Raw genomic sequence first — 71,743 nt, 5'->3', positions numbered from 1 at the left:
TCACAACCCTAAACTCAAGCAAATTGTGTGATGGTACCTTGTCACTGGTGTTAGGCCTAAATAAAATGTAACCCAAAGCCAGTTGTGTCAACCTGAACAAAGTCAGGCTAACACCCTAACAGAGGTTTATGGGTAATTCATAAGTGGAAAGTCCCAGGGAGTTACAGGTCTGTCTCTCACAAAGTTAAGCAACCATGAGATAAGAAAGGGACTGTATTCCTAGCATGGTACCAAACGTACTGAGGTAGAAACAATTCGTTTAAAGAGCTCATAAGAAGCCAAGTTTCCAAACTCCCTGTGCAGTACTCCCTGTTTCTGTTCTATGTCTATTCCTAACAATTACATTTTAGATTGATTAGTGATTGTTAAAGTATCATAAATCATGTAAAACATTTAATCTTGTAGAACATAAAAATGAATGTATGGTAACAGTTTCTAGTTTCAAAAGAAGGGGAGTGACTACTTAACTAGGTAATTGCAATTATGATGATGCGACGGAACTGTCTATATAAACCTAGGTTATTCTGTAAAGAGGTTAGCTGGTTCTCTTTGGAGATGAGCTCGCTCTCTATTGTCGTGTGCACTCTTCAATAAAGAGCATTATATTTGAACTTTGCTGGTGTTGCCTGTCTCTCGCGGTCAGACAACGAACTTTGCCGTTTGGGGTACCAGAGTCCCCAACACTGGTAAGCATTTCCAACTCTGAGCACTTACTACTAAATCCCTCAAGCCCCTGATTCACCAGCCGGCAAAACTGAATTTCAATTATTTTGAATGAAAATTTTACCTGAATATTTTGTTATAGAACATAATTAGTTAGGATGTACGTGTGTTCATGGGCGCCAACTTATATGGACTCTTGGAGCTAAAGCCCCAGGAATATTCATAATCAGGGGCTCTGCTCCACCAATATTTGGAGCTAGATTTTTCCCCCTCCCCGGAGCTTCCCTGAATGTAAAGAGAGCGCACAGCGCGTCTCTCTCTCCTTTGCTGCTGCTGCCGTAGCCTAAGGGCTGCAGCATTAGCATAAGAGGAATGCTAACTGCTGCTGAAGCACTCAGGAGGGGGAGGGGAGTGGAGGGGAGTGGAGGGGGCCTCCCCTCCCCTCCCCTCTCCTCTCCTCTCCTGCCCCTACCTGGAGGAGACACAAACGGGCCAGGAGACAGACATCACTCACCTTAGCAGCTGTTGGGGCTTCCGTGAGTGTTTGACCCTATGATTTTTTATTATGTTTGAGAGTTTGACCCTATGATTCCCCCCCTGCCCCAGCCCCAGTCCCAGCCCCTACTCCTACCCCCAGTGAGGTGCAGCAGGCTGCACAGGGGAGGCAGGAAGCCACATGTGAAGGCAATGCCCCCTCCCCCAGCACCCACCAACCCACCCGCCACAGGAGGGATGGGAGAGGGAGGCTTCCTAGACCTGAGCAGCTGGGGCTTGGGTGAATTTTATGACACCCTGCTCCCCCGTCCCATAGCCAGCCACCACCCTGCCTACCCCACTTCTGCCCCATGCTGGGCAAGGGGCAGCCCCATCCACAGTGAAGTTATGGTGAGGGGCAGCAACATGGAAGGCCACCTATGCCCCCCCCCCAGTACCCATCATAGGGGAGGGGAGTGAGCTTTCTGGACCTGAGAGGGGCCCTAGGAGCATGTGCAGAGTGTGTGTGCCGTGGGGGGCAGGAGGGGTCCCTCCCCTGGAGCTTGCTGCTGCCAGTGGTGGTGATGGGGAGTCCTCTCTGGCCCTAGCCCTGGGGCAGCCTGTCTGCACCCCAAGTTCCTCATCCTCAGCCCTGCCTCACCCCAAAGCCTGCACCCCCAGCACTGAGCACGCTCCTGCACTGTGAACCCCTCATCCCCAGCCCCACCCCAGAACCCTCACCTGAGGGGAAAAACATGCAACTTAAGTTTGGTGGTCAGTTTGGAGTATCATTGTATTTAGCACAATATTTGATTATTTTACACCCTTCAAAGTATGTAACTGGTCGTATACAGGTGTTTTCTCTGAATACTGTCTGTGTGCCTCAGTTTCCCCAATGCATTTCTTAAGGCTCTAGATGGTGGGATAAGGGGGTGTGATTGTTGTAAAGCCCTAGAGGGCCAGTGTGATGCCGTCTGCACAGAGAATGGCCGACACCCTGTCTCCAGGCAACTGATGGCCTGGGCCACTCTCCTGCAAGGTGCCAACTGAAGGTGTTGGAGAACAAAGAGATCAGGTGGCCTCCTAATGCCTGGAAAAGAGACAAAGGCCAGAGGAGGGAGTGTCAGTGCCTGTGCAGACTTCCGGGAAGCGCATGGTGTGGAAGGGGATGCTGGGATGCTTTGGAACAACTCCATACAAAGCCAGTCAGGACTCTGGGGGAGCCTCCTCTCTTAGCATACTGTCTCCAGGGCAAGAAGCTTACACCTTCCTGGGTCTGACCTCAGAGCATTCAGCATGCCCTTCCACACCATACACTTTCCGCAGCGAGTCTGCCCAGGCAGGTCCTGGGGCAACCAGAGGTCCCTGCACCCCAACTCCGCAGTCAGATGTGACTCTCAGCCAGACAGTAAAACAGAAGGTTTATTAGATGACAGGGATACAGTCTAAAACAGAGCTTGTAGGTACAGAAAACAGAACCCCTCAGTCAGGTCCATCTTGGGGGGTGGGGAGCCCAGACCCAAGTTCTGGGCCCCTTCCGATTTCCCCAGCCAGCTCCAAACTGACACTCCCTCATCTGGCCTTTGTGTCTCTTCCGGACAAGGAGGCCACCTGATCTCTTTGTCCCCAACACCGTCAGTTGGCACTTTGCAGGGGAAACTGAGGCACCCACACAGTATTCAGAGAAAACATTAAGAACATTCCCACTTTGTCACAACAGGTGCAACAAAATATAATACCGTATATTGAAGCAGGCAAGTGCTGCTTCTGACTTTCCACTTTTAATTGACCCTTGTAATCTTGTGGTGCTGACGCATTGTAGCTTCATTTTATATCAGCTTACAGGGTGGGGGGGGGGGACCACCATTTTGGGCCCCACCAAAAATTATACGAACCTGCCGCCTATGCGTGTGTTACGTCCATATTAGTATCTGCATTTGTACCTCCCCTGAATCAAGACAAAGCATAGTCTTGGACTCACAAAGTATGCTCACTTCAATTCCTACATAGTCACTCATGGGAATTAATTTTCAAATACTGGAAAATTATAGACATTAACAGATTATAAGCCAAACACATGGTCAGCTGTTTTCTTCATTCACCTTTTGTTTTCTTTTATGCTTTCAGGAATGACCTGTACTTTCACAAGAATTTACATTTTATTCAATTGCATACTAGGGGGGAGGGGGAGTGATCATTGTGATTTTGATTTGGTGTTAAAAGAGCAGAAAAATTCTTCTGTGGGGTCCTCCTGAGTGATAAGTCTCCTGTAATCAATGTTTGCTGACTTCTCTCAAGTTCAGATTTGTTCCTGCTTAAAAGAGAATTAGAAGTACAAGGAATTAATTACAGAAACAAATAGGGCCCAATCCGACATTTTTAAGAGCCCCCAGTGCACATCGAATGGCAATTTTGGTTGCTCAAGGAATATAAAATTAGGCATAATAAAGATATATCACTAAAAATGTGATTCTAGATGACAATACCACACCTTCAAATAAATATTGGAATCTGTACTTTCACTTCTAGTGATATTGGGTTGTTGTTTAAATTCTTTCTTCTATCAAAGAGACAATTAGCTTATATTTTATATATACACTCAAGGTTTAATATTTCAGAAAACTCATAACTTAAAGAATTATACACAAAGGACACAGAGATGAAGAGCAATTACAACCATTATCCCCTCTTAAAATCAGTCACAGCTCTGATAAGGCTCCCTCTGCTGGACATTCACAAGACTGCTGCCTTTGGGTCCCAATATGCTTGATTTGTGCTCTTAAGCTTCCCTTGGCCTGAATAGGCTGCAGCAACTGCCTTTTCCCTTGGATTTGCTGGTACACTTCCAGGGCCCAGGCTCCTAGTTCCACTTCCCAGTTACAGGACCACACAACCTAATTGTCTTAAGCCCCCAGGCCAGCACTGACCCTGCAGACTTAAACACACCCTTTTCCCAGAGCTTCTACATTGTGGGCACTCCAGGTACACAGTTCACCTCTTCAGTGATAGGTAGTAGTTGAACACAGACACACAGACTTTACAAGGGTTCCCAAAAAACACTCTGTTAGCAAGCACAAGAAGTATACAGATCTGAACAAAAAAATAATAAAACCCTCTACACAATTCCCTGCCTCAATTTCGTCACCACTCTTAGAGCATTCTTTGGTCTTAGGTCAGAGTCCTCTAGTTCAGGATTGTTCCTCTCTCTGCCCTCATGCACATGGTTTCTCCCCTGAATCATGGAATATCTGCAGTCTTTTCTCTCCTTGCCTCCCTCCCCAGGATTCGTCAGAAACCCTCTTTTCTTATCTCCCCCTTCTTTGTCAGGTGACTCCCAATCAGCCTCATCAGCTAATGAAAGTACCTGACCACAGATTCTGTTGCTTAGTTACCATCACTCCTAGAATTTAAGTATCAGAGGGGTAGCCATGTTATCTGGATCTATAAAAGCAGCAAAGAGTCTTGTGGCACCTTATAGACCTACAGACGTTTTGGAGCATGAGCTTTCGTGGGGGCATCCGACGAAGTGGATATTCACCCAGGAAAGCTCATGCTCCAAAACGTCTGTTAGTCTATAAGGTGCCACAAGACTCTTTGCTGCTTTTCCTAGAATTTAGATGGTGAAAAGCTAGTTTAGCCTGGATAGTAGCCCTTGCTTTGTCCCAGGGTGCTCCATTTAAATGATCATCAAAGTTTCACAGCCTATCATTGATAGCCCCAGGCCCTCACCACTTGGAATTTTAGTCCAAGATGGAGGTAAAAAAACAGAAGCTAAAAGACCCACATTCAAAATAGAGTTTGCAATCTGACACAGGGTCCCCGATATCAAACCATTTGTAAACTGTACATAGACAGATTCTCCAAATGTTCATAATTAAATTGTTTGATTAAGATTCCATTTTATGAAGCTACTGCTATATGTACAACAATCCCCCAAAGAGTCATATAACCTCCAAACTCTTTCACTTTATCACGCTCATTAATATAATATAGAGTGTTAGGGGAAGAATTTCAAGCCTGTCTCTCTAAAAAGTTGCACGAGAAAGTGGCAGTGGTAAAAATTCTGTTGTCATGGTGACACTGCCAAAACTATTTTGGTCAAGTGCATTTTACACTCTGCCACTTTTGCTGGCATGTCGTCTGCATAGCGTTGAGTTGTATTGGCAAAAATGTGCTGCACTCTGGCAAGGCATTCTAGTGCTATATTCCCAAAGACTCAGCATTCAAAGAGTCAACTGAGGATAACTGGAAAATAAATGCAGAGGCTATTCATGGAACAACCACATTTGGTGGAGTGGCAGTTTTGAGCCTGTCTAGTGGGTGGTGGGACAATCAGTGGTTCTAGAACTTTTTAGATGCAGAAGTTCATTCCTAGAGTTGCATGGTCAGCTCAGCCCGCTCCCCCAGCACAGGAACAGCAAGGTGAGAGCTGCCCTTACAGTGGAAAAACAAGTGGTGATTGCCCTATGGAATCTTACACCACCAGTTTGCTACCAATTAGTGGGGTAATCAATTTGGTGTTACAAAAAAAATCAATGGTAAGGACAGTTATCACTGAGGTATGCAAGACAATAAAGCACACCCTGCTGTACGGGGTAGTTAGGCTAGATCGTTGTGCAAAAAAAAAAAAAGTGGATTCAATAAGCTGGGTTTCTCTAAATGTGCTGGGGTAATAGGTGGGGAATATCCCCATTCTGTGCCCACCCTTCCCAGGTTCTGAGCATATTAAAAAAAGGTACCTTCAAAATGTATGCAGGCCTTGGTAGATCATAAGGGACACGCTACTGACAAACACTGGCTGGTTCAGAGAAATTCAGGACAACCACGGCTTTAGAAACACGCTGCTTTTTGACATATTGAAAGCAGACACCCCACTCCATCCAACTGGAATTAATGACATTTCTGTGCCAATCATAATTTATGGAAACTGCCCACCCTTAATTCTCTGGCTTAAGAAACCACATACTATCAAGCTAGACAGAAACAAGGAAAGATCTGACTCTTATCTGTGCAGCTGAAGAAGGAATGTGAAGTGGGCAGAGGTGGAAGACGACAGGATAGGTGGAGGGGTCTCATGCCAAAGCTCTATATCAACAAGTAAAACATTCTCAGTTCTTATGCACTGCACAGCATGCAGCACTCTCTGAGAGACCCTCTTGCCAGGGTGGATGAGTGAGGTGGACGGGCTGGATCTAAAATAGGCTAGCTAACAGTTGCATTGCTAACGCGGTTCAGGTAAAGGAAGTTTTAAAAGCTTACTTCAACAGTAGGTAATAGCCTAACCCTGTTTCTATGAAGCTATTAATAGAACAGGTGTAGAATTTGTGACATTCATGACTTTTCAGGCATTTGTTGTTGAAGTGTGGAAGATAACTGATGGTCATAGAAACGCTGTCACAGTACAGGTGGTGTATTTCTAGACTCAATAAAGGCTAGCACTTCTGTAATATACATGCATTGACTTTGTTTAGAGGTATAGATGCCTTTCTGGTTATATTACTTTCTAGCACTGCAATACCAAAAAGTCACAATAAAGTTGCACCAACTTTCAAGTATGTACTTTATTACCACCACGGCATGCTAGACATACCAAAAAAAAAAAAGATAACTGATAATTGACTTTACTAGCTATATAACTTGACTAGGTACAAGTACAACATGCAGACTGGATGTCAGCGCATCACAGATGACTGTACATGTAATCAAAGTTCTTCGTTCCCTGACATGTTGTCCATGAGAGTAGAGTACAGCGGGAACTGGCACAAGGGGATGAGGTGTCTATGATCCCTGCCAACACCCCATATTTATCCATGCTTTGGAGTGGGTGAACTAATGCAGTGAGATTCTTAATCAATAATTGATCAACAATTCATTTGAGCAGCTGGATCAGCAGCAGCAGCAGCATTTCTTTTTGCATCTTTGTCCTCCCTCTACTCCTTCAGCAGCTGTTTACACCGCTGCCTTATTGCCCTTGCATTTCACTTTTAGACCTGCAGAATCTCACAGAGCATGTCCTTCTCTGTGTGCGTCCTCTTGGCTCTGACAGTGACTAGACAGTTGTGCAGGTGTTAGGGAGAATCTTGAGGAGAGCCCCACTCTCAAGGTTAGTGATAAACACAGAACTGTTAGGTGGAGAGGAAGGGAGGCAGCCTTCCCTGACATAACTGTTGCAGCTACTCGGATTTTCCCACCCTGTACAGCATAACTATGTGGATTGCCTCCAAATTACTAAACCATAATGAGTGCTAGACCTTACATGGAGAGTAGATCAGGGTTTCTTAACCCAATGCCTTGGGGAGGAGGTGGGCTTCTTTCTGATATAGAAAAAGGATAGTATTTCATAAAGACAACTGCACTTGTTTCAGGAAGTCATACTCCTTGATGATCCCAAAGTGGCAAAGAAAGAGCTGTTTAAGAGGCCTTAGTCTGCCCATTGCAGTATGCAGCCATGCTGCTTTCTGCAAGAATCCCCCTCAGAGGTCCTGGCAAAGGGGCATGGGGATGTGCCATATCACACTGGGCTGGGCAAAGCGTATCTTCAACATAATGTTTGGGCAAGTCTTACATACTACTCACTGAAAATAAGTTCTGTGAAATTGTGCCCACAAACCAGAAAGCTTTGTGTGTAAAAATTAACAGGCTGCTCTGTCTGTACCTCAAAATACTGCAAGATACTAACGGATGGAGCACCAACTGACGTGTGTTTACTTGTTTCTGTTCTCAGCCTCTGCTATTGATGCAGTAAAATCATGTTTTCAAGAGAAGTTTTTAGTACGCTGATTATAATGTGGGCACTAGATCTGGATTTGGGTCCAGCGCCTGATAGAAACTAGCTGAGGGGCAGATCAATTTGGGAGGGTTGAGAATGTAAGAACCCAAACCAGAGTGTCTTTTACGGACGACTGACAAGGTGGGGAATGTGGAGTAATGGCTGACTGTTTGCAGCCATAGTCGGAGGATATGTGGTGGATATATGGGAAACACCACCTCACTGTCTGGCAAGAACTGACAACGTAAGCACACACATATGCATTTGCCAAAAGTTAGGGCCTATCAGCAGACAATAGTTTATTTAAAGGGATATAAATCACTTTCGCCTACCATAATCTCCCGTTACCCAAGGAGGAAACATATTGGTGCATGTCACGGGTAGGTATGAAACAGCTCCTGGCTGGCACCTGCCTTGCTGTATCCCTCCTTATTGTCTCCTTCCTGGTCAGGGCCAGATACCTCTTGCTCATCCATTGCTCCAGGGAGGGATTTCTTTCTCCTCACCAGGACACGCAGAGTATCCACAGAGTTAAAGGGAGGAGGTAAGATCCAGAATATAGCACCCAGCTCACTGTGAGAGAGGTCATGCAGGTGGCTCCAAACTTTCTCTTTTCTTCGCCTTCTGCCACCACTGCCTCAGCTCCTTTCCCTTTGTGTGGCAGTGAAACTCCTCTCTGAAGAGGCTGAGTTTTGCCACAGCCTTCAGCAAATTGCTGTAAATAGTCTTGTTCATTCAGAGGGCTGTGGCTGTGCCTGCACATGCTCCTTCCCCCACAGTACAAGGAAACTGAGCACCCCTCTCTTGGAACAGACAGCAGCATGAGACAGTGCTAGGAATCTACATTCAGTGAAAATGTAGCAGGGAACAGGAACAGATGTTGCTGTGAAGAAACATGCTGGCATATAAAAGTGAAGTAAGGACAGCTGCCAGGTCGCTGCACCCTGGACAGTGGAGTTCAAGAGTGCTACGAGCAGGGGCGGCTCTAGGTATTTTGCCGCCCCAAGCACGGCAGGCAGGCTGCCTTAGGCGGCTTGCCTGCGGGAGGTCCCCGGTCCCGCGGATTCGGATTCGGCACGCCTGCGGGAGGTCCGCCGAAGCCGTGGGACCAGCGGACCCTCCACAGGCATGCTGCTGAAGGCAACCTACCTGCCGCCCTCGCGACGACTGGCAGAGCGTCCCCCGTGGCTTGCCGCCCCAGGCACGCACTTGGTGTGCTGGTGCCTGGAGCCGCCCCTGGCTACCAGACAGTCCCTCTGGAAAGGAAAGTTGCATTGTGGGATTGCAGCTGGGGGATTGCTTATACTGGTACTGGTACATGTGCATCCATGAGAACTCTACTGGCAGCAATTCTGAAAAGAGAACTAATTAATGCCGTAAAAAGCAGAAGGCTTTGTTGGACTAGAGAACATTAAATGTGGACATACACCAAGCTCTGCTATAAAAAAAATGAAAGTTGTCTTGGCAAAATGTAAGTGTAAGCAAGGGCCTTACATAAAAGGCCTTATCTTGAGAGGCAGAGTCTGTATTTTTTTCAATCCTGTTAAGCTAACAGGTTTGAAACACAACTTTTTTGCCCAGCAAAGAAAGGGCCAAATATTCACATGTGCTGAGTACCTATGAATTCCACTGGGCTTAGTGGGAGTTTCAGGTGCGCATCACATCAGATAATCAAACCACTTTATTTAGAAGCCTCACCCTTGTAGGAGCAGGATTTTATAGAGCACTAGAAGAATTAATGCATGATTTGATTTCATCCTGCTAGCCACCCTTTTTTAATAGCAGAAAGAAATGACCTTCTGGGACTATGAGATTCTGTTTTCCCATATGCATTACAAATTGGGCCTTCTTTAGCTCTTTGTTTTCAGATTTAGTTAGTAAGAGACAGGATTCTGTATTGTGTGTATGTTAAGTAGATTAGAGGAACATTGAAGGCCTGGGTCTCAGTGTAAATTGTCTTGGTTATTGATTGTAAAACTTAGCAAGGTTTAATTTGCAGTGCCTTTTTGCTGGATATAAAATACTACTGTTTGTAGTCTCAATCTGTTTGTGTGAGTAAGGAATGTGTGTATCAGGAAAAGATAAGGTGTGAAGGCCATTGTTAACCAGATGGTCAAGAAAGGAGAAGCGAAGACACTTCGAGATTTGTTGATGCCAAAGAACCATCAAAGCATAGCCATGATTGAGGAAGGGCCAATTGACAACCCTGAGGTGAAGGCTGGCAGCCCTAAAGACAACTGGTTAAATGGGAACCAGGACAGGATGACCCTCTCGGAGGTGTATTGGAATGTTTACATCAAAAGATACACCAAATAAGAAGTAACCCGGTCACAAACTGACACAGCAAAATCCATAGACTTCAAGAAAAAAAACCCTCTGAGAATAGGGTGCTTGGCCATGAGACTTTGGGGGTTCATCTTGCCACACTACCGGAGCATCAGAATAAGTACAACAATGTGAGACTCAGGAACCTTGTTTTAGGCACCCAGGTTTGAAAATTTTGGCCACAAACTCAAACGTCTATTTAAATATGGAGTATAGTTAAAGTAAGATAAAGTGGACAAAGACAGTAATTTGAGAGTCATTTACATGTCTAAGCAAAATAATACTTACACAGGATAACAGCCACACTTAAGTTAAAGGAGAACAGTAAGGTCTCACCTTTTAAGTTTCCGATCTAGTCTTTCAATTTGTTTCTTGCTTGAAGTTAGTTGTCCTGCTTAATAATTAACTTGTGATTCTTTTACTTGAAGATCATGTAAAATTTTCTGCTCGTTTTCTCAAGATTATCACACAATTCCATCAAGCTCTGGTTTTCTCTTTTTAGTGTTGCTCCTTCATTTTTTTCATTTTCAACCTAATTTGATTAATCAATTATATATAAAAAAAAATACCTTATTTTAAGATTTTGATCAAGCCTGGGAATACACATCTTTCTTCAGAGTGAAGAGTGGAGAGCACTTATAAAAGAAACAATTTCTGCTTGATAAAGTGGTGGTTGAATATTTTTATTCACTACATTTCAAAGCCCTGACAGCACTGGAAATTTCAGTTACACGCAAAGCTATTTTGCTATTCTACCAGTGTTCGTATCAAGGCTTCCCTGTGTAACATTTAAAATCAAAATTCATAGTCCCCACAAGTCATTTAGTTTCCACCTAGGTATTAATATTAAAATGATTTCTCTAATCAGTGGTCCCACACCTGTTCTTGGAAGACTTTATTGGCTATAAAAAGCATCTATCCAGACCAGTAAAGTGCTTACAGCCCTTGCATATCATTAGAAGAGCTAAACTTAAAAGCCATACAACTCTGATCATCATCTTGCTCCTCTCCCTTCAAATCTGTCAGTGTTAGCAACCAGTATTTCCTGAATGACTAGTATTAGAGATCAATGCTCAAATTGCGTTTCCTCAAGATAGCAGCTGGAACAGCCATGTCTGATTTGAAGTAGGGATGCAAGATAGTAATCAGAATAATGCAATTTCAAGATCCTCTCTCTCATGATCGGTGTTGCGTTATGTAGCATTGGAAAACAGATTTGATATCCCCAGTCTTTGCAAGGTATACGTAGGGGGGGCTCTAGAAATTTGGCCACCCCAAGCAGTCATGCCTGCGGGAGGTGCTGGTCCCGCGGCTCGGGTAGACCTCCCGCAGGCATGACTGCGGAGGGTCCGCTGGTCCCGCGGCTCCAGTGGACCTCCCGCAGCTGCGGAGGGTTCGCTGGTCCCGCGGCTCCGGTGGAGCATCCGCAGGCATGCCTGCGGGAGGTCCACCCGAGCCGCGGAACCAGCAAACTGTCCGCAGTCATGCCTGCGGGAGGTCTACCCGAGCCGTGGGACCAGCGGACCCTCCGCAGTCATGCCTGCGGGAGGTCCGCTGGACCCGCGGCTCCGTTGGACCTCCTGCAGGCATGACTGCGGATGGTCCGCCGGACCCGCCTGCCACCCTGCCGGCAAAATACCAGCTTGGCGTGCTGGGGTCTGGAGCCAGCCCTGGGTATATGGCATACATTCCTATCCCTGACAGTTTGAGATATTGGACTTGGAATCGTAACAAAAAAGTACTACCAGAGCAAGAGGCCAGTGACAGTTTAAGACTGAATACACAGCAAGGCCTGGATAGTGGGCTAGTGTAATTTTCCTTCACTACTTTACACAGGTGTCAATCACTGCTCACAGAGTGAGTATTAGCATCAAAAAACCGTTAGCGAGTAGTTTACATTTTACTGGCATGTCAATTGTTTGATGGCAGCAATGACGTTATGTAGATATTAATCTTATCAGCTATAAACCTAAGTGTTATGGCTTTTCTGTGACTAAAGCCCTGATTAAATTGGAGGCTCTGTACTGAAGAGTTAGTCCTTTTAGCTCAAGCGATAAACCATCTGTGCTACAATGACGACGGTTTTGGGTTCAAATTATGCTGATGATGCATAAGTGGGGAATTATTACTGTTGTACAGACTATTTTTAAATGTTTAAGTCAAAATTTCTCTAAAAGATCTGCTCTAGGAATTATTTCGGGGAGGGTCTGTGACTTATGTTATATAAAAGATCAGAACGGATGATCACAGTGGTCCCTTCTGGCCTAAGAATCTATGAAAATAAAAGCAGCAATTTTTAATAGGCCATTACAACAGAGCGTACTCCAGTATTTTAAAACCACCACGTTCATATAGACAAGTTGGTGTAAATTCTGAATGAGCCTGTTGTTTGGTACAAAAAAGTTGAGCCAATCCTTCACAAAGTACCAATGAGTATCTGACATGAGAAACTGGGCGCAAGCTATCAACATGACAATTTCGGTATGTTTATAAAAAATATATTTTATATGAAGTGATGAGTGTTCACAGATATCCATTTGTAGAAATAATTTGTTTTACAAAGCACCTTATACAATCAATTTATCAAAACGATTTACATAAAGGTATTTTTTAAATTTTTTACTTTTTCCACTGTGCCTCATAAGATTAACCTTTGCACAGCATTCTAGATGCATTTTATAGGTGACTGTTTGCTATTACCGTAGCACCTAGGAGCCCTGGTCATGGACCAGCACCCCACTGTGTTAGGCGCTGTACAAATAGAATAAAAAGACGATCCCTACCCCAAAGAGCTTACAATTTAGGTACAAGACAAGAAAAAAGGGGAGAGTACAAGGAAACAATGAGACAACATTGGTCACTAGGATAGGCAGCTTGTGTACTGAGACCACTGCTTAACTGTTAAGTTTTTTGTAGGCACCACAGCAAAGGAGAGTTGTAAGGAGGGCTTTGAAAGAAGATGAGGGGACTTTGCAGATGGTTGGGGGGGCTCTTCCCAAGCATATCTTGACAGTCAGCATGGGAGAAAACACAAAGGTACTTGTTTAAAAATTTAACAAATGGATGTGTTATGGGCCAATCAGAGGCGGGAGTTGACATTTCAATAGTGAATGAAAAAAAGGATGCCTAGGTTGGGGTAGGCCATGAAGGAGCTTTTGCAAAGCTGCCTCCAGCGATTCAAGCTGAAACTGTCTTTTCTGTCATTCTTTTTTAAGCTTGTCTAGTTGACTTTCAAGCTCTGGAATCTTCTGAAGGGCCCTTGTGGAAAGGCCTTCTTTCCATTCTTCCACAACCCAGCTCATTTTATATCTGCTTTTTTCCTTAATATAAAGTGTATATCACTGAACCTGAAACACAAGGAGAACATTACTACAACTGATTTTTAAAAGGCTTAGGATTCAAAATTTTGATTTTTATTAGTTGAATGCACTAAAGACTATGGATTTAAAAATTACTCCTCACTTTCATAATAATTCAGACAGGGCTAGAAAGAATTTTACTCTGTTACAATGTTGGATCACATTCCAGCCTCTGGAACCATGGTTAGCAATTTCTAGCTGGAGCATAACTTCTAATTTGACATTGTGATTCCTTAGGCTGTGTCTATCTACACCAGAGACCTTACAGCAGCACCGTTGTACCGCTGCAGCGCAATCCACATCTGCAGTTTTGTCAGCAAAACATATGTTGGTCGGGGGGTGGGGGGTGTGTGTTTTCCCTCACACCCCTGACCAACAGAAGTTTTACTGACAAAAGTGCTAGTGTAGACATAGGCAAGTGACTTCCATCTCCTACAGGGATAATTTTTACCCTACTGGTCCCACACTTGAGATGCATTTCAGAAAGATGCCTCCTACTATGTTATTTTTATGATCACTCAAAAACAATTTGTTAAAGATCTTTCCATTGATGTGTTGCTATGCATGCAAAACATTAACACGTGTTCTCTCTGAACGCCTCGCTTTCTCTGCTGAGAAAAATTATACCTTCATTTTAGGTGTCTGCTGAGCTTTTCTCTTTACAAGTTTTACAGTTTTCAGAAAGCAAAATAGCTGAGTTTGTAAGCACTGTTTATGCCAGCATGGGCAAGCACTCAAATGTAAACATGAATTCAACTACTACGCATATTGACGCAACTGTAGGATGACCTGTTTCTTCAAGCAGAACTATATTTAGATGTAATGGCAAATAAAGTAATCAGATGTTTGAGATTATTAAGAGAGAAAAAGTGTATTAGTTATGAAACACTGCAAATAATTGCCAGGAAATCAGATATAGATTTTTCTTTGTTGAGAAGCTATTGTGCTACCAAATGAAAATGAGCGCTTAGGTCTGGCATACACTAAAAAGTTAGGCTGATGTAGGCTGTCTTGTGTCGACCTAATTGTGCATGTGTTTACACTTAAATGTCTCTCCCACTGATGTAAGCGCCCCATTACAGCAACACAGTAACACCACCTCCCCAAGCGGCGTTGAACCCAGGTCAATGCTGCACAAGTATAGGTGCTGCATTACCTTTGTCAGTCCTAACAATCCTCCAGCAGCTATCCCACCGTGCCTGACGCTGACTGCTCTAGTCACAACTGCAAACTCCATTGTCCAGGGACCACTGAGACCAGAACGCCCCCTTCCCCGTTCAAGTTCCACACATTTTTGAAATGCCTTTTTCTTGACTGTCTCCCTAGCATTTCTCCATTCCAGTGTGCAACTGCCCAGCCAAACATGCTGGCCAGATGTGCTCCAGCTTGGAGTAAACTGGAGATAGTGGATCTCCTGGGCCTCTGGAAAGAAGAGGCTGTGTAAGCACAGCTACGGAGCAGCCACAGAAACGTGGACACCTCTGAGCAGATTGCATGGGGGATGCAGGAGAAGAGGGGTGACAGGGACTAGCAGCAGGGCCATGTGAAAGCAAAGAAACTGCATCAGGCATATCAGAAGGCCAGAGAGGCCAACAGTCAATCTGCCATGACAACCACACTCCCCATTGTGGATAACTCAGGGGAGCCCAAGCCACAGGCCCCTGGTGTGACCAGTGAGGACAAGGAGGTGGAGGGGAAGTGAAGGATATAGAACATGCAACCGGGGGATCCAGCTATGCCCATGAACCAGGACCAGTTTGAGATTCCACCGCAGCCCAGTCAGTCCCAGCAGTTGAGCACAGGCAAGCCCGATGCAGGGTAAGGAACCTTAGGTAAGTGTTTGTTTTCCCTATTACAATGGTGTACTTACGGTGCTCCCAATTTAACAGGTGTGATAGACCCAGGCCAGTTGGGTACAGCAGAATAGCAGAAGGCAGATATACTGGCCACTGGATTAACAGTTTTCTGTTCCCTGACTGACCAGAGCAGGGGCTGCTCCAGGCTAATGAGAACACCTGACTCTAATTAAGGCCCTGCTGATACTATCAAAAGAGCTCACTCCAGTCCAGCAGGGGAGTCAGGGAGCCAGAGGAGAGGAAGTGCGGCTGAAGGGCTGGTTACTGAAGACACCCTAAAACATCGTTAAAGGAGCCCTAAGGTAAGGGTGAAGAAGGGAGAAGCAGGAGAGCTGTGGGGAAGTGGCCCAGGGAAATGTAGCAACTCTGGCAGTGAAAGGTTGGCTGCCAACAACTGCTACCATTAGGGTCCCTGGGCTGGAACCCGGAGTAGAGGGCGGGGCCAGGTTCCCCCCAAACCACCACTACAGGAACAGCTCCTGGAAGGGGAAGTCAGGTCCCTGTCAGGACAGGAGGCTGAACAGAGACTGTGGGAGTTCTCTTACCAACCTCCTTGCAGGCCTATGATGAAAAGGGCTCAGTAGACTGTAACCCTGGCCCTAGAGAGAGAAGGGCTACGTGGAGGGTCACAGTGAGCCACTGAGGCTAGCATAAACCGCCTAGAAGCGCAGGACCCACAGGAGCAAGGTCAGAGCTCTGCCACACAGGGCACAGCTATCGACTTTTCATTAATTCACTTATATTAGAAGAGGAAGCGGTACAACCAAGAGGGGCGAGGTGGAGCAGTTTGTTTATGTACACAGGGATGGTTCCGTATCCTCCTGAGACAGCGCAATGAAAGTTTTAATCCTCTGCTGAAGGTTTGGGATGGAAGCCTTATTTCTTCCTCCGCAATAGGATGCTTTCCCATGCCAATCAGCAATAACTATGGCAGGCATCATAGATTCATAAACTCATAGATTCATAGACACTAGGACTGGAAGGGACCTCGAGAGGTCATCGAGTCCAGTCCCCTGCCCTCATGGCAGGACCAAATACTGTCTAGACCATCCTGGACAGACATTTATCTAACCTACTCTTAAATATCTCTAGAGATGGAGATTCCACAACCTCCCTGGGCAATTTATTCCAGTGTTTAACTACCCTGACAGTTAGGAACTTTTTCCTAATGTCCAACCTAAATCTCTCTTGCTGAAGTTTAAGCCCATTGCTTCTTGTTCTATCATTAGAGGCTAAGGTGAACAAGTTTTCTCCCTCCTCCTGATGACACCCTTTTAGATACCTGAAAACTACTATCATGTCCCCTCTCTGTCTTCTCTTTTCCAAACTAAACAAACCCAGTTCTTTCAGCCATCCTTCGTAGGTCATGTTCTCAAGACCTTTAATCATTCTTGTTGCTCTTCTCTGTACCCTCTCCAATTTCTCCACATCTTTCTTGAAATGCGGTGCCCAGAACTGGACACAATACTCCAGTTGAGGCCTAACCAGCGCAGAGTAGAGCGGAAGAATGACTTCTCGTGTCTTGCTCACAACACACCTGTTAATGCATCCCAGAATCACGTTTGCTTTTTTTGCAACAGCATCACACTGTTGACTCATATGTAGCTTGTGGTCCACTATAAAAGACGGTTACTCGCCTTTGTAACTGTTGTTCTTCGAGATGTGTTGCTCATATCCATTCCAATTAGGTATGCGTGCACCGCATGCACGCTCGTCGGAAGATTTTTACCCTAGCAACACTCGATTGGTCAGCTGGGTCGCCCCCTAGAGTGGCGCCGCCATGGTGCCGAATATAAACCCCTGCCGACCCAACGGCCCTTCTTCTTTCCAGCTACTCCGATAGTGGGGAAGGAGGGCGGGTTTGGAATGGATATGAGCAACACATCTCGAACAACAGTTAAAAAGGTGAGTAACCTTCTTTTCTTCTTTGAGTGCTTGCTCATATCAATTCCAATTAGGTGATGCCCAAGCCTTACCTAGGCGGTGGGGTCGGAGTGAGATGTTGCAGAATGCAAAACTGCTGAGCCAAAAGCTGCATCATCTCTGGACTGTTGGACCAGTGCATAATATGAGGCAAAGGTGTGGACCGAGGACCAAGTAGCTGCATGACAGATCTCCTGGATGAGTACGTGAGCCAGGAAGGCAGCAGAAGAAGCCTGAGCCCTGGTGGAATGTGCAGCGAGGTGGCTCGATGGAACATGGGCCAAGTCATAGTAGGTACGGACGCATGACGTCACCCAAGATGAAATCCTCTGGGAGGAGACAGGTAGGCCCTTCGTCCGATCTGCCATTGCGACAAAGAGTTGGGGCATTTTACAAAAGGGCTTTGTCCGCTCAATATAAAATGCGAGCGCCCTACGAACGTCTAGGGAGTGCAATTGTTGCTTCCTTCGTGATGAGTGTGGCTTCAGAAAGAAGACCGGAAGGAAGATATCCTGGTTGATATGAAAGGCTGATACCACCTTAGGGAGGAAGGCCGGATGTGGCCGCAACTGCACCTTGTCCTTGTGAAACACAGTATACGGTGGGTCCACCGTGAGAGTCCAAAGCTCGGGGACTCGTCTGGCCGATGTAATGGCTACGAGGAAAACTGTCCTCCAGGACAGGTATAGCAGCAAGCAGGTTGCCAGCGGCTCGAATGGGGCAGTCATAAGTCTGGTTGGGGCGGGGCGGCGAACATGGGGGTATAAGTGCTCCAAGCCCTTGAGGAACCTAGAAACCATAGGGTGCGAGAATACGGAGCGGCCACTCTCCCCTGGGTGGAAGGCAGAGATGGCTGCCAAGTGCACCCTCAATGATGATACCGCCAGGCCCTGCTGTTTGAGATACCAGAGGTAGTCCAAGATGGAATGGATCGGGACCTCGGTGGGAGTAAGATTGTGCGTTTCGCACCAGCAGGAGAAACGCTTCCACTTGGCCAGATATGTTAACCAAGTGGAAGGTTTCCTACTACCCAGGAGTACTTGTTGTACCGAGGCAGAGCAACGTAACTCGGATCGGTTTAACTACCCGGCAGCCATTCTGTGAGTGCAGGGATTGCAGGTCTGGTTGGTGAAGTCTGCCGTGATCCTGCGTTATGAGGTCTGGGCGAAGAGGCAGGGGAATCGGGTTGGCTATCGACAGGTCTAGCAACATGGTGTACCAGTGCTGCCTGGCCATGCTGGAGCGATCATGATCAGGTGCGCTCTGTCCCTGCGGAGATTTAGCAGGACCCTGTGAACCAGCCGGAACGGTGGAAAAGTGTACAGCAGATGGCTCGTCCACGGCATCAGAAAAGTGTCCGAGATCGAGCCCGGGGAGAGGCCTTGGAATGAGCAGAACGTCTGGCACTTCCTGTTCTCGTGAGGAGCGAAGAGGTCTATGGGGGGGAAAGCCCCACTTCCGGAAAACAGAATGGATAACGTCCGGACGATTCGACCGCTCGTGAGACAGGAAGGATCTGCTGAGGCAATCCGCCAGAGTGTTCTGAACCCCTGGGAGAAAGGACGCTACCAGGTCTATCGATTGGGCTATGCAGAAGTCCCAGAACTGGATGGCTTCCTGACAAAGAGGGGAGGACCGTGCTCCTCCCTGCTTGTTTATGTAATACATGGCCGTTGTGTTGTCTGTGAACACTGAGACACAATGGCCCTGTAGGTGCTGCTGAAACGCCTGGCACGCAAGGCGGACTGCTCTCAGCTCTCGGACATTGATGTGCAAGGCCAGCTCTTGAGCTGACCAAAGGCCTTGAGTGCGAAGCTGACCAAGGTGAGCACCCCAGCCGAGAGATGAGGCGTCCGTCATCAGGGACACCGAGGGCTGAGGCAGATGGAACGGCATCGCTGCACACACCAGGGAGGGCATCGACCACCAGTAGAGGGAGCCTAGGATGCTCAGGGGGGGTGGGGGGGATCGTGATGATCATGTCTATGCTGTCTCTGCCCGGGCGGTATACCGAGGTGAGCCACGATTGGAGGGGACGGAGGCGTAGCCTGGCATGTTTGGTCACGAACGTTCAGGCGGCCATGTGACCCAGGAGACCGAGGAAAGTGTGAGCCGAAGTTGTCGGGAAGTTCCGTAGACCTTGTATAATTGTTACCATCGCCTGAAACCGAGGCTGAGGTAAGCAGGCTCTGGTGAGATTGGAGTCCAGGATGGCCCCAATGAATCCTATTCTCTGTGTGGGAATCAGAGTGGATTTCTCTATATTGATCATCAGGCCTAGACACAGGAATAGGTCCTTGACGATGCCCACATGATGGGTGACTTGGGCCTCGGAGATCCCTCGAATAAGCCAATTGTCTAGATATGGAAAAACGTGTATCCGGCGGCGGAGGGAGGCGGCGACTACGGCCATGCACTTTGTGAATACTCTTGGGGCTGTAGAGAGGCCAAATGAAAGGACCGTAAACTGGAAATGTTGACGGTTGGCCACAAACCGGAGGTACCTTCTGTGTGGAGGATAAATGGCAACATGAAAATATGCGTCCTTCATATCGAGGGCGGCATTCCAGTCTCCGGGATCCAAGGATGGGATGATGGTCCCCAGGGATACCATGAGGAACTTGAGCTTTATCATGAACTTGTTGAGTTCTCGCAGGTCTAGGATAGGTGTGAGACCTCCCTTTGCCTTGGGGATTAGGAAATAGCGGGAGTAGAATCCCTTGCCCCTTTCGTCCTTTGGTACCTCCTCTATAGCTCCTATGGCAAGGAGCATCCGCACCTCTTGCGAGAGGAATTGCTCGTGAGAGGGATCCCTGAAGAGGGATGAGGATGGAGGGTGGCGGGGTGGGGGGGTGAAATAAACTGGAGGCGGTACCCAAGTTCCACCATGCGTAGGACCCAACGATCCGAGGTTAGATGGGACCACACAGGGAGGAAAAAGGAGAGGCAGTTGTAAAAGGGAGGAAACGGATCCTGGGTTATAACTGGTACGCCGTCCTCGGGTGTGCCTTCAAAAGTTTGGCTTTGGCCCCGCTGGTGGTTTGGTGGGACCCTGATTTTGGCCCCCTTGGGGTCCTGACTGTCGCCTATGACCGCCTCGGCCACGCCTTCTGCCAAAGTCCTGTCTTTGTCTAGGTGCAGGGTAAGGGCAGTGAGGCTGGGGACGGAAAGGCCTGTGCTGAGTCACCGGCGTGTGCATGCAGAGAGAGCACATAATGACCCTGCTGTAGCTCCGGCAGGAGGCCTGACACCTGAAGCCATGAAATGCGTCTCATGGCAACACCCGAGGCCAGAATCCCGGCTGCGGAGTCGGCTGCATCCAACGAGGCCTGGAGGGAAGTTCTCGCCACTTTCTTCCCCTCCTCCAAGAGGGCGGCAAACTCTTGACAGGAGTCTTGAGGGACTAACTCCGTAAATTTACCCACTGCTGCCCAGGTGTTATAATTGTAGCGGCTAAGCAGGGCTTGTTGGTTTGCCACCCGGAGTTGTAGGGCCCCTGCCGTGTACACCTTATGGCCCAGTAAGTCCATACGCCTAGCCTCCTTTGATTTTGGAGCCGGCGCTTGCTGGCCATGGCGTTCCCTCTCATTGACAGACTGCACTACGAGGGAGGAGGATGCACATACAAGTACTCGTAGCCCTTAGAGGGCACCGTGTACTTGCGCTCAACTCCCCTGGCAGCAGGCGGGATAGAGGCTGGAGACTGCCAGATGGTATCAGCACTGGCCTGGATCGTCCGGATAAACGGTAAAGCCACTCTTGTGGGTGCTTCAGCCGACAGGATATCTACTACCGGGTCCTCTATTTCCAGGACTTCCTCCACCTGGAGGTTCATATTGAGTGCCACCCATCTCAGGAGGTCCTGATGGTCCCTTAGGTCGATTGGAGAAGGGCCCGAGGAGGATGTTCCTGCCACCGTCTCATCTGGAGAGGAGGAAGAGGAAAGGCCGGGGACAAGTGGGTCCTGTGTGGGCTCTTGTTCTTGGATGACCTCCTGCTCCAGGTGGATCTGGGAGTCTGGTGGCTGAACTGGAGCTTCCTCCATACCGGTCGGAGGGGGATGGCTAACAGTAGCCTCTGGCACTCGGTGCTCCGATGGGACAGAGCGAGACGAAACTACCCGGTACACCTTGGGCCTGGTGGTATGCCCAAGGTATCCAGAATGACCACTGATGGGGGCCTTGGTCTTGGGCCTGGGTCTCCTGGAAGACTCGTGGGCACATCGGAATCACGGTCCTGAGCATAGGAACTGTCCGCATGAGACGACCCCGATGTGTGTCGAGATGGCCATGGAGGGGCTGAAAAGCCCTGGGCAGAGTCTCCCTCTCTGACCGATCTCGCTCTACTCGGCACCGGGGATTGGTACCGGGAGCCATACCGGTACCGGGAACGAGATCGGGACCTGCAACTGGAACGGTGCCGGGAGGTCGACCGAGATCTTGAGGCTCGACGACAGGAGCGGCTGCGAGAGTCACGGTGCCTGGAGCAGTGCCGGGAGCTGGATCGGTGCCAAGAGTACCGGGCCGGCGAACGGGACGCTGATTGGTGCTGCGAGTGCGACCGGTACCGAGAAGGAGAACGGTGCCGGGACTGTGAGCAGCATCCGAGAATGTCTGCGGGACCGCGATCGTGAACGGTGCCACTCTGCTGTGCCGACAGAAGATGGTCTGATCTGCCTCCATCAGGAGCTGCTTGAGACGAAAGCCCCGCTCCTTTTTTGTCCTCGGCTTAAAGGCCTTGCAAATACGGCACTTATCTGCGAGGTGAGATTCCCCGAGGCACTTAAGACAGGAGTCGTGGGGATCTCCTGTTGGCATCGGCTTGGGATCCCCAAACCCCTCTGAACTATATACACTATGTTATGAACTAATAAAATTAACTACAACTGTAGAAATTTGAACTATATACACAAGTATTAACGAGATAACTACGAGTAGCTAGGGAAGTGGAGATCAGCTAAGCCGTGCTTCACTGTTCCAATGACCGACACGGGCGGTAAGAAGGAACTGAAGGGCCGTTGGGTCAGCAAGTGTATATATTTGGCGCCATGGCGGCGCCACTCTAGAGGGCGACCCAGCCGACCCCCCGAGGGTTGCTAGGGTAAAAATCTTCCAATGAGCGTGCACGCGGCGTGCGCACACCTAATGGGAATCAGTATGAGCAAGCACTCGAAGAAGAACCCCTAGATCCCTTTCTGCTGTACTCCTTCCTAGACAGTCTCTTCCCATTCTGTATGTGTGAAACTGATTGTTCCTTCCTAAGTGGAGCACTTTGCATTTGTCTTTATTAATCTTCATCCGGTTTACCTCAGACCATTTCTCCAATTTGTCCAGATCATTTTGAATTATGACCCTGTCCTCCAAAGCAGTTGCAATCCCTCCCACTTTGGTATCATCTGCAAACTTAATAAGCGTACTTTCTATGCCAACATCTAAGTCGTTGATGAAGATATTGAACAGAGCCGGTCCCAAAACAGACCCCGGCGGAACCCCACTTGTTATACCTTTCCAGCAGGATTGGGAACCATTAACAACTACTCTCTGAGTACAGTTATCCAGCCAGTTATGCACCCACCTTATAGTGGCCCCAGTACCCAGGCTAGCAACACGCGGGCAGCTTCACAACGCCAGCAGCAGCTGTGCTCTCTCTACCTTTGTTACCCTCAGGAGTGAGATATCACCTATAAATCACCACCACCTGTAGAAAATGGTGCCAGTATTCAATAGCATCGCCATAAACTCAGTTTCACGTGTAAGCAGAGTCAGGGTGAGCCCTACCCTGACATCTGGTGGTACATTATGAGGAGTGGGCAAAGGAATTTCAGGAATGCACATTTGCATTGGTAAACCCACTCCACTTAGCATAACACACAGCAGCATGGGATGGTTATTTTCACAGCTGTGGAATCCCCAATTTCTTTGTTATTGGGGCAGGAAGGAAAAAAAAAGGCTGTTACCTTAATTATGTGAATGAGGAACTATGAGACTCCTTTATGACAGAAATGACTCAACCTACATTAAATAGTACTTGCTAGACAAGGGACATTGGTTCCAAAACCCAGTGAAGGGAGAGAGGCTGGGGACTGGTGTGTGTACCTGATGGTATGGGCCCCTTTTGAGGGCCTGGAACACCAATTGCACTTCCTCCTCTCTCCACTGTTAAAGAGCAGAGCTAATTTTGAATCCTTTAGGAGTCCATCTAGAGGTTGCTGACCTGAATTCACGTTGGGCCATGTGGCACTGGGGCTCTCCTACTACAAGTTGAAATCACTAAGAGCTGAAATCACTAAAAGAGCTAAGCTTACTGAGCTGAGATCACTGAGTGCTGTGTTAAGTAGTGGGAGAGCCTGAAGATCTATCACCAAGCAGCTGGCAGAGCGGAGCAGTCTGCAGCACGTTGGAGCAGCCCATGGAACAGGGAGCAGTGTGGAGCGGTTTGCGGGGACGGCTGATGTGGTTCACGGGTCTGCTGAAGGAGCGGCACAGCTGGTGGAGTGGAGCCAGTCGTGGTGAAGGCTGCAGCAGAACTCCACGGAGAAGCGGGGCAGTCGGCCCTGGCCCACGTAAGGTGTCCCTTAGCACCCTGTGTGCGTGACCCCCCCCCCCATTTCCACCCAGGCTGGGGGGGGGTAAAACTCTGCAGATAAACTTTTGAACTCTGGGGTGGCACTGACCAGAGACTGAGACTTTTGGGTTGTTGGACTTTGGGGTGATTGGACTTAAGATCCTAAGGACAGTGCCAAATGTACTTGGAGGTGGGTTTTGCTTATGGTTTGTGTATAGTCCTGTTTGTGGTGTCTCTCCAACGTGATGCCGCATTGTTTCCCTCCTTTATTAAAAGGATTTTGCTACACTCAGACTTCGTGCTTGTGAGTAGGGAAGTATTGCCTCCTAGAGGCGCCCGGGGGGGTGGTAGGTAATTGTCCCAGGTCACTGGGTGGGGGCTCGAGCCGGTTTTGCATTGCGTTATTGAAACGGAACCCCTGGATACTGAACCCGGCCCTTGTTGCTGCCAACTTAGAGGGGCAGAAGGGTTACACACGCAACCGAGCAATTCCCTCACCCCTAGCAGGCTATCCTCACCATGGCTGTTGCTCTGAGTGACGCTGTGCACAAGCACTCTGAAGAAGAGTCAGTAAGTCCGTCTTGTTTAAACCTTTAGGGGAGAAAGGGAAGGGAGTTCTGAATTTTAACTTGCACTTTCCAATGTGACTACAGTGAAACCTCAGCGTTATGAACAGCCTCCATTCCCAAGGTGCTCGTAACTCCAAAATGTTTGTAACGCTGAACAAAACGTTATGGTTGTTCTTTCAAAAGTTTACAGCTGAATATTGACTTAATACAGCTTTGAAACTTTACTATGTGGAAGAAAAAATGCTGCTTTCCATTTTGGGGGGGGGAGTTTATGTACGCTTAAGTAGTTTATGTTTATCACAGTACTGTATTGTATTTGCCATTTTTTGTGGTCTCTGCTGCTGCTGGATTGTGTACTTCCGGTTGCTTGGTCAGTTCATAACTCTGGTGTTCATAACTCTGAGGTTCTGGTGTATATCAACCATGGTAACTGTCTGTGTTAGCTGAATCCACTGCTGTTGCAGCACCCATAGAACACCTGAGTTACCTATTTGTTACTGTACAGCCTGACAACTAATAGGATCGGTGACTGTGTAATATTTATAGATGTACACCAAGCACCACACAATTCCCAACGGGCCCCAGAACAGCAGGACCAGGTAGAGCACAGTATTACTATGGCTCACTGTGATCTTTCAAAGCCTCCCTGTACAGCTCTGGGGCCAGAAGCAGGGCCAGGGGCAGAGGCTGGGGACGGGAGAGGAGCCACAGCCGAGCTGCGGTGGGGGCCGGCAGCCGAGCCCAAAGGACCCATACCCCTGAGGTGAGAAGCCACTCCAAGAAACAAGCAACAGAGAGAAGGGGGAAGGGAGATAGCGGGGGAGGGGCCTGGGCTCGCCTCCCCGGCCGGAAGCTCACACAGGCCAGATAGGACGTGGGCAAACTATGGCCCACGGGATCGTCCTGTCCAATCCTCCTCCCCCCGCCCAGCTGTCTACCCTCTCTGGCCCCCTGGAGTATTCACATAGACTAATCAGAACTGAAGAAGAAATGCTATATAAAAATAGTATTAAGAATCAGACACACTCAGAACAGCCAGGTTATTTTCTTCAGTAATTTACTATCTGTTCAAAGGTGCCATCTTGATAGCGGTGGGGACGAAGTCTTCCATTTACCCTAACATGTGCATAGCATTAGCTGCCCACAACTTTTAGGCCAAACATACCTGAGCTGTGTTCTGGAAGGACTATCTCTAGCTATGAGTGACAGTTCAGCACCAAGACACTTCACAACAAGAGCTTGCTCTAAAGTAAAAAAGTATTTTAGGGTGCAGGGAGAAAGGAATAGCTTCAATAAGTTTAAAAGGTCACCATTTTTGGAACCCAACTTGACTAAAAAATAAAATTCCCAAACTATAAAAACTTTCCATGTTTTACCAATTTAACTTAAAAAAATAACACACTCTGAAAACAACTTTGGTAAATCAGACCTCCGCCTTAAAGATTTGCAGTAAAACAAGTGTCTCATAGACTTTAAAGCCAAAAGGGACCATCATGATCATCTAGTCTGACCTCCAGTACATCACAGGTCACAAAATATCACCCATCCGCTCCTCCCATAAACCCATAACCTTTGGCTGAGTTACTGAATGAAGTCATGATTTAAAGACTTCTTGTTACAGAGCATCCATCATGTATTCTAGTTTGAATCAGCAGATGAACCAGGCCCCATGCTGCAGAGGAAGGGGAAAAAAAAACCCAGGGGCTCTGCCAATCTGATACAGGGGAAAATTCCTTTCCAAGCCCAAATATAGTGATTGGTTAGGCCCTGAGCATGTGGACAAGACTTACCAGTTAGACCGGGGGTGGGCAAACTACGGCCCATGGGACCATCCTGTCCAATCCCTGCTCCCCCCCGCTGTCTCCCCTCCCCCACAGCCACGTCCCTAGCGCTCCGGCCCGCTGCTCCTGTTGGGGAGCATTGCAGCAGCAGTGTGACTGGCTGTGGCGAGCGGGGGGGCATGGGATTAGATAAGGGGCAGGGGGTCAGTCAGGGAACGGAGCAGGGGGAGATGGATTGGGCGGAGACTCCAGGGAAAATGGGGGGCAGTTGGGGCAGGGGTGTGGATGTGGGGCAGGGCAGTCAGAGGACAGGGAGTGGTTGGATAGGGCGTGGGAGTCCCGGGGGGCTTGTCAGGGGCAGGAGTGTGGATAGGGGGCAGGGGAAAGGAAGTAGGGGGGTTAGATAGGGGATGGAGTCCTGGGGGGGCAGTTAGGGTGGGGAGGTCACTAGAGGGGGAGGTCGGGGGACAAGGAGCGGGGTGGGGGGGTGGATGGGTCGGGGATTCTGAGGGCAGTAGACAGGGGGTGGGATGTGGGAGGGAGTGGATGGGGCAGGGGCCATGCTATTTGGGGAGGCATAGCCTTCCCTACCCGGCCCTCCATACAATTTTGAACCCCAATGTGGCCCTTGGGCCAAAAAGTTTGCCCACCCCTGAGCTAGACACCTGGGAAAGAATTCTTTCTAGTAACTCATAGCCCTCCCCATCTAGTGCTGTTGGAGATATTTGCTAATAGCCATTGCGGAGGGGCTATATGCCATTGTAGGCAATCGCATCATCCCATCTCCTCCATGAATTCAGCAAGCTCAGTCCTGAAACAAATTAGGATTTTTGTCCCCCACTACTCCCCTTGGGAAAGATGTTCCAAAACTTCACTCATCTGATGTAAAGCCCTATGTGCGACTATTTTTTTAAACCCACTCCCATCCTGCCCTGCAATATCTACTCCCACCTACTCCTGCATTGTTTCTTTTATATTTATCCCACTCCCATTCGCAAACAAAGTAGATTCTGCAAATCCCACAAGAGGGACAGATTCCCCCGGGCTACCAAAAAAAACAAAAAAACCCAACAACCACCACCCACCACAGTTGGTTAATATGTTATATACATAAATAGAATTCAGACACAATTTTTACCACCCAAAGAATAAAACAAATCTTGCTTTAACCACGTAAAAAAAACATTTTAACTCCTCTTATAACAGACATTAATCTCTTTCAGTCCCTACAGGATCCCAGTCCCACTGCAGGGCTCTACTATGATGGTTATAAACCTTCATCTAATTTCAAGCCTAAACTTATTGATGGCCAGTTTATACTCATTTGTTCTTGTGCCAATATTGCCCTTAACTTAAATAACAGCTCTTCTCCCGGGTGTTTATCCCTCTCATTTATTAATAGAGAGCAATCGGATCTCCCCTCGGCCTTCATTTGGCTCGGTTACACAAGCCAAGCTCCTTAAGTCTCTTCTTGTAAGGTAGCTTCTCCAGGACTCTGGTCATCCTAGTAACTCTTCTCTGCACCTGTGCCACTTTGATTTCATCTTTCTTAAACATGGGAGACCAAAACCGCACACAGGATTCCAGATGTGGTCTCATCAGTGCCTTGTATAACAGTACTAACACTTCCCTAACTCTACTGGAAATACCTCTCCTGATGCAGCGCAGAATTGCATTAGCCTTTTTTACAGCTGCATCATATTGACAGCACAGAGTCACCCCTGTCTTTCTCCTCTTCTCTTGGTTCCAACTGATACGTCCCCAATTTAGAACAAAAATTCTAGCTGTTAGTCCCTAAGTGCATGACCTTACACTTTCTACTATTACATTTCACCCCATGTCTATTACTCCAATTTGCAAAGTCATCCAGATTTTCTTGTATGACATTCCAGTCCCCTCTGTATTGGCAATACATCCCAATTTTGTGTCGTCCACAAATTTTACTAGCTCATTCCCACTTTTTGTGCCAAGGTCATTAACGAAAATGTTAAATAAGATTGGTTCCAAGAATGATTCCTGAGGAACTCAACTAGTAACCTCCTCCAGCCTGACAGTTCACCTTTCAGTATGACCAGTTGTAGTCTCCCTTTTACCCGGTTCCTTACCCACTTTTTGATTCTTGTATTAATCCCCATCTTCTCATATTTAACTGTAAGAACATAAGAACAGCCGTACTGGGTCAGACTAAAGGTCCATCTAGCCCAGTATCCTGTCTACCGACAGTGACCAATGCCAGGTGCCCCAGAGGGAGTGAACCTAACAGGTAGTGATCAAGTGCTCTCTCTCCTGCCATCCATCTCCACCCTCTGACAAACAGAGACTAGGGACACCATTCCTTACCCATCCTAGCTAATAGCCATTAATGGACTTAACCTCCATGAATTCATCCAGTTCTCTTTTAAACGCTGTTATAGTCCTAGCCTTCACAACCTCCACAGGTAAGGAGTTCCACAAGTTGACAGTGCACTGGGTGAAGAACTTCCTTTTATTTGTTTTAAACTTGCTGCCTATTAATTTCATTTGGTGACCCCTAGTTCTTGTATTATGGGAATAAGTAAATAATTTTTCCTTGTCTACTTTCTCAACATCACTCATGATTTTATATACCTCTATCATATCCTCCCTTAGTCTCCTCGTTTCCAAGCTGAAAAGTCCTAGCCTCTTTAATCTCTCCTCATATGGGACTGTAGCAGGGTGGACCCCTGCTCTGGCCCTGAAGGGGTTAAAAACAGCCCTGGGAAGGGGCCAAGGCTCAAGAAAACAGCCTTTAGGCTGTGCTGATTGGGGAAGTGGCTGCAGCTGAGGCCACGCCCCAAACTGAGCAACAGGGCCTTATAAGGCGGCCAGGGAAGCCAGAAGCCAAGAAAGTCTCTCTCTGCCTTCAGAGAGAGAAGGGCCTGGCTGCAGGGAGCTAGAGACTGGATACCTGAGTGAAGCAGGGCTGGGGAAAGGCTGAGGAGCTGGGGAGCTCCAGCCTGGAAAGCCCCGGGCTGCGGCCTAGCAGAGGGCTAACAGGTACTAGGGGTTGCAGAGGGCAGGCCAAGGCAGCAGGTCCAAACCCAACCTTACCAGTGATGAGTAGGCTGATACTGCAGTCTGCCCCAGGACGTGGGGCTAGACAATGACTGACAGTAGCCATCTACTGAGGCAGGGTGGGGATAGAGGGTGGGGGTTCCCTGAGGAGGGGAGACCCAGAGAGAAAGGGGTTACTGCTAGGGGGCAGCACCCCATGTAAAAGGGCACCGGGTCCAGGGAGGGACATGGGGGGGCCAAAGGACAGGCGGATCACCAGCCTGCAGAGGGCGCTCCAGCGCTGGAATAGAGCTAATTCCCGGAGTCACCAGCAGGAGGCGCCGCGGGGGTGACTGCGGCCCGTTCACAGGACCCATTCCAAACCCCTAATCCTTTTAGTTGCCCTTCTCTGAACCTTTTCTAGTACCAGTATATCTTTTGTGAGGGGAGGAGACCACATCTGTACGCAGTAGTCAAGAAGTGGGCGTACCATCGATTTATACAAGGCAGGGGCGGCTCTAGGCACCAGCAAAACAAGCTGGTGCCTAGGGCGGCAAAATCTAGGGGGCGGCAAAAGGCTGGGGCCCCAGCTCATCCTGCCGCTGCGAGCCGAGGAGCGGCCCGTCCTCTGCCGCCGTGAGGGGCGGCAGGCAGGGCTGGCGGACCTGCCGCAGTCATGCCTGCGGGAGGTCCACCGGAGCCCCGGGACGACTGGACCTGCCGCAGGCATGACTGCGGAGGGGGCGCTCGTCCCGCGGCTCGGCTGGACCTCCCGCAGGCATGACTGCGGCAGCTCAAGCGGAGCCGCTGGACCCGCGAACCGTCCGCAGCCGCGGGAGGTCCAGCCGAGCCACGCGGGACCAGCGGTCCCTCTGCAGTCATGCCCGCGGGAGGTCCGCTGCTCCCGCGGCTCCGGGGCGCCTCCCGCGCATGACTGCTTGGGGCGGCCAAAAAGGTAGAGCCGCCCCTGATACAAGGGCAATAATATATTCTCAGTCTGATTCTCTATCTCCTTTTCTATGATTCCTAACATCCTGTTTGCTTTTTTTAACCACCTCTGCACACTGCGTGGACATCTTCAGAGAACTATCCACGATGACTCCAAGATCTTTTTCCAGAGAAACTAATCATTTCTCCTGTGGAACTGGATCAAATGCCTTACTGAAATCCAGGTAGATTACGTCTAACGCATTTCCTTTGTCTAGAAAATCAGTTATCTTCTCAGCGATCTACTTTTTGTAAAAACATGTATTTTATCCCAATTGCCTTTTTTACCTCTATGTCCTTAACTACTTTCAAAATTTGTTCTAAGACCTTGCATACAACTGAGGCCAAACTAATGGGCCTGTACTTTCCCAGATCACGTTTTTTCCCCCCCTTTCTAAAAGAGAAGTATTAAATTTGCAATTCTCAAGTCATAAGGTACAGCCGCTGAGTTCACGGTGCCATTTGAAACACCTGAGGATATGATGAGCCAGATCATCAGGTGCTGTAAGCTGACTCCAGAGAGATGCTGATTTATACCAGCTGAGGATTTAACCTTTTGAGGTTGAATTAAAAAAAAACCCTCTCCCCCCCCCCCCCCCCAAAAGCAAGATTTGTAATGGAGATAGCTAGCTAATATTATTTTGCTGTATTTAAAACAAACTGTGGAAATAAGTGTCCAGATAAGAGAGAATTGTTTGCCAAAGTAACGATAAATCTCAACTTTCTTAAGGTAATGGTTGGCCATGCTCTGCTTTCCCAATGTCGTCAAAGCAAGTAAGGCTCAACCAATACACCCATTCCTTTGTGAACTATTAAATTATACATATTGTTAATCAATAGTCATTTAATTGGCACAGGAGCATTCAATTTAAAAGTTGTCTATAATGCACACTGAACATAAAAAAAATTAGCAATGACTTGTCAGCTGAAGCCTCATTTAAAAAAGCTATTGCCAACCTTTCTGTCTTAAGTTAGCCATCTTGATACATTTGCAGCTCAAATGCTAATACAGTGGTGTCCCAATTATCACAGAAGTATTGCTATAGAAGAATTCATTCTTCTAAAACATAGGAACAAGTTACTTTTTTACATGAATGACTTGAATTACTTCATCGAGCTCCGATGCATTCACACAGGAACCCTCAGATACAAACGTCTGCTTCTGAATCACAATGGTGGCTCTTTGAGAAGTTTCATGTGGCTGCTCCAGGGTTTGAAGACAGTATTATTAAATATTAAATTATTAAATATACAACAACCACCAGAAAAATCGTCGAGACTGTCTTCCATTTCATAACATTAATAGCCGAATCACATTCCTCTCGTGACAAGAGCACTGTGGGTTTTGTAGAAAATGATAGCCGTGGTTTGGAGTTCTGAGTGGCAGATTTGGGATCCAGCAAGTCAGGTGCCGCCACTAATAAAACAGAAAAAGAATGGTAAGGCCCACAGTGTTGGATAGAGGTGTATTTAGCTGTACATCCTTCTTGCCAGAAGGTTACAGAGATCCTACTAATTCAAAATAGAGTTCATAGATAGTTGTGTTATAAATGCATTTCACTTGTACACCATGTTATATTACTACAGAATGACTGGTTTCAGTTACTGCTAGGACTATTAACATGCTATTTATACGTACACACATGCATGCACACACTTGCATTGTTTACTAATTATATATCTCCTCTATAAATACTCTGCAAGTGTAGTTCTAACATGCAATGTTTTCCCTATTTTCTTGTGTTCCTTTAAATCAGTATAAAAAGGTATTTTTCTGTAGAGAGTCCTCACATCTTGAACAATCTTAGGCATTGCTAATATGCTTCTCAGACTACATTTTAGATCAGCATTTAAAAAGTATCAGGAAAACAGGACTCTTTCCTTAAATCTTACATACCCTCAACTCTGCATTCAGACACTCAGAATATTTGCAGTTCACTTTCAAATTCCCCACACAGGTAACTATAAAAATGATTCATTCTTAATCCTAACAGTTTGAAAGTGTTGGCTAAACCCTTTTAGGAAATACCAGGAACACATGCGCATGCGTGTTGGAAAAGTCAATCATTTTGTTATAGGATATTTGATTTTTTTTACTGCTACAAGAAACCCGCTGGGACAGTAATGATCACCTGCGTGTGTTATCAAGTAGCCCCATAACGCATGTGATTACAAGTAACTACACTAGTAATTATATAAGAATAATCCACATCAAGTACACTTCAAGGTCTCCTGAGGGAAGATTGCAACAACAATACAATACGTAAAATTATTAATGTATTTTGAATGGCTGCAACACCACTTTCAACTGTTGTAGGGAAGGCCTACTTCTAAATGTAGATTCAAACAAGTCTCTTGCCCAGCTCTCTGGAAGCTGGGCATGCCCCAGAGGAAGGAGGCAATGTCATTTTCCACAGGCATAGGATCTTCTCTCGAGTACCCGCTGGAGGTTAACCTACAGGGTTAGAGAGTTCACATTTGAAAAGAATCGTGCAATACAGGTCAGAAGAAAGGCAGACCTAGGAAATTAATACACTAGACCTGAACTCCGGGGCATGGGTTAGAGGATGAAAAGGCAGCCCCCAAATGAAAAAGCTCGGCTCGTGTCTCGGTGCACAGCTGTGATATAGTTACTGTTCAGCAACTAGAAAACTAGAATGTGGTTCTAACTGACCGGGAGCACCAGACCAACATGCAAATACCCTTCGAGTGTAGTGGGCACGGAACACCGTATGAGGCTATTGATGTGCCCCTGGACAAAAATCGGTGTGTGGGGCTAAGTTTGGGAAGGACACCTGATTTAATAACTGCTCCTTCCAGCTGCGCTCTCTCCTCGGGATGACATGATTTGTGATGGGGGGGGGGGAAAATCACATTTTCCTTTCAGTCAGCGCTCCCCTTGCCAGTCAGAATTTTTCCTATTATATTATCACAACCTTCTGTCTCCAAACCCAAAATTGGGAGCACCTCAAGCTACACCAAGCCTCATGCTGTAGACTAGGAAACTGCTCCTCTTTCTGCCTGGCTTCGACACTTGCAGACAGACACACACGCATCCTAGCACCATGAAGAAGGGCAGACCTGCCCCCCCAGTTGTCCTGCTACACTCCCCCTGCAGCCCACTGAATGCAGCTAGCAAAGGAGAACAGGATGGCTGCGAGGCGCGCTAAACTGATCCACCCAGTGGATGCTCCAGCCAGAACGAGCCCTGGCCCCTTTCCTCTACCCCTCTCCCCAGCAGCCAGCTCGCAAAGATGCGCTGGGTTTAAAGCGCTTGCAAAAGGCATCCTTGCAGAGCGGGGTTTGGCTGGAGAAATGGTCCGGGTGGGAGCCCGGAGCCCAGCCTCACCCTCCTGGACAGGGGGAGCTACACCCACCTTAGACAAAGGAGAAGTGATAGAAACAAAAGCCAGGCGGGTGTTTAACCGAGCCTGCAAAATCCGGGACAGAGGCGCAGGAAAGAAGGGGGCAAAGAGGGGGACTGAGCAGCCCTGGGTCCCTCCTGCGAGGAGGCATTGGGAAAGCAAGGGAGCATGCAGCATTCAGACAGACTGCGATCTAGAAACACACGCCATTGTGCCAGTACTCACTTCTTATTTACAGACCCGGCGCCCTCTCCTCGCTTCACGAGCAGGCATTTTTTCAGGGCTTGGGTAGGTGCCGTTTGACCAAATGGAAAAAGAGAGAGAAGGACCAGACCCAGGGTGCGTTTGCTGCTGCTGCGCTCAGATTCCACAGGGAGCCTGGCGTTCTCAGTCACTGGAGGGGTGAGTACAGTCACAGTGTGTGAGAGATCCTGTGAGAGAGAGATGTGTGTGTGTGTGTGTGTGTGTGTGTGTGTGTGTGAGATCACCATCTGCATGTAATCACCCTGTGTGTGTGAGACTCACTCAGACGCCAGGTGTGTGCATCAGCCGCTTTGGGTGTGTGGCTGCCAGTCCCTGAGGTGTGTCTGTCACAATCTCAGTGCGTCTTTTGGTCTGTGTCTGTGTGGCCGCATCCCACTCTCGGTCAGTGTGGGCGGGGGCCTGTCTCCTCTCAGCCCGTCTTTCTCTCATGTGCATCTCAGCCCTGGTGCCTGGTTCTCACGTGGTGTCTGTGCCCCCTGCTCCTTCACTTTGTCTCAGGCACTGGGCGTGGGGTGCCTGACTCTGGGTGCAGCTGCATGCCTTGAAAACTGTGCATGTGTGTCCTTGCGCTCTGCCTGCGTGTGTGTGGTTGTGTGTGTGTGTGGGGGGGGGGTGCGCTTCTCTCCTCATTCTCTTTCCCCAAGTGTATCCCAGCCGCTGAGTGTGTTTCCCCCTCCCTCTACCCTGCTCCAGTGCCAGAGGCAGCTGCTCCCTCATCTCAGTGAGCTGCTCAGCATTTCTACCCAGCCCCTTCGCTTGGCAGTGCAAGGACCAGGCGGAGGTAGATGCTGCAGGGATGAAGGGGGGGAGAAGGGGGTTAAGAGGTTCACACAGGAAAGAGAAAACCCAAACTGGTGGGTGCTGACTTGGGAGCCCCCGGGGGAGTGTAATGGGGCAGAGGAAAAGCCAACAGCCACCCCCAACACCTCCTGTTCTTTGCCATGGCCCCTGGGGGATCTTCCTCACACAGCAGGGATCATCAACCTACAGCACGCTCAGCTCACCGCCGCTCTGGGGTTCCGGCCACCAGCCCCACTCAGTGCCCGCTGCTGGCCTGGGGACCCCCAAGGAACCCCAGGCTGGCAGCGGGCTGAGCAGGCCAGCAGCTGAGACCCCTGCTGGCAGGAGCAGGTATGGTGACACAAATAGCAACCCTCCCCCTTTTGAAACTAGGTGCAGTTTCCGCCACGCAAACGCAACCATCTTGGCTACTGCTCAAGACTAGCTACCGCCTGGGCCAAGGGTTGCCAATCAGGAGGGATGGGGTTTTTGGTCGAAAACACTCACAATTTGCTTCGTCCTTGCTAATGTGCCAAATTGGATGATTGAGGCGTGCTGTTTCACCGTGTGTGTGAGTACGTGAAAAGGGAGGTAAGCTTTGGGGGTACGGAGGATGTCCATGAGCCCAAGGTGATACTCTGATTTTTTTCCCCACTGGCTTCTTCCTTGCTTATTTGCAAGGACTTTGCTGCCCATCCACCGGTCACCAGTCCAGGGGTTTCAAATTAGGAGGGATGGGGTTCTGTGGTCCAAAACACTCACTATTCCCTCCCTTCTTGCTGCCTGTATAATTTGCCTTATACACAGGGACACAAATACAGAGAAGTGTTTTTCCAATTTTAAAAACTTTATTGTAATCCGGTATATAAATAAAAGGTTAGCTTTTTGTTCAAAGCCATTTTTAACAACAACTATTTACAGATAATGTCATTTTTCTGATAGTGCATAGTTCAGTTCTTTTTTTTGCACTCGTATTCTTTTTCCTCATCAGTGAGGATTTCATGATTTGTTCCTTCTGGAATGCAGGGCATATGTACCCACCTCTTGCAAGAATCACACTGGACCTTTGATAAGTAACAATTGAGAAAATGAAATCAGAGAAGTTGTAATGTTACAAATACTCTCCATTCGCTCATGCTATTCCATCCACGTCAGCATTACCTAAGATATGCCTATCACAGGGGTGGGCAAACTTTTTGGCCTGAAGGCCACATCGGGGTTCCGAAACTGTATGGAGGGCTCCGTTGGGGAGGCACAGCCTTCCCTAACAGCCTGGGCCCTGTCCCCATCTGCCCCTTTCCGCCCCCTGACTGCCCCCCTCAGAACTCTGACCCATCCAACCTCCCCTGCTCCTTGTCCTCTGATCACATCCTCCCAGGACTCCCCACACCAACCACCCTGCTGGGAACCCGACCTCTTATCTAACCCCCCCGCTCCCTTTCCCTGACTCCTATCCACATCCCCGCCCCCGACATGCCCCCATCCCCGCCCCCGACATGCCCCCCCACCCCGGGACTCCCACACCTATTCAACCACCCACTACTGCTCCCTGTCTGCCCACCGGGACCCTCTGCCACTTATTCAACCCCCCCGCTCCACATCCCCTTTCCATACCACACAGAGCACCAGGACTGGCAGCAGCACTGAATGGCTGGAGCCAGCCATCCCACCGTGCAGTCCCGCTGCCTAGAGTGCTGGCGGCACGGCGAGTTGAGGCTGCGGGAGAGGAGGGACAGAACGGGAGGGGCCTCCACGGCCGGGAGCTCAAGGGCCGGGCAGGACGGCCCGCAGTTTGCTCACCTCTGGCCTATCACCATGATGGAATGTTTACTGTTGTGGAATTTTTACAAGAATCCTGATTCTTAAGCAGCTTATGGCATATGTTTCTGATACAATTCTATGTTTCTTACCATCGTGCAATCCTCACTTTCCTTTTCACAACTGACAAGGTTGCAGTATATGCAGTAGTCCTCCACGCTTTCTGAAAAAAAAAATCAATATAGCGCAATGAAATGCTGATCATGTCACGACCAACACTCTAAATGCAAATCCCGAGTTAGTAATTACTGTCGCTATTTTAATCCAGTCACTGGTTGCAACATTTTTTTCTTTTTTGTGAGTCTTATTTTTTCAAAGTTTTACTTTACTGCACCTGAATATAAAAATATCCAATTTTATTTAACTGGTCTATCAATAGCAACCATTCACCCCAATCTAATTTTTTGGTACTTGAAGATATTATTGATGAATAGCTGCCATTACAGAACCAGACCCGTGAGATACCCCACTTTAGAGGTATTAAGATAACGGTCTGTTCCGTAACATAATTCCACTTTTTCGGTTACCTTCACATGTGCCTAATGAGTCTATAGTACATGGGAGAAAGTTATTACCTGACTCTTTCACTAGAACAATTGCTACTTGTCTTCTAAACTCAGCATTAGCCTCTTGTGATGTGTTTCTATTGAATTGATGTCTTTCTGCCACAAATACGTTTCTGCAAACTAATAACACTTCTATTTAGAAAAAATATCACAATTCCCAGAGGTGAAAGTGGGCTGGGCCAGCATGCTGGTAAGAACTGGCCACCGGTTCCGGCCCGTACACGGATGACGTTACAGTGCTGCTGTGGCAGTGCTTTATGCTTTCAGGTCCCTGCCCCCGTTACCTCTCCTCACATCTGTGGCCCTGCCATAGGGTCTGACAGCGCTGCTGGATGATACCGGCAGGGCCACCAACAGTGGGGGAGGAAAAGGGGCAGTTGCCCTGGGGGTCAGTGATTCAAAAGGGCCTGGGGCTCCTTCCCACCACCACAGCAGCTGTCAGGAAGGGCTGGCTGGGGGAATCTGGCCCCCCAGCCCACATCTTCCACCCAAGACCCATCCCTTCTGAGGGCCCAGAGCATACCCCACACGCCATGGCAAGGACGCTGGTGCAGTGCACACCAGTAATCTTCCACATTTACTTTCACCCCTGATAATTTCACATACATAAATGATAATGGCAATTTTGTATTCAAAACCTTTAAGATGAGTGGTCCGCAGTTGTGGCCATCACTTTTTGTTTATTATGCTGAAGAATTTTATTCTTCCAATCAGATGGGGAGTTGCTCATTAATCGTTTGATGAAGTATCTGAAACTTTTAGAGAGTACATTAGTGGACTGTATAAATGAGCTTTTCTTTCCCTTTTTTTTAAAAAAACAGTTTCTGTACAGAGATAGAAATCCTTTCTATCGCTATTTACTTAATGATTGCCATGACTTATTGCGCATTAGATATCTATCTATCAGTGGTCCCCAACGCGGTGCCCGCGGGCACGGGGGCATCTAAATGCGCCCGCATTCTGGCTGGTGGTTGAGCATCTGCCAAAATGCCTCCGAATTTCGGTGGCGACGCCTCTCGATGACATCGCTTGTCGGCGGCAAGCGGCGTCATCAAGAGGCGTCGCCCGCCGAAATTCAGAGGCATTTTGGCGGATGCTCGAGCACCATCACGGTCCTTCATTTGGCACTCGCCAGACGAAAAGGTTGGGGACCACTGGTATATATATTAACATACTTACACACACACACACACACACTTGCTTTCATATTACTGTCACACTCTTATACAATGTATCACCTGCTTTGCTGTGCCCCATGTTGATAACACCTTCACACTCATGCAACATGCTACCATTTCGGGTCCACATTCTGTTAAGTAGTTACACAAATCCACTCAAAGTACATTAGTAAGCACATGCTGTTTCAATTTTTCTTTGTAGCTAACAGGAAGATTTTAGTCTCATTGTGTAAATATTTTCACATTAACAGTTCATATACACTGTAAAAGTAAGTATCTTAAAAATCACCTCCAATTCCTTAGACATGTTCTTTCATATCTCATCTCATCACACAAGGGGTCAATTGTTAATAATTCTTTTGTTTGCATCAATGCTATCTGTAAGTTTAAATATACGTACAAGTTATATTGGCAAAGTGATAAATTCTGCTATTTTATAATGACTTCTCAAAAAAACAATCCATTAACATATTCTCATTTGTGATGTCTAACACACAGGAGAAAAGCATATTGTGAATCCATTGATCAAATCATTACAAACTGCATTCTTTCAAGTAACATTAACAACAGAATTTCACAGTATCATTTTATTTTTAAAAGCTCAGTTCTTGGAATGTCAAGAGTTATATTTACATTCCACTTTCCTTTGCATGCACTGAACTCACTGAAAACCCGCAATATGGGAAATGAGACCACTGCTACCCAGCTGTGTTACAAATCTCTTATATAATACCACATTTAGTGACCATAATCCTGAAGTACAATAGAAAACATCTTACCGCAAGAACCCAATGATCTGGTGTGTGATAAGGAAGCAAATAATATATCATATTGAAGAAATCCACTCTGTATTCATTTAAAAAAAAAAAAGAAAAAGAAAAAGAAAAACAATTATAGTTTCCAGTGAAGCAAACTATGAAATGTAGCTTATACGGTATTTCCCAATTTCATTACATGGCTTACTACTACAGTACTCATTCCACATCAAACATAGCATTGTATTTGCTGTTTCGCACTGTGTTTCACTGACTGAAAGAAAATGTGCTTTGCTCATGCTGTGTATGAAAGCTTGTTAGCATTTACTTTCATTTGTGCTGTTCTGCCTGAGAGAATGGCCCTAGAAACTACTGCTGAGATGGGTTGTACCTGCTGACAGTCAACCAAGTTATTAATGCATTAATCATTCTGGCACATAAAGAACAGAATGACAGGTTTCAGAGCGGTGTGCCAAGTTGACTGTAATTTAAGGCTTCCTGTGCCAGTAATACATTTTAACATTTGTAGAAGGTCTCTCTCTATGTCTATATTATATAAATAAACGATTGTATTTAAAGTAAATAATGTTTTTAAAATATTTAGGAAACTGCATTTAAAATAAAATTAAAATGCAGCTCTTATCAATGTAGTGTGATCCTTGCCTGGGATCCTGGTCTGGGGTTCCAGCCACCAGCACTGCTCAGCCCACTGCCATTCTGGAGTTCCATTCACTCAGCCTGCAGCGAGCTGAGCGGGGCCGGCAGGGGGCTGAGTGGCTCAGTCCGCTGCCAGTCTGGGGTTCCAGCTGCCAGCCCCGCTCAGCCTCCTGACGGCCTGGGGTCCTGCCCACCGGCCCCGCTCAGCCCACTGCCAGCCTGGGGTCCTGCCCACCGGCCCCGCTCAGCCCACTGCCAGCTGAGTGAGTGGAACCCCAGACAAGGATCCCAGGCCCTGCTCAGCCCGCTGCCGGTCTGGGCTTAGCGGCTCAGTCTGCTGCTGGTCTGAGGTCCTGGCCTCTGGCACCACTCAGTCCGCTGCCAGCCTGGGGTTCCATTCACCCAGACTGGCAGCACGCTGAGCGTGTCCGGGGGCTGGGACCCCAGACCGGCAGCAGGCTGAGGCACTCAGCCCACCGTCGGTCTGGGGGTTCTGGCCGCCAGCTCCTGCCAGCGGGGATCCCAGCCGCTGGCACCACTCAACCCGCTACACCAGCCTGGGGTTCTGCTCACCCAGGCCAGCGTGAGGCTGAGCGGGGCCAGCGGCTGGGACCCCGACTGGCAAGGGGCCGGCAACCAGAACCCCAGACCGAAAGCAGGCTGACACTCAGACCCCTGCCAGCCTCGCTCAGCCCGCTGCCACTCTGGCGTTCCAGCTGCCGGCTCCTGCCAGCCGGGGTCTCAGCTGCTGGCCTGCTCAGCCCGCTGCCAGCCTGGAGTTCCTTGGGGGTCCCCAGGCCAGCAGTAGGTGCTGAGTGGAGCCGGCAGTCAAGACCCCGACTGGCAACGGAGCAGCAGCCGGAACCCCGGGGTGGCAGTGGGTTGAGGCGCTCAGCCCGCCGCCGCGTCTCATCAAAAATTGGCTCGCGTGTCACCTTTTGCATGCGTGCTGTAGGTTGCCGACCCCGGTATAGAGAGCACAGCTGCTGCTGGCGTTCTGAAGCTGCCCGCGTGTTGCTAGCCTGGGTACTTCAATGATGCCTGCCAAAGTTATCACGGTCTGGTATGGGAAAGCATCCTACTACGGAAGAAGAAATAAGGCTTCCATCCCAAACCTTTGGCAGAGGATTAAAAAACTTTCACTGAGATACTCTTCAGTAGACAAAGCAGGCAGCTGCCAAACGACATTAGAAGGGAGCATTGCACAACTTTATATGAGCATGTTCCCTAAATGATCAGCAACATAGCAACGTTAACCGGGACGACTTTAAGTGAGGAGTTACTGTACATGTTAAGGTAACACAAATCTTTAACTCAAGACTGGGCAAGAATTAGCATAAGGCCCCAAATCTTACTACAGTTCATTCTTCCATTTTGTCCTTTTCCAGATTTTCCTCTTGAGATCTGTGTCTCAGACATGAGCAAAAACAGCAGATGCATGATAGACTTACTCCCACAGGGCTACCGATGTGTAAGTTCTCAAAGGGCCTCTAGAAAGGCATTTGTGACAGGTGGGATCACAGAAACCCTCTGGGAGCTGCCACCTGATGTGCCCAGACTACTTCTACCCCTGCTTTCCCTGCCAACTCAGGACTCCAGCACCCTGTCTTGCTGAGCCAGACACTCCTGTCTGCTACAACACAGACCCAGGGTCTGAATTACTTGCCCCAAAACTGCAGGTTTACCTGAAAAAGGCTAACAGAAGTGTTCCTGTCTTTAATACTCAGATGCCCAACTCCCAATGGGGTCTAAACCCAAATAAATCCATTTTACCCTATAAAAAGCTTAAAATGCACAAATCTATATCTAATCAAACTGAATATAGATAAGATCCCCACCAGTTCCACAATGCTCCCTTTTACAGACTAATCTCCTTTTAGCCTGGGTCCAGCAATCACTCACATCCCCTGCAGTCACTGTCCTTTGTTCCAATTTCTTTCAGGTATCCTGGGGTGGGGGTGGGGATGGAGAGACTCTCTCTTTAGCCAGCTGAAGACAAAATGGAGGGGTCTCCCAGGGGTTCTCCTATGCAAAGTCCAGCTCCAAGATGGAGTTTTGGAGTCACCTGGGCAAGTCACATGTCCATGCATGACTCAGTTTTTACAGGGAGCATCCACTGTTTACATAGTACCTTGAACTTCCTCAAGTAGACTTCTAATGAGGATTGGAGTATTCCAAGATCCATTGTCCTTTCAGTGTTTCTTGATTAGGTACTTAATTTCAACATTCCTTTCCCCAGGAACTGACCAAATGCTCTACTAAGGTTATTTAGAAATCAAGCCAGTACACAGCCAACATTCATAACTTTGAATACAAAAATGATACATGCATATAAATAGGATTAATACATTCAGTAGATCATAACCTTTATGGCGATGTGTTATATGGCCTATGTAGCATAAAACACATTTTAAGCATATTTCCATAAAGCCTTATGGGAGGTACTCACAGCAAGCTGTTGAGAAATTTTCAGAAAACAAACAGTGTAAGAACCCCATTGCTTGTTTTTAATTAATGCAATCCCTGGTTCTTCGCCACATTTCACCCCATTCTTGACCATCGCTTTTTAATCATTCATTTACCTGAGCGACATCTTTTCCGCTCACCTTGGTACGCCATGATCGCTTTCCACCTCTAAGGAGGTGAACAATGAGAGGCCGTCACACTCATCGGGGTGCCTAACAAGGGTTTTGGGGTCGGATTCCAACGTCTCCATCAACGGTTGAGTCAAAGGGTCCTCCTTGGAACTGTCACTGAGGTAGCGCTTTCTCCACACAAGTCCAAGGTGCTAGGGGTTAAAACAAAGTCTGAAGTTCTCATGGGGGTGGTAAAGGAGTCCACGTTTCCTCTCAGTAGCCTTTCCACAATTTCTAAAACACATGTCCTTGGTAAGAGATGGCCTCCTCTGCCCGGAGCTGGGACTTATGGGGTAATGGTGCTGCTCTCTGATTGGCAGAGGGCATTGGGAGGAGTTCTTAGAGGGGTCACACAACCCACTTCCTGACAGGTCACTCCGCCCTGGAACTCACCCTGACTGGTCAAATTTCCTCTCAGGGCAGTACCATCAGGGGAAAACCCAACCTCATTGGTACTGGGCACTGGGAGCAGTCCTTAGAGGGGTCACGTGACACACACCTTGCTTCCGGTCATCTGTACCCCAGAAGTAATACCTCCTGGGGCGGGACTTCTGGAGACAGGTGGGAGGAGTGTAAGGGGTCAAGAGGCAGGGTTAGGGTTTGATTCATGGTAGGGCCCATATACTACTCAGGTTTACTGTATCATACGGTTTGTCTTGTTCATTTTGACCAGGTAGTTTTTGTGTGCTCAAGGAACATCTGCCTTTGTGTATGTTGAGATTCTCCCCAGAGTTCTCAGCAACAGCTTTTGTGAGTTGATTATTTATGAAAAGAGGAGATCTTGAACTAGATTCCATGGGTTCAATAGCTGTTTCTGCTTGGCACTGTTGAGTATCATTTACCTGCAATACAAACAAAAAAATTCTCATGCTTTAGTGGTATGGGAGAACCTTGTTAATTACCAGCAGGAAGTGAAAGACCCATTCCAAGCGACTGAATAATATGAATTAGCAGACACATGCGAAAAGCAAGAATCTTCAGTGTTTATAGTTATCACTTTGAAATACAACAGCGCTATGCAGAATGCTTTACAGCAACTACCTACTCCTCACCACGTTCAAGTTTAGAATGGGCATTATCATCCATGCTTTACAAATCGCAAGTCACATAATTTAACAAGGTATAGGCAAAGCTAAGGAGTAGTACACAGTAATTCCTTGTCTGGTCTCTTCTTGCTCAATCACTAATCTGCAGAACTGTATTTTGAGATATGTAATTTAAGTTTAATTACTGATATTTCATAATGAATTTGTAAATGTCCTATAGTTTATTCTGTAAATATGATAACACTTGAAAAAGTTGTTTAGTCCTGAAGTATTTACATTGGCCTGCAGAGGATATCCTGTCCAGACGTATTATGAAATATTCAGGAGAATGTCATGCCATTCTAAATGTTTAACGTAATCTTCACAATATGTTTGTTGTGATGGTCAACACTAGCTTTGTAAAACTGTTGAAAAATTTCACAATATTTATACCTTTAGGGTTCTCTCAAATTCCAGTCCCCACCGCTATTACAATCTTCCTTGTCTCCCCTGCACTCCCCACCAAATTCTGACATGATTTTAGCATCAGTTAGCTAAAACTTCAGTAGTTATAAATGTGTGCTTAACAACAATTGAAATCCCAAATGCCAAAACTTCTGATAGTCTAGGTAATTGGTCTCAATTCTCATCCCACTTACACTGATGTGTGAGAGATGAGCATCAGGGCTTATCCTTCTAGCGCCAATACTTATCAAAATAAAAGCTGTTAAAATTTTGATGTTGAGTGGAAAAAGGGAAGACAGTCCTTACACTTCTGTCATTGTAATAGTAGCTTGAGAAATAGAAGGCTAAATCTAAAACTAAATGATTTTTACCACTGAAAGCAGAGAATGTGGAAGCATTCCTTGTTAGACCCAAGAGTTGTGGGGATAGTGTGCCACCTCTCTAATTGCTCCTTCACTCTAACAGTGTTTTTCTAGCAATGGGCAAAAAGCTCAGATTGCAGACATGCAGTGACCAGTGTCTGGTTGAGGCTATCACAATACAAGCATTAAGACAAAGTTCAGTACCAGAACTTCTAAAGAAAGAAATCAATTTTCATTCCAGTGGCCTCAATAATAAAAAGCAAAGGAAAAAAAAATATAGATCAAGTTTGCATAAGAACTGAGAAGACTTCAGGGTCTGGCCCTAAAAATGAAAACTCTGGGAACAGAATCTCTTTTTATAAACAATTTGTTCAAGTCTGATTGTTATTTAAAGAATGCTTTTGTGTGTTGTCCAAAAGTCAACAAAATTTATCTAGACTAATGTTCAAAACTACAACCTGATATTAGGATTCTGGATTTCAGAATTTTTGGCTGTTTTGCTTTTGTCATCAAATACTACAAAACAGCACAGATGGGAAGACATCACACAGACCAAAAACCAAAACCACGAAAATTACATACATCTACAACAAAAGATATTAGCACCCCATAGCCTTAATTGTATACTAGGGCTTTTTTTTTTTTTTTTTTTTTTTTTTAAAAAGCACATGGGGCTAAACTCAGCTCTGGCAAGCAGTTGAGTTAAATGGATTCATGCAACCTATACGAGGGCTGAATTTGGCCAATGATGTTCAAGTTTTTACAATGCTTCCAAGTCACACCTATGACAACACGATTATTTAGATAAGCGTGCGCGCACACACTCCCCCAATGTGGACAGTTCTCCCCTAAAGTAACAATTACCTTTTTTGACCACCTCTGGGAGTCTGTCTGGCTCATACTCTGGCTCATTGTCCTCGGTCAGTGAATGTACGTGGATGGCAACCTCATCAGCACCTGACCAAAGGAAAGAGCCATTACCTGTACAAATAACTAAGGAAACTCTGGAAAGATGTGTTTAGAATGCAATGATCTCATTCATTCATTCGTTAATTAAGTACATAAGATGTGTGCTTGTGCATCCACAGTCAACTATAGCAGAGCTTCAGAAACTATACTGATTTATGAGGATCTGGCCCCTCATCTGAATCAAATGTAATAATGGATGTTTTGAAAACATGTTTTATAAATAAATGCATTAAGGTTAGAAACAGGATCATGATTAAGGCTATGTTTTAGTCATGGGTATTTTTAGTAAAAGTCATGGACAGGTCACGGGCTATAAACAAAAAGTCACGGCCCCGTGATCCCTCCCTGACTTTTACTAAAAATACCCGGGACTAAATCTTACCGACTGGGAGAGGGGACGCTCCTGAAGACTGCTGGGGAGTGGAGAGAGAGACCAGAGCAACGCTGGTGCTGGGGGGAAAGAGGTGGCTCAGGGCTCCACCACCACTAGTCCCAGACTGCTGCTGCAGGCCAGCGTCAGGGACCATGCCTGGGGCTGCCAGAGCAACGGCCAGCGCGGCTGGCTCCTGAGCTTCCTCAGCTGCTGGGATCAGCTGCACCAGCACTGCAAAATTCACAGAGGTCACAGAAACCGTGACTTCCATGAATGATTTGCAGCCTTACAGTCACATTCTAGTATAGCATTTCCTTCTTCAACTACCCCATGTGCATTGGGGGGGCAAAATAAATGGATGGTGGATATCTGGCAGCCTTATAAAACGCACTTCAGGATAATGTAAATATCAAGCACAGTGCTCCATCAGCTGGGCATGGAGTGAGTACTGTAACTCAGTGCCTGCTTGCCACAATACCGGCTCCACACTGTGCTACATGAGTGCTTTTTGATGTGTTTATTTCTGAAGCGAGCGCATAGAACTACAGTCCCTCATTCACAGTAAATGGAAGTAGAAAAAGATTGTAGTCTAGAAAATGCAGAGGGAATTGATAAGAAAAAATTCACCTAGATGGACAGGTTTAAAAACTTTTCCCCTCTGCTTGGCAGTAAACACCCAATCTATGCGTGTTACAAATAAAACTTCATATAGTCATTACCAGAATTTCTCTTTGCAGCGGCACGTGGAATTGTTCACACACCTATCTAAATTATTAGCAAGAACAGTGCTGTCATATAAAGAATCACTTCATTAATAATTTAGATGGAAATTCTGCATACATCAGAACTGATATGCTCTCCCAAGTCGAGTGTGACATAATGAGGTAGAAGAAGCAGTTTAAAGACAATAGGGGCATGTCTGCACTGGGAAGTTTCATAAGATATTAATTAATGTGTTCATTAACACGACGTTACAACATGCAGTGTAGACACTGCCCTGTTATGTTTAATATCACATCAGTCAGTTACGGTTAACCTTAGGGGCAGAGTGAAAAGACATGTTTGAACACGGTCTAATTTTGAAGTACAGACCCTGGCAAGTAAGGTATTGTCTCCTTTGCACCATAAGTGAAACTTTACCAGAACAATGAATGAAAGTTCCTGATTGAATTCTGCCTGGATACCAAAAATGTATCAGTCAGGCTAAAAAAGTGTTTTTAATTTATAAGGAGGGGGGTGGCACACTCAGAGGCTTGCTATGTGAAAGGGGTCAACAGCACAAAAGTTTGAGAATCACTGGGCTAAAGGATAATCTCTGCTGAACTACACTTTCCTTTTGATATCCAGGCTGTCAAACTGTAGGCAGCTCAGGTACAGATGAAATAAGGGCCCATGCTTCAGGAGATCTGTTTTTTCTGCTGGTATAGTGGAGATTCCTTAGCTATCAATCAATCATGTCCAAAAATTCCCAGGACTTCTGGCTAGTGACGAACCAGAAGGATGAGTTCAGCTCTTTCCTCTTCCCTTTATGCAAACTGTCTTGTAAAGCAGCGGATTCTTCTCGACATCTGACATTATTTCCATGGCCTCTGAGAGAAGTTCTGACCTCTGGTTACTCACTTATGTTGAAAGGGATATAAACATTCATACTTCAGAGCACAAGCCAACCTCTAACAGGAGATAGGAAGAAATTTCCCTTGTGGGTTAGTTATTCCATAACTGCCCTCTACAGGTTTCTTGAACCTTCCTCTGAAGCAACTGCTACTGGCCACCGTCAGATGACATACAGGAGACTCAATGGACCACTGGTTTGAACCCATCTGTCCATTCCTATGTTTTTGTTCCAACACTACTGAATTCCATAAAAGTAAACTAAAAGGAAGGGTACCCTGACATACTGAAAAACGGTACAGCACAAGGTGTGCGGTTCAGAAAGCTGGACGCTCTTTTTTCTGAGTGACCCACCATAACCCTGGGGGCATCTTGTCTTCCAGGTATGCTCTTCACCAAGTGAGGTGTGTTCCTGTAGCAATCATACAAGGGCCAAAGTGAAAACTGGGTTGGCTTAAGGTATGTTCCTTGTACTTACCTGCCCCAAAAGAGACATTTGGACAGGACCGGGGAATGACGTGTCCACAAATGGAATTTCTGGAGACACATTGTGAAATCCCACTCAGAGGACAGTACCAATGCATGGCATCAGCAAACATGGTCACTGGGGAAGACTAGCTACGGAGTGACTGCTGCCAGGATACAATTGATGAGATGAAGTTTTGAGTCTTTGTAAATCTTTACCATGGTGGTAAATTTAGAGTCAAAGCCATGCCTATTTTAACCTGGTTGAACAATGTCCTACATTGGATTCAGAATATTCTGATTTTGAACTCCAGGGGGGTTGGAATCCTTTCTAGCAGCCGGCAAGTTGGGAATGGATCTGTTTCGCTGGCCAGGGCACAAAGAGTGATGTTGTCTGTAAATGGACAGAGTTGTGTAACTTGAGACCTCACCCTTGCTGTGATACTACCAGCCATTTAAACCTCTCAACACAGAGGGTAGGTCAAAACAAAGAGTCTTGTATAGGAATTGTAAACTCTTCACACACAAATGCTCATTTTGTCTTTGTGATGCTGAAGATTTAATTGTTTGGGAAGAAAAAGGTTTAGGTCTTCCATGTGAGCTTCTGCTTCATACTTTCCCCTCTGCTAGGCAAACATTCCCTTCATGAATACCTTTGGTGTTGGCAGTGACCAATGGATTACTATGCCGGCTTTGACAAGGAGGGTTCAGGCTTCTGTTGTCTCAGCTACTAATTTCACTAGTTTCCCAAATAGCCTTGCACTTGTGAAAGTGGATGCACAGGGTATGGATGATTTTTTTCACGTTCATGAGTGTAAACAGTTTCCTTATAGCCAGAGAGTAAGAATGCTTTGCTACAAATCACATCAAGACCGAGGAAAAATTGCCATGAAAGAATATCTTACACACCACTTCAAGGATTTGACAAGAATGTAACCCTGAGAACTCTCACACTCAAATTGAGGCTCATACCCTAGAGACGATGGCCCACTTGCTTGCCACAAACTAGATTTTCCTTACTAAGTAAAAGAAATGGTCACAGTTGGAGTTTTGAAATTTGCTGTAGTGTCCTCACTCTTTTAGTCAATGGAATCTTTTGGAAGGAACCCCTTCTGGAGGCATGGCCATGTCTCTCTTTGGTAGGACTACTGCTGCACTTAGGTTCCCCAAACTTACACATTTTCCTGATCTTTTTATATAACATTTTAGTTTAACATCTAGATTTAACCGGGAATGAATGGAATTCTTATGTGCCTCTGTTCTGGGCACACACTGTCTAAAGTGCTCTTTAATCCTTCAATTCTGTGCAAGCCTAAGGAGAGGGGGAGTGTAGGATCCGCCGTTAGGGGAGGGGCTCTTCGTCCTCCGGGGCAGCTGGGTACCAGGCCACCTCACCACACAGGGGTGACACCACCGGCTCAGGACTCAGGCCCTCCAGCAAGGGCAGAGCAAGCAGTTCAGTCTATAAAGCCCAGGCCCTGGATCAGGGTGGGGCAACAAACACTGGTGCAGGGCTCAGGCCCTCAGGTAGGGCTGAGCAAGCAGTTCAGTCTATAAAGCCCAGGGTCAGGGTGTCGGGGCGAGGGGGAGACTGCCACCCGTGAGTGGGGTGGCAGGGGGGACGCAGGCCCGCCCACTCCTCTGCGTCCCAGCCCGGGGCCCTAACAGTGGTAGGCAGGCTGCTGCTGGGTCAGTGGGGATCCTGGCCGCAACACACTGACATTGGCTCTGGGTCTGCTGCAGTCAGACTAGGGTCTGCTGCCCCCGGGCCACTTCCAAACTCCCCCTTGGGGCCTACCTGGATCCTGGGGTCATCCTCCACCGGGTCCAGGTGCATGGATTCGTCTCGGACGGGGCTGGGCGGCAGGTCCGGCAACTCCTCCGGAACGGCGGTCCAGGGGAGCTCCGGCAGCTCCTCGGGGTAGCGAGCATGGGGGAGGGTAGAAGCCTCCTGGCGCCGAGCTCCCGGAAGGACGTCCGCTCGCTCTGGTCGCTGACCTCCCACTGAGCTCGGAAGGCCCGCCTTTATACTTCTGGGTCGGCGCGTGACCCTTTGCGGGGTAGGCTCAGAGCTCTTTAGCTCCCCCCAGTCCAGCCTCTTCCTCCTCCGGGGCGGCTGGGTACCTGATAAACGGACAGGCACAATTCCCACTCCATTGTGACCTAAATTTTGGGTCCCATTCCCTGGTCTATAGTATTAAAAAAAAAAGTGCTTAATTTGTGAAAGCAAACTATGTCAAATATGCAATATTAGCTTTTATGGATAACACTATAAAATGGCAATATTTCCAATTTTTCACCTAGCAATACATTTTCTTAGTATTTCAGAATATAATTACTTATGTGTTCTAAAACTGCCTTTATTCCCAAACCATGACATTGGATAGCTGAGACAATTTTAGCATTGCCAGAATTCAGTTTTGCAGAAAGAACATACTGCTAGTCAAATCGCTCTATGCTTCACAATTGTAACTGTTTCTACAGCCCATCTTCCCTGAGGTCCGATGGCTTGTACTCTGAAACTCATGGTTGACAGGTAACAGTACCAATGGCTAGATAAAGAATGTTGATGCCCTATTTGTCTGTTTTCCTCTCTTCAAACTCCAGCATATATAAAAATGTTCAAGGTGTTTGATGAACTGATGTATGGAATAAAATTAAGAGACACGGGCAATACAAGAGATTTCCTGTATTGCAAAGAGAATTCTATTGAATAACACCAACTTAACATATAAAACAAGGACTACGCATTCGCTTCCTACAGGACAAGGAAAATTCAATGTCTCCAAGACCCAGAACTTGGTGAGAAAGAGGAGCAGACAGAGGGAAAGGGAAATGATAGCAATCAACAGTTATTTGAAATATATCAACACCTAGGGTGGAGAAGGATTATTTAGGGTGGTGATTCAAAGGGGAGTGTGGTGGGCCGGTTGCCCGCTCTAGCCCTGAAGGGGTTGGAACAACCCTGCAGAGGGCTGTGGCTGGGGAAAGCAGCAAGCCTGGGCTGATTGGGGAGGCAGCTACAGCTGGGCCAGGCCCCAATCAGGCCACAGCTGGCCCTTATAAAAGGGCTGTGAGCCAGGCACTCAGTCAGTCTCCCTCTAGCTCTGAAGGGAGAGGGACCTGGCTGCTGGGGAAGCTAAGGGTACTAGAGTGAAGCAGGGCTAGGGAAAGGCCAGAGGAGCTGGGGAGCTCCAGACTGGCAACTCCCCAGGCCGCAGGGCCTTCTCCAAGGCCTACAGAGGTACTGAGTTGCAGGGAAAGGCAGCAGGTCCAAATCCCCCGGCCAATGATGAGTGGCCATTAGACTGCAGTCAGCCTCAGTGAAAGGGGGCTAAATGGTACTGGCAGTAGCCACTGAGACAAGGTGGAGAATAGGGGGTGGGGATTCCCTGGGGTGGATTTCTGCTGGGAGCAGGAGCCTGACGGGGAGGGCACCGGGGTCTGGGAGGGACATGGGGGCCAGTGAGGAGAGGGATAGTGACCAGCAGAGGATGCTCCAGCTAGATATGAGCTCAGTCCCTGGATGACCAGAACGAGGCACAGCAGGGCTGAGAGGATAATCAGAGACTTGTTAGAGAGGAAGAAATGTCTGGGGGTTAAGGGTGACAGCCTAGGACTCTGAGCACCCACATTCAGTTATGTTTCAATTAAGATGAGGTATTGTTGGCTGCAGGGCACAGCTACAGCACAAACATCTTCTGACTTATTGTTCATAATTATTCCCTTCAGAAAATGGAGATAATGCTACCATTTGACACCTTAAGAACCACATCTAGAAGATAGCGAAAGCAAGAAAATGGACTTAGAAGGCATTACATTTTATTAGCTAGCCGAAAGTGCTGCCACTTGCCAAGAATAAGATCAAAACACAAAGCACTTCTTTGGATGGCCTCATGGATTGGAGAGTATAAAATACTGATTAGAATGGGAGCAGGACTGGGTCCATACATTTAATTTTGAAATCTCATTAAGTAAGGTTAGACTTCTACAGGGATAAGTGGGAGCAGTCTCCTTCTTTACAATGGCTATTTAGCAGAATTACCTGTTCTCTTAAACCTCAATCTGCAAATTGCATTTTCCCAACCAAATAGACAAATGTAGGGAAAAGTCAAATTAGGGCTCGGCAGGTAACATTTCACCACGTTTAAGCTTGATGGAGTCCATATACAAGCTAAAGGATGATAGTTTGAGGTATATTTGTTTGCTTGGGATTTTAAAACACAGGAGCACATTGTAGTATTTAATGTGCTGACCATATAGTTCTCTTTAGGACATATTTATTCCTCATTTTAAATTGCTTTAAAACCATATAATTTTACGAGTTAGTACTATATATATTTGTATAAAGAAGTTTCACCTCAGTTTGGAAAGAGAATTGCGTGTATTAGCTGAAAGTTAATTTAACTATATCACACAGTGAGAACTTTTTTTTCTTGGGTATTCTTCAAATCACCATTGATAATGAGGTTTAAAGAACCTCCACACTGAAGTAATAGATTGTAACAGGATTTAAAAAGGTAGAAATGTGTAGCTCACTTTTCATCTCTTCAGCGTAATTCTGGCTCTCCTTCAGCAAGTCTCTGGCTGTTTTTAGTTCTGCTTCCAGCTGCTGGATTTTTTGCAATTGTTGATCAGACTGGAAGCAAAGACGTTTTTTTTCCCTCCATTTCCTACAACAAAACATTAGTTACAAAACAGTTGATTAAGTCAATAAATTGAGAGTAGTGTGATGTGGTATACTACCCATCTGAGTCCCATGAAGACTCTGGAAAGTTGAACTTTGGTTTCTAAACATATGCATGAGTTAGGAACACAAACGGCACTCTTGGCAGTCCGCAGAGGGCAGACAATCCTTTTGGGACGTCTCCCAGCTGGCACAGATCACAGCAGTACTTAGGTGGCTCAGAATATGGAACCAGGGAGCTGCAACCAGTTCTCTGGTGCCTGCCCATAGCAGATCTTGACACAGGATAGAATCCAGCCCACAAAAACTGAGCGTCAGTGAAGTTAAGTGACTTGCCCAAAGCCACAGAGGGGAGTCAGTATCAGAACACAGGAGAACTTTCCAGTTCTAGCTCCTGTTCTCAGACCACCCATCTCTCAGTGTGGATGAGTCAAATATATGAAGTTGCTCTTGGGAGCAAGATAGCATTAGATGTGAAGTCTTATTAGTCAGGAATACCTGGGGGCTCGGGATAGATGCTTAGAAAATGTACTATTTTTCAAAATATTTTAAGAAAAGTTAAAATACCCCATACAACTATGTCCTATCTGGGAACTGAAATAAAAGTTATTTCTAAGAAACTAACTCCTTCCACCCATCTGTTCCTGCATTGCTGGGTAACAGATGGCATGGCACTGGTGGGACTCTACTGGAAGCAAGCCATCATTTCTTCATCTACTTACTACGAGCAGATGGGCACCAGTGCACAGAGGCCAAATTCAAGAAAAGGGAGGGTCTGGATGGAAAACAAATTAAAACCTTGCCGACACAGCAAGTCTGTATTTTCAGCTATTTAAACAAGTCACCCAAAGAACATAACTAGAAGCATCAACGGTTTTAGTTATTTTCCTTTTGTCTCACAACCTCCTAGTCCAAAATATCCAACTGCTATACCGAAACAAACACACACACACACACACACTCTGCTATCAATCATTCTAAAAGACACAGGTGTCAAGAGACAACATTTTCAGACAATGCTGATGTGTAACAAATGTTTCAAAGCTGTATGAATTCTCAGCTTCCTGTGTTCAAAATATCAACAAAATTCAAGGGGTTCAAATGGCTGAAACGCCCAGCCCTCTTGCTGTGACTCAGCACAAGTGGCTCTGATTAAGAAGCATTCAACAAAAAGCTGGAACCAACAACCTAACATAGCTGCAAAAAAAAAAATAAAAAAAAAAAAAAAAAAATCCCATGCTCTGATGCAGGACGTTCACAAAACCATTTACAAGATATGCATTCTCCTACCTTAATCTGGTAAGGCTACATCCCCTCATTTGTATTTACAATTTGGCCTCAACCACATAGGCCATCATTAACTCTTGCTTGAATCATCACAATCCAATGTATTTAGACTTGAATGCTTCTGCCCTGCAAAATCTGCAAGAGTTACAGAACACAGCAGCACACCTCCTCAGTAACACAGGTTCACTTGAGTACATCAGTCCTATGTTTCACTCACTCCGCTGATTCCCCAACAGAACACTGAATCAAATCTCGGTCTTTATTTTCAAAGCTGTAAAGGAAATGGGCCCAATATACCATCTTACTCTCTCAGACTTCAGTAGCTGTGTTCCTCAGGAACAACTGTCTACACATCAGAAGTAAAACTAGCAGATGCAGCAGACAGGGCTTTTTCAGGAGCTGGCCCAATACTATGAAATTCACTCCTGCAAAAACTTAGAATGACAACTAACATCACCATTTTTCTTTTACACTCCCCGCGCCCGCCCCCCCCCCCCACACTTTGCCCTCTGGGTCAGTGGTTTTCAACCTCTTTGCCATTTGCAGACCCTAGAAAATTTCAAATGGAAGTGCAGACCTCTTTGGAAATCTTAGACATGGTCTGTGGACCCCCACAGGCCACGGCTTGAAAACCACTGTTCCGTTGTAACGACAACCTGTCGAGAACCCCTTAGACAGGGGTCTGTGCACCACAGGTTGAAAACCACTGCTCTGGGGGATATGGGAGAAATAGAAACCTCAAATAACCTCAAATAACAGATGCTAGTCACCTTAATTATTCTTAATTATTCTGAAAAGCATTCAGATACAACAGCAATTGGCACAATAGAAGAACTTAAAAAAACCCAATCGCTGATGTTGCTTCTATGACTATTCTGAGTTCTCTTCCCTTTCATTTTCCTTCTAACGCCAAATTAAAGGAAAAATCTTTTAATCTACAATCAAGGTTTTTTAAAAATCAAAAGTTATAGCCAGATGCTTTTTGTGTAAATTGGAATAATTTTACTGATTTCAATGGAGCTATGCTGATATATGCCAGAGCAGGATCTGGCTTCATAGTTAGAATTTTGTTGATAATGCTAGTCTATAGTGCTTGAAAAAGTTAAAATGTACAAATCATTTGGGGGATTTTCCCACTCCTCCATGAAATCTTAGAATTAAGCAAAACACACTTATACTTAGGAAGCAGCTAATGTTTCTAGAAGTTCCAAATCAACTCAAACAGATATTTAATATATTTTATTTTTTAAGACTAAACAAAGAGTCTACATAATTAGATTAGACAAATAATTCCATATGAACTGTAACCCTATCTGTAGTATGCTGGTGCAAAATCATTTTTTTAAACCCTGATCATACAACCAATTTTTGGCCTGGAGTCAGTCCATATGGAATCAATTGCAAAAACTGCAAGATCGGGACCTTATTTTGTATCACAGCTATAGGTCTTGTGACAGGGTCGGGCCAGAGGGCTACAGGAGAGTGATCCTATTGGGATCCAGGAAGTGGGGAGCCCACTGCTAAAAGATCACCCCAGCCTTAAGGGGGGATCCACAGGACCTGGAAAGCAAGTGGTTTCAGGAGACAACTAATGAAATAACAAGGACAGACGTGCTGTCAAAGGGTCAATCGAAGGGAACCTGATGGGGACACCGAGCAGAGAACCCCAGACAGCTCCCTCTGCTCCTCGAAGGCATCACGGGAGTCAGTGAACGCCACCCAGAGGAACTCTGCCCAGATGCGTGAATGGATGGAGAACCGGAAAGAGGCCCCACAGTTACAGGAGACTCCATTGGCCAACCTCCTCTCCCTGGTTTTATAGACAGCCATTTCAGCCAGGGCCAGGAGGAGGTTGACCAAGAGGTCCCATGACTTTGTGGGGCCACCAATAGCCAGTGCATAAATAAGGAGGTGAGGGGAAAAGTGCAGCCAGAGACGCAACTGGATATCTGTGAGGAGCCAGAATAGAGGCTGCAGCTTGGCGTACTCCAGGTAAACGTGCACCAGAGTCTCCCTCACGCAGCAGAAAGGGCAGATGTCCAGGACAGGGGTGAACTGCGCCAATTACATGCTCGTGCTCACAGCCCCTGAAGGAGCCACCAACTGACATCCCCGGCGAGCTTTGGGAGCAGGGTGGAGTATAGGTTGGCCCACCGGGGCTCCCCACCCTCTAGAGGAGGAAGGAGGTCCCTCCACTTTGTGTCAGGGTGGGACACGAAGGTGAGGAAGTGCAAGGTGTGGAGCACGAGCACGTACAGATGTTTCCTTGGCACAGTCTGGAAACAAACTGGCGTCAAGTCGTGCAGCCGGCTTACAGTGAAGGGGCAGGGAAGCCGGTTGGGTCCACAACGCAGGGGCCCGCTACAGGAGAATGAGAGAAGGCAGAAATATTAGCCCCAGATTAAGCAGGTCCTTTTTCCCTGGGTAAGATAACAGGGGCAGTTCCAGAAAAATCAGGAATTTGCTGGAACCAATTAAGGCAGGGAGGCTAATTATGACACCTGCAGCCAATTAAGAAGATCCTAGAATCAATTAAGATAGGCAGGCTAATCAGGGCACCTGGTTTAAAAAAGGACCCCACTTCAGTCAGTGAAGGGTGCGCAAGGCGCTAAGAGTGAAAGGGCCTGCGGCTGGAGGACTGAGGAGTACAAACGCTATCTGGCATCAGGAGGAAGGTCCTGTAGTGAGGATAAAGAAGATGTTGGGAGGAGGCTATGGGGAAGTAGCCCAGGGAGTTGTTCCTGTCACACAGGTGTTACGTGTAACACTGTAGACAGCTGCGATCCACAGGGCCCTGGGCTGAAACCCAGAGTAGAGGGCGGGCCTGGGTTCCCCCCATTCTCCTCCCCCCCTATTGGATATAAGAGGAGTTGACTTGGACTGTGGGTCCCACCAGAGGGGAAGGTCCCTGGCCTGTCCCCCTGACCCACTAGGTAGGTCAGCAGAGACTGTGGGGATTGTTCTCCTTCCTTTTCCCCATGCTGGCCAGTGATGGGGTTAGCTGAGTGAATGGCAGGTTTGAGCCACAAAACTGGCCAAACTGAAGGCTGCCCTGAATCTCTGAGGTAAGCAAATCCGCCAATAAGTGCAGGACCCACCAAGGCAGAGGAGGAACTTTGTCACAGTCTTTTAAGATGGTCCAAATGAGGACAGCCAGAATAAGACAGTATCGAAACACAACTTCTGGTGGAAATACACTATTCTCCAACCCAGGGCTTGCAGAGTTCCCCTGGGAGTCAGTAAGGCATAAATGGCACCAGTTCTTACTGATTTCTAGTTTAAATTATTAATTATTCCAGTTCCTTTGACTGGTTTGCTAGTAAAGCCTGTTTTGCTCTGCACAGCCTCTGTGTTAAGCTCACTGGAGTCCTTTTCCAAACGGTGTTTCACTGCTAATGCCTATGAGGAAAAACACATCACATTTTATTTGTAGTCATATTTAATCTATTTTAAAAAATTAAAAATTCCTGATGTCCCCGTAAATGATGAGCTCCAAAGATAGTTAGAAAACAAAGCAAAAAGAATAAGCCATGTTCTGCTTCCTCCTACAGAAAGAGAAGTTTGGAGTAACTGTTGACTTCTGTGTTGTATAACTAAGAGCAGAATTTGGCCCTAAACCTTGAAACTCAGCACGATGGCTTCAAAAAAAAGTACAATTAAAAATAGCTCAGATATCTGAAAAATCCATCCTCCTTTCACTCTCTAATCCTGGGTTCTAGATTCTGTATCATACCAAAAACAGTACAGGTTAAGGCAACACAAATCTTTAACTCAAGACTGGGCAAGGTTATGAACAATATTTTCAGGCACATTTTCAAGTATATAGTTGTAATGTATAAATATATTCATAATTTAAGCAATAGTTATAGTACAGTCTGGTAATCATTGGGAATCCTAACCAGTGCTTTCTTTTAAGCTCAATCATAAGGGCAGCAGATTCAACACTTGCTCTCCATTTTTTTTTTTAACATAACATATTTTGTCAAAGCGAGCACCTATTGGGTTTAGAAGATCCTTCCCCATTCCCACTCAGTCCTCAACTGTTCATTTGAGAGGTAACATTTAGGTGTTGGACTGATGATCTGCTATCACCAAATATGCCATTGAACAGCCAACAAACAGAAAGCATCAATACCAAACTGGACTCAATTCTGTACAATTGAAATACCAAGAAATTGACAAATTACCTTTTCCACTTACCATATATTCAAGGAATAGGTTACATGTTCGGAAAAACCAGTATTAGTACACCTTATTTCCCCGTTTTTATGGACCAACAAAGACATTCAGCTTGCACCTCTGTCTCCATAACCACATTCTTCGGGGGTAAGGAAAATTAGTGTCGTGCTATCCTCAATCTTAAATTGATCACCTGACTTTATATCGCTATGTAAACCAGGAAGTTAACAAGAGCATAACTGTAACACCATCAAATTCTAACTGGTTTTCAACCTTTTTAATCCGTTTTATATCCGTCATAATAGCTCTATAGTACTCCAAATTAAAAAGGAAGTAAATTTATTACCAACGTCAAGAGAGAAAAAAATGAGAATGACCTAGTTCCAGTCTAGAAAGGAGTAGGCTTTTCTGGATAAAAACCTATAGACGTCCAAGTTTCAGTATGAATCAAGTGTTTCAAGAGTAAACCTGGAAAGAAGAGTATGTGTAGAGAAAATACTAACCACCTCTGTAGAAAAGGTTTGATTAACGTGCTCACACAGCTAGGATGACACATAGCTATGGCAGACAGCTATCGTGGACAAATTTACAACCTCTGTATGAAGTCAGTGTAGACCATGTCTATCATAAATAAAAAAGCAGTTTTCTATTAGAGAGTGGGGGTAGAAAAGAAGCAGTGCTCATATCAGAACAAGGCTAAAGGGAACGGTTGTAGGGCATTACCCCCAGACTGCCTTTGGGCCCATCTGCTACCTCAGTTTACCTTCACTCTTGCATCAAACCAGCTATCACATGTGGCGATTTTACAGTAGTGCTCTCTTCCAGGTTGGTTTATTATCATAACACAAGTTTTTCCAGGTCTTGATCAGAGCATGCCCATCCTTGTAGTCCAACCCCTCTCCTAGCTGGGACTTCTGCATCCTGCAGGCCCATCAATGGAGGCTTATCCCTGCACCGCTTCCAGTTCCTTGTAAATCTCTACCCCCAAAAGGCTTCTGCCTTGGAGTTCTAGAAAATTGCCACCTGTCCTCTTCACAGGCCCTCTGCCTGGGCACTAAGGAGAGAGAGTCTCTCTCTGGCCTCTCTCACACATTTTGTGTGTGTGTGTCTCTCTCTCTCTCTCTCTTTAATGACCACAGGCTGCCCTTTTACCTGTCAGCAAGCCCGGTTTAGATGCATGCTTCTGTCACATGACCCTTGTATTTATTCCCATCATACAGGGAGATGGGCTAAACCTGACAAAAGGTGCTGCTGTGCCCCAGTCTTTTAATGGACCAGCTCACCCTGTGACAGGAACATACCACAGCTTGCTCTGACCTGTGATATGTTTAGTTGCACTTAAATATTAGTCACATATAGATCTTCACACTAGTGCTAGTGCTTCCCCTCTGCTTTCTCCTAAGCACCCTCCTATCCTCCAGCAAGACACTTGCTCCATCCCATGTCCTTAAGTACACTGGGGTGGCCTTTGGGTGGATGGCCAGGGACCAAATGGCAGGCCTACTGCTGAAGCCTCTGGGATGAGGAGGGCTCACTCTCAGACCCCGTGGAAGATTCTTCCCTAGGAAGAGACTAGAGTGGAGCTGAGGTGGCCTCATGCTGGTAGCCATGGCTTGTTGGGGATCACCCTTACACCAGGGAGCAGCACCACGGGGAAAGTGACCCGTGTCTCAGAGCTGGAGATGCGCTTCACGGTACCGAGGACTGCTGCCGGGAAGGTGGAGGCCAGCGACATGATGATGGGGAGCGTCAGGCTGGGGAGCGGTGCCACATCGAAATCCCAGAAGGTAGCCTCATCACAGATTTCCCTTTAGAGGAAACTGCCTTTGAAAGGTCTCTCAAAGATGGGCCATGCATGGGTGGCACAGGGAGAGACATCAAGTCTCTTGCTGCCTGGAATGCCTCCAATGTTGAAGGTGCCATGAAATGTTGTGGGCCCTGACGGCTCCCAAGAGTAGGTGCTAACTACTAACACTACAGTAACGAGATACAAGAAAAAAATCAGAGTCCAAAGTTAAAGAAACCACTATCGGACTTGTGAAAACAAGGAGCGTTCCAATAACCGTAACTGGTGCAAAGAAGGAACTGAGCGGGCTTGGGGCCAGCAGGGCCCAATGTACCGGCGCATAAGCACAGGGCTCCAGAGGTTGCCAAAGCCGGCCCTAGGGGTACCATTAGGGGGAAAAAATTCTGACCGCGTGCACGTGGGCACGCACACATCAAATATGGAATCGACATGAGAAGCACTCAAAAAAGAAGAATCCAGTCTTGCGTGCCTGAAGCACATATGCACCTAGAGTGGGATCTACACGGACAAATACTCAATGAATAACTTGTTCACTCTGGAAATAGTGGTCTGGAGGCAACTTTAAACTTGTGAAAAAAAATGGGTCTTGTCTTACCTTCTCCTTCTCTTTTATTTTCTATTCTAAGGAGTGACGATTGCGTTCTACAATTCGTCTTTGATGATTCAGTAGTTTCCCCATTTTTTGCACCACCATTTCATGCTATAAAGAAGTTTAATCATAAATCACAGTGATGCAAGGGGAATATTTATTATTTCTACTACAATAGCAATCCCACCCCTGCAATCAGGATTGAAACCCCACTTTAGTAGGCACTTAAAAAAAATGAAATACATACGAGGAAGTCATGGTCTCTGCCCCAAAACTGCTTACAGTCTTCCATGACGTAGTGAACGCCCACAACACAGGCATTCCATACCAAACTGATAACAGATTACACTTGGCTATAATACAAGTGTGTGCTAAGTTTCCATAAGTAAGCAGCAAAAACTAAAAAAAAAAACTAGAAGTGTTTAGGCACAGGGGATAAATTCAATGCAACTTTCAATTTACAATGAATCAGCACATTGATTCAACAGAAAACAATTACTGAACTATTTTGAACAGCAAGAACAGAACAATTTTCATTGTTTGAAGTAGGTTAGACTGAAATTTTAAACTGAAAGTCAATATGCTAAGAATTTCCTTTTTAGAGGAAATTCTCCTATTAGAAGTGTTTCAGTTTATCTGTCATTTTATTAAAATAATATACTGCTTGTAATTTTGGTGGTTGATAGAGAACTAGAGTACACTGAAACTCCATTTAATAAATTCCCAGTGTAATTTCTATTGTGAAAACAATCTGCTGATAAAAGTCTGAAAGTTGCCCAAAGCACACTACTATACATTTTCTCAGAACACAATACTACCGGGTGTAATACTACTGCTCCTTTGCCTCTTACAGTTTCATTGTGTTCACATTTTTATTTTCTGAAATCTTTTCTTTAAGACAGGTAACTATTCGTAAAGGTAATAAAAAAGGGAACCGCTGATAAGATTTAAATCATCTTTGTGGTTGGATGCTTTTAAACCAAAAGATAATTTACTTGGATATAATTTTAAAGGGATGTGAAAAATGCTACTGGCATATGTGGAGATATATTTCATTTTAAATGTATGCTTTATTGAAGTGAGGTCCTGCTTACACATTAATAAATTAGTGAGAATATTATTGGAATAGAACATTGTGACAAGAGCATCTCCTGTTGCTTCAGCTTCAATGTATTTATGGAATGTAAATATGGTGAAAAGCCAATGATTTCCACAGAAGGAGACAGTGGTGCTGTTAAAATGTCTTTTTATGACACTTTCAAATGGCTTTAGTATATATAAGATATCTGTGTTTCTTAGATATTTGTTATCGTTGTTCACTCTACCACAACAACAATATGGCATTGCTGGCTGCCTCATTAGGGAGCTGGCCTACTCTTTGTTCAGTCTATCAGAGCAACTTCTGCACCTTGAAAACTTTTTCTTTGTGGATATCTTCCCCACAGCACACACCCATGTAACTGGTTAAAAAAAAAAGCGGGGGGGGGGGGGAGGAAGGAACTGATCACTAATCCCAAAAGGCACAGAACAGCAGATGATCCCACTAGTTTCCATGGTTCTCCTGCTATGCTGTCCAGTATATCAATGCAGTGGGAGATCTACTAAACCAAACCAGTTTATGCAGTGGCAAGGAAGCTCCTGCAGAGAAAGGAAGTGCTGTGCAGGCTGCTGAAATCTTGCCCACCCTATCGCATATAGCAAAGTGTAGGTCCCATTACAGGTATGGGAAGGTAGGGGCCAACTAAGGATTTGCCTCTATGGGCTGGTCTACACGGGGGAGGGGGGGGGGGGGGAAGAGAAGGGAAATTGATCTAAGATACACAACTTCAGCTACGCTATTCACATAGCTGAGCTCGAAGTATCTTAGTTCGACTTACCTAGCTGTCCTCACGGCTGCAAATCGCCCACCACGGCTCCCCTGTCAACTCCGCTTATTGCTTCCGCTGAGGTGGAGTGCGGGCGTCAATTCGGGGATTGATTTATCATGTCTAGATGAGACGCGATAAATCGATCCCCAATAGATCAATTACTATGTAGACATGGCCTTAATGAAAGGCTGGGTTTGACTGGCTTAATTTCTTATCTGGCACCTCTTTTAGCTAGCATATGATTAATACATGTTTGCCCACTTATGCAAATTATTTCAACATTTCAATTATATCAGTACTATAGCCACAGAAATTTCTTTGCTTGCTTGCACTAAATACAAGAGGGCCTTTTTCCCCTTGATTCTTCCAGAGCAAAACGGAGAGGTCTTGGAAGGACCCAAGATCTTGCATTCTGAGCACTTTAAAACTCTTCAGTAAGGTGTGCGAATTCTTTCCTGTCATGGAAGGGATCCAGAGGTACCACCAGAATTTAGAGGGTCCAAAGGATAGAGAAAAATTCTGTCCTGGATCATGCAGGTCTGTGACTCTAAGTGGACGGGACTATTCTGTTTTCTTGTTTATGCATCAGCCTCACAGACTGCCATACAGTTCTACTAATAGGGTTTATTAACTTCTGCCTGTGCTGGTGCTGCATAAGCAAAAGTACAAGATATTTTAGCTCATGTAAAGATATTTAAATCTTTTAAGGGCATAAGGAAATGGAGGGAAATGGTGGACTTAAATATACAGCAGAACCTCAGAGTTACAAACTCAGGAATGAACGTTGTTCATAACTCTCAACAAAACATTATGGTTGTTCTTTCAAAAGTTTTCAGCTGAACATTGACTTAATACAGCTCTGAAATTTTATTATGCAGGATTAAAATGCTGCTTTCCTTTTTTTTCCTTTTAAGTAGTTTACATTTAAACACACTACTGTACTGTATTTGCCTATTATTTTTGCCTCTGTTGCTGCCTGATTGTGAACTTCCAGTTCCAAAGGAGGTGTGTGGTTGCCTGCTTAGTTCATAACTCTGGTGTTCATAACTCTGAGATTCTATTGTAGATCAACAATGGTAGCTGTCTGTTTTACCTGAAGCTGCTGCAGCAGCATTGAGAGGTTCCCCCTCCACAACCAGAAAACACCTGAGTAGCTTATTTGTCACAGTACAGCATTGACAACTAATAGGATCAGTGACAATGTAATCATAAATGTACAGCAAGCACTGCAAAATTAAGAAGTGCACTGATAGAGTAATATTTATAGATGTACGCCAGAGGTCGGTAACCTTTCAGAAGCGGTGTGCCGAGCCTTCATTTCTTCGCTCTAATTTAAGGGTTTGCGTGCCAGTAATACATTTTAATGTTTTTAGAAGATCTTTCTATAAGTCTATAATATATAACTAAACTATTATTGTATGTAAAGTAAATAAGATTGTTAAAATGTTTAAGAAGCTTCATTTAAAATTAAATTAAAATGCAGAGCTCCCCCAGACCAGTGGCCAGGACGTAGGCATTGTGAGTACCACTGAAAAATCAGCTCGCCCAGGGGTAGGCAACCTGTGGCATGATGTACACCAGGGGTCTCAAACTCAAATGACCCCGAGGGCCGCATGAGGACTAGTGCATTGGCCCGAGGGCCGCATCACTGACACGCCCCCTTGCTGCCCCTGGCCCCACCCCCAATCCACCCCTTCCATGAGGCCCCGCCCCTGCCCTGTCTCTTCTCCACCTCCTCCCCTAAGCGCGCGCAGTTTTAATAAATATATACACTCAGTAATGCACCTCACTCAAAGGACAAAACACGCACTTAGATTTACTGCCTAAGGCTCTGGGAGGGAGTTTGGGTGGGGGAGGGGGTCTGGATGCAGGCTCTGTGCTCGATGCAGGCTCCAGGCTGCGGCAGGGGGTGGGGGTGCAGGCTTTGGGACGGAGTTTGGGGATAGGAGGGAGTGCAGGGGTGAGGGCTGTGGGGCTGAGGGTGAGGGGTGCATGATGCAGGAGGGGGCTCAGGGCTAGGGAAGAGGGTTGGGCTGTGGGGTGAGGGCTGTGGATGAGGGGTTCATGATGCGAGGGGGCTCAGGGCTAGGGAAGAGGTTTGGAGTGTGGGGTGAGGGCTGTGGATGAGGGGTTCATGATGTGGGGGCGCTCAGGGCTGGGGCAGAGGATTAGGGTGCGGGGGGATGAGGGGTTCATGATGTGGGGGCGCTCAGGGCTGGGGCAGAGGATTAGGGTGCGGGGGGATGAGGGCTCTGGCTGGGGCTGAGGATTAGGGTGCAGGGGGATGAGGGGTTCATGATGTGGGGGTGCTCAGGGCTGGGGCTGAGGATTAGGGTGCGGGGGGATGAGGGGTTCATGATGTGGGGGCGCTCAGGGCTGGGGCAGAGGATTAGGGTGCGGGGGGATGAGGGCTCTGGCTGGGGCTGAGGATTAGGGTGCAGGGGGATGAGGGGTTCATGATGTGGGGGTGCTCAGGGCTGGGGCTGAGGATTAGGGTGCGGGGGGAATGAGGGCTCTGGCTGGGGCTGAGGGTTTGGGGTTGGAGAGGCTCAGGGTAAGGGCAGCCTGCCTTGCCAGTACTGGCGGGGGGCAGGCACTAGGACCCTGCGGCAGCAGACAGCAAATCTGCTGGGAGCCCTCCGGGCAGCAGGCAGGGGAGAGGCGCGCTGCGTTCTGTCAGGCAGGGACGCAACACAACGCGGCGGAGGGGGGGGAACACGCGGAGGGGGGGGGGGTGGCAGGCGGGGGCTGGGACCTGCTCCAGGCAGGGTCGCGGCGGCGGGGGGAGACCTGCGGTGGCCGGGGCCGATCCAGGCAGGACCGGGGAGGGGGGGCGGGAAGAGACCCAGCTCCAACTATTGCTGGAGCAGGGCGCCCAGCCCTGAATATTGCTGGGGCCCGGGCCCCACACAAGTATATAACCTGCCGCCCATGCCCCCCGGTCTATAATATATAACTAAACTATTATTGTATGTAAAGTAAATAAGATTGTTAAAATGTTTAAGAAGCTTCATTTAAAATTAAATTAAAATGCAGAGCTCCCCCAGACCAGTGGCCAGGACGTAGGCATTGTGAGTACCACTGAAAAATCAGCTCGCCCAGGGGTAGGCAACCTGTGGCATGATGTACACCAAGCACCACATAATTCCCAACCGGCCCCAGAACAGCAAGACCAGATAGAGCACAGTACACAACATATTACTATGGCTCACTGTTAAAGTGCTCTTTGAAAGCCTCCCTGATCTGTACAGCTTCACTTTGAACTCTAACAGCCTTCATGTCTAGCTATAAAAACTCAGTCACTCCACCACTGTCCTAATAGCAACTTTTCCCCGTTTGCTTCACCGATATTATGCAAGACACAGCAGTCAGCTAAACCATTAGGATCCCCGCCTCTCCCCCCAGAACACACCGAGATCCAATCTTGTGATTAAACACCACCAGCACCCATTGTATCTACCAAAAGCACACCCAACTCTTTAAGGTGCCACAAGTACTCCTGTTTTTTTTGCGGATACAGACTAACACGGCTGCTACTCTGAATTCTGCACATGCTGAGCTGGTAGCTGAATCTTTCCTGGGTGCTGTTGAGGTGGATGCCTTCATGAGCCAATGGCGCAAGGGGTAGGTTGGGTCCTCCCAGTATCACTACTCACATTTCAACATTGCCAATAGTAATCTGCCAGTCAAGAAAGTCTCTGATTGTAACTTTCAACAGTCTTGTGTTCTTAATAATGCAAGCATCACGTATCTTCCCTGACCAGCCAACACTGATATTGGTGAAGCATTTTTGATGACCCACCAATGCTTGCACAACCATATAAAGGTAGCCCTTTCTGTTGATTGAGGAGGGGTGGCAGGGAGAGGTGACGCATACAGGGTAAGGGGGCCAAGGCCAGGGCTGCTGCTGGAGGGCAGGGTCTAGCGCAGGGGTCTCAAACATGCGGCCCGCGGGCCGCATGCGGCCCGCGGAGCTCTTCCCTGCGGCCCGCGGAGCTCCCCAGGGGAGCTCCGCAGGGGCCCCCAAGAGAAAAGCGGAGGCTCCCGCCTCCGCCCCTCTCCTGGAGCCTCGGCGCATAGAGCGCCGAGTCTCCGTCCGAGCGCCTGAGCCCCGCCCCGATCCGAGCCGCGTGGGGAGGGGGCGGGGCTGGGAGCTCTGGGCTGAGCGCTGCGCTCGGCGTGGAGCTCCCAGCCCCGCCCCCTCACCACGCGGCTCTGAGCGGGACCGCCGGAGACGCGCTCGGGTAAGGGGGGGGGGAAAAGCGGGACCCGCCGGGGCCGGGCCGGGCCGGGGGAGGGAAGCGGGACCCGCCGGGGCCGGGCTGGGGGGGGGAAGGGAAGCGCTCAGGGCTGGGGCAGAGGATTAGGGTGTGGGGGGATGAGGGCTCTGGCTGGGGCTGAGGATTAGGGTGCAGGGTCCTAGTGCCTGCCCTCCGCCAGTACTGGCAAGGCAGGCTTCCCTTACCCTGAGCCTCTCCAACCCCAAACCCTCAGCCCCAGCCAGAGCCCTCATTCCCCCCGCACCCTAATCCTCAGCCCCAGCCCTGAGCACCCCCACATCATGAACCCCTCATCCCCCTGCACCCTAATCCTCAGCCCCAGCCAGAGCCCTCATCCCCCCACACCCTAATCCTCTGCCCCAGCCCTGAGCGCCCCCACATCATGAACCCCTCATCCCCCCGCACCCTAATCCTCTGCCCCAGCCCTGAGCGCCCCCACATCATGAACCCCTCATCCCCCCGCACCCTAATCCTCTGCCCCAGCCCTGAGCGCCCCCACATCATGAACCCCTCATCCACAGCCCTCACCCCACACTCCAACCCTCTTCCCTAGCCCTGAGCCCCCTCGCATCATGAACCCCTCATCCACAGCCCTCACCCCACAGCCCAACCCTCTTCCCTAGCCCTGAGCCCCCTCGCATCATGAACCCCTCATCCACAGCCCTCACCCCACAGCCCAACCCTCTTCCCTAGCCCTGAGCCCCCTCGCATCATGAACCCCTCATCCACAGCCCTCACCCCACAGCCCAACCCTCTTCCCTAGCCCTGAGCCCCCTCCTGCATCATGTACCCCTCGCCCTCAGCCCCACAGCCCTCACCCCTGCACTCCCTCCTATCCCCAAACTCCGTCCCAAAGCCTGCACCCCCACCCCCTGCCGCAGCCTGGAGCCTGCATCGAGCACAGAGCCTGCATCCATACCCCCTCCCCCACCCAAACTCCCTCCCAGAGCCTTAGGCAGTAAATCTAAGTGCGTGTTTTGTCCTTTGAGTGAGGTGCATTACTGAGTGTATATATTTATTAAAACTGCGCGCGCTTAGGGGAGGAGGTGGAGAAGAGACAGGGCAGGGGCGGGGCCTCATGGAAGGGGTGGATTGGGGGTGGGGCCAGGGGCAGCAAGGGGGCGTGTCAGTGATGCGGCCCTCGGGCCAATGCACTAGTCCTCATGCGGCCCTCGGGGTCATTTGAGTTTGAGACCCCTGGTCTAACGCCAGAAGCAGGTCCAGGGTCTGGGGAGAGAGGCTGGGGGTGGAGCCACAGCCAAGCTGCCTATGGGGCTGGCAGATGAGCTCACAGGCCCCACACCCTTGAGGTGAGAAGCCACTCCAAGAAGCAAGCAACAGGGAGACGTCTTAGGCCACGCATCAGGGCTGGGGTTACATGTGTTATAAAACCCTAGCGAAGACATGCCCTAGATTAGCTGTGTCCTCAGCTCTACCAGTGAGTCTTATCCCAGAACATCCAGACATTCTGGAAGGCTTTCCATGAAGATCTGAAGTGAAATCCTCAACAATTTAATAAACAGCACCTTGACCCTAATCATACAAACTTGTAAAGACTCTGGACAAGTCATCCAAGGTGGCAGCAGGAAAAAAAGAGGTAACATCCTATCAGCAGGCCAAATTACTCACTACTTGCTGCAAAGAAAGAAGTTTTCTTACAACAGTTAGCAGCAGTCACAAGAAAAACAGTGCAACAGGAGTCAGAAGATGCTAAACAAAGCGACCTGCACACAAACAAACAGTTTTTCAAGCAAGGGTGTACACGAGGGGGCCTGAGAAAGAGGGACCTGCTGCCACTTGCCGTGGAGTGTCTGCCGCAAATCGGCTCCTACTGGCCAGCGCCGCACACTGCCCGGGAGCACGGGCGGCCCGCTATAGGCCAGGCTCACACACGCAGCTGAAGCCAGGGCTGCAGCGGGGGGGGCTCAGGGAGGCTGATTTATACACAGCTGGTGCTGGGCAACCCCCGTCCCCCCCGTCCCCGGGCAGGAGCTGGTTTTACACAAACCTTTCCAGGGACGAAGCCTAAACCGTAGCCCAGAGACCGGGGGAGGGGAGGGGCGGGCCGTGACCTCTGAGCGCCTGGGGAGAGCGGGCCAGAGACCCGGCGGTGCCCACGGGGAGCGGCCGGAGCCACACTGGGTGACCCAGGCAGGAGGAGAAGGGCCGGGCCGAGGCGCCCCCCAGCCCCGCTGCCTGCGCGGGGACCAGCGCCCGCTCCTTCACTCCTCCCCCGCCCCGACAGGAGGCGGTGCCCGGCTCCTCGCCCGCCCCGCCCCGCCCCGCCCCGCACTCACCGGAGCGCCCGGGGCTGCCGGGTCCCCGCTCCCTTCCCCAGCGCTCAGGTTCGAACAACCGGCGCCGCACGGTCAGTTACACACACACACACACACAAAACCCAGGATAGCGCTGATTGGCCATTAGCGCAGCCACTCACGAACCAGCTGCCACCATGGACCAATGGGCTCCAACCGCAGCGCCGAGCCCCTTCGATTGGGGCGTTCGGAATTATTCAAACTCCATTGGCTGAAGTGGGAGGGGGTGTGATTGGCTCCGATGCTGTCAGCAGGCTGTAGGCGCAAGTGAAAAAGCAGCAGCAATCGCAGCGAGAGGGGGGAGTTACTGGCTGTTTATTAGGGAGGCTCGGAAGCAACACGTCACGCGGTGTGGCCAATGGGAAGGCAGATCGCTCAGCGAGCCAGGGCTGCGTTCTGTGGGGCGGGCAGGGGAAAGGCAGCGTGGAAATGTTCTGGTGCCGGATAGTGAGCGGTGCGTCTGTTCTAACTGTGCACATCTGCCCCCCCCTCACCCCACCCGGGCTGACCCTGCAGCTGGGCTCCTACTTACCTCAGTGGGACTCTTGCCTAGAGATCAGCTGCCTGGCATGGTGCCCACAAAGCCTGCTGGTCTTGGCTAGACAGGCGAGAAGCTGCCCCTGTTCCTTTCCTTACGTCTCTCTTTCTTTCCTTCCTCTAATGCCTATTTCAAGGGGGTGGGGAACACCCCCACAATACAAGTTGCTCAGAAAGCTGTGCCAGCTCTTCACCCTACTTCACCTCAGGGCAGTGCCCGGGCGAGGGCGAGGGGAGTGAGGCACTTGCCTCAGGTGCAGAAACTGGCGGAGAAAGAAAAAAAAAGCCGCTGGCCAGGAGATATTTATAACCCAGGTGATCCCCCTCCCTGGCCCCACCTGCTGCCCCCCCCCACGCCTCCCATGAGTGCCCCCCCGGCCCCACCTGCTGCCCCCCCACGCCTCCCATGAGTGCCCCCCCCCCGGCCCCACCTCCTTCTGGACAGAGCAGCAATTGCTGCCGCAGGGTCCTAGCGCCCCCCATTTCCTGACCCTGAGCCTGCCCTTCCCCCTCAGACGTTTTCATTTTCCAACGAGACCCTCCAGCAGCACAGAGCCCCTCTCCCTCCGCCCGCAGTCACTGCTCCTGCCCCATGCTGGGCAAGAAGGTAGCCCCATCCCTTGCCCTCAGTGAGGTTACAGTCAGGGGCAACAGCAGGGGAGGAGGCGCATGCAGCACCTCCTGGCACCCACCACAGGGGAAGTTAGGGAGATTCCTGGACCTGAGAGGGGCCCTAGGAGCCAATGCAGTGACAGTGGTGGAGGTGAATGTGCTGCTGGGGGGGCAGGAAAGGGGGGCTCCTCCCCCAGAGCTTGCTGCTGCCAGCAGGGAAAGGGCTGGGGGAAGTCCTCCTCTCTGGCCCCTGTCCCGGAGCAGCCTGCCTGCACCCCAAACTCAGCCCCAGCCCTGCCCCACCCCAGAGCCCACACCCCCAGTCAGAGCTTTCACCCTCCACTGCACCCTCTGCCCCCACCACAAACCCTTCATCTCCAGTCCCAACCAGAGCCCTCATCCCCCTGCACGCTGCCCCTCTCCCCCAGCCCTGAGCCCCTCCCATTCCCAGCCCCAGACGGAGCCCTCACCCCCTACACTCGCCCTGAGCCCCTCCCATTCCCCAGACCTCCCATTTCCAGCCCCAGCCAGAGCCCTCACCCTGAGCCCCTCCCACACTCCAAACCCCTCACCTTCAGCCACAGTCCTCACCCCTGCACCCCGTTCCTCTGCACCCCTTCCATCCCCAAACTCCCTCCCAGAACCTGCACCCCCTCCCTCCGTACCTCTTCCCACCCCCAAACTCTCTTCCAGAGCCTGCACCCCATTCCCCTGCCCCAGCCTAGGGCCTGCACCCCAGACTGCCTCCCTCACCCAAACTCCCTCCCAGAGCCGTGGGCAGAGTTTGGGCAGAGCGGGTTCTGGGCACCACCAAAATTTCTACAAACCTGCCACCCCTGATCCTGACTGCAAACCTGAACTCCCAGCATTCTCAGGACACATGCTGATCCCTAGTGGCCACTGCTGATATCCAGCACCTCCCTCCTCTCTTAACCTGTGAGTCCCTCTCTGCATTGGAACTAGACTGGAACCAAAGACTATCTTGGAAGCAACATTACCAGCCCAAGCAGTCAAAAATCATGAGTTGACCCCCCCAAAATCACAGGTTTTACTGCCACCACTTCATTCATTCTTCGGCGGCAGGCCCTTCCCTCCGAGAGGGACTGAGGGACCTGCCGCCGAATTGCTGCAGAAGAGCCAGCCCTGGGGGAGGGCGCAATTTTATATTCTTGCCTGGGGCTCAAAAATACCTAGTAACGGTTCTGCATCAGGGGTCTCAAACTCAAATGACCATGAGGACTAGTACATTGTCCTGAGGACTGCATTTACTGACACACACCCCCCCCATGCCTCCTTCGGCCCCACCCTCATTCCAACCCCTTCCCCCAAATCCCCCCCAACTCTGCCCCCTCCCTGTCCCCAGGGGGTGCAGGAGGGGTGAGGGGTGTGACAGGGGGCTCAGGGCAGGGTGTGGGGTGAAGGAGGGATGCGGGGTGCAGGGTGAAGCAGGGGGCTCAGGGAAGGGGGTCAGGACAGAGGATGCAGGGTGCGGCACGGGTCTCAGGGCAGGGGGTCGGGGTGCAGCAGGGGTTTCAGGGCAGGGGATCGGGCCAGGAGGGGTGCGGGGTGTGGCAGGAGGTCGGGGTGCAGCAGGGGGGTCAGGGCAGGGGGTTGGGGTGCAGGAGGGGTGTGGAGTGCAGCAGGGGGTCGGGCCAGGAAGGGTGTGGGGTGCGGCAGGGGGTCGGGATGCAGGAGGGGTGCGGCAGGGGGTTGCAGGGTGCGGCAGGGGTTTCAGGGAAGGGGGTCAGGCCAGGAGGGGTTCGGACAGACTGCGATCTAGAAACACACGCCATTGTGCCAGTACTCACTTCTTATTTACAGACCCGGCGCCCTCTCCTCGCTTCACAGGCAGGCATTTTTTCAGGGCTTGGGGAGGTGTTGTTTGACTAAATGGAAAAAGAGAGAGAAGAAAGGCCCAGACCCAGGATGGGTTTGCTGCTGCTGTGCTCAGATTCCGCGCGGAGCGGAGCCTGGCGTTCTCCCTGTCCCTGGAGAGGTGTGTACGATCGTG

The 71,743-nt window shown here is 48.1% G+C and overlaps 1 protein-coding gene across 8 annotated transcripts; it reads right to left on the bottom strand.

The window, feature by feature from the left end:
* Positions 1–31,137: 31,137 nt before the first annotated feature.
* On the bottom strand, positions 31,138–69,229 carry LOC123366095. 8 transcript variants are annotated; one of them, XM_045009211.1, is made up of 9 exons: positions 69,116–69,229; positions 52,111–52,244; positions 49,370–49,695; positions 42,272–42,453; positions 39,033–39,099; positions 38,543–38,631; positions 37,085–37,830; positions 36,602–36,672; positions 35,518–35,755 (listed from the first exon to the last, which is right to left on the bottom strand). In XM_045009211.1, exons 2-7 carry the CDS (start codon positions 52,115–52,117, stop codon positions 37,716–37,718), a joined length of 786 nt encoding a protein of 261 aa, XP_044865146.1. In that variant the 5' UTR covers positions 52,118–52,244; positions 69,116–69,229; the 3' UTR covers positions 35,518–35,755; positions 36,602–36,672; positions 37,085–37,715. The 8 variants fall into 8 exon arrangements, 7 of the variants coding, with proteins under 7 accessions (XP_044865146.1, XP_044865148.1, XP_044865149.1 ...); XM_045009213.1 differs by lacking the exon at positions 69,116–69,229 and adding an exon at positions 68,566–68,689 and having other exon boundaries at positions 37,085–37,824; XM_045009214.1 differs by lacking the exon at positions 69,116–69,229 and adding an exon at positions 68,566–68,689 and having other exon boundaries at positions 37,714–37,824.
* Positions 69,230–71,743: the final 2,514 nt, after the last annotated feature.

This window comes from Mauremys mutica, chromosome 3 (assembly GCF_020497125.1).
Source record: "Mauremys mutica isolate MM-2020 ecotype Southern chromosome 3, ASM2049712v1, whole genome shotgun sequence".
Classification (NCBI taxonomy): Eukaryota; Metazoa; Chordata; order Testudines; family Geoemydidae; genus Mauremys; species Mauremys mutica.
Note: the sequence above shows the minus strand (reverse complement) of the source record. Positions and strands in the feature narration are given on the sequence as shown.

Bases quoted from the DNA above. Each gene is read 5' to 3' on its own strand.
- LOC123366095 (XM_045009211.1), bottom strand. The intron at 42,454-49,369 runs GTAGGCCCCAAG...TTTAACCCCTAG, and splicing joins AGGATGACCCCAGGATCCAG to CACCTTGGACTTGTGTGGAG. The intron at 39,100-42,271 runs GTGAGCGGAAAA...AAATGAATACAG, and splicing joins AGCGATCATGGCGTACCAAG to AGTGGATTTCTTCAATATGA.